We start from the raw sequence: 72,089 nt of genomic DNA on the forward strand, positions 1-72,089 counted from the left end.
GTGCATGCTGAGATGTATAGGTGGACGGGTTGTTCCAACTGATGCTTTTCTTCAAGGATTGTGTAGATGGACTTGTTTGTCTCCCCTTTTAGAAGTTTCTCCCTTTTTCCGTCTTCGGTGGCCAGCCTAAAAAAAGAGAAAAAGGAGAACAGTAACCCAGAAATAAAGATAAAATAAAATATGGTTGGGTTAATGCGAAATATTGAGGGTCTCAATTACATTGTAGCTACAACATGCAAGTGAGAAAACAGTAGAAGTACATGGCAAATCAAAAATGCAAAAATTTGCAAAAATAGGGAAGAGAGTGTGGGTAAGGAGAGATAATATAAATTTATGTCAATGTAAAAGTAATACAGGTATAAAAGATTGGCATTGATATAAATAATATTACCTATCCAAAATAAAACAAGTCACTAAGCACCCAAAATAATTCAAGAGAAGATGCAACAGTTAAATAAGAAAATTAACACCAAAGGTAAAATAATGAATTTAGAAAGAAAAGAAAAATATGCACAAAATTAAGATGCAATGAATGAAATATGCAAATAAATTAAGTAAAATAGAATGAAAGTGAAAAGGAATGAGAAGTGAAAGAAATAAAGTAAGAAAGAAAGAAGTAAAGATAGAAGAAGTTAGGATAAGAAAAGAAAAGAGAATATAATTGGTGCTGATTTGGATGAGTTGTGCGGCAACGCAGACGCGTGGATGACGCGGTCGCGTGGTGCGCGATAAGGTCAGGTGACGCAGACGCGTGGGTCACGCGATCGCGTGGCCTGATTTGTGCGATTGGCGCGAGTGCGGCTGATAAACCACTATTTTATGGTTTATCTTGTGCTCAATTGAGTGGTTTTTATCTACTCTTTACCCACTTATTCATACTATTTGCATGGTTTTACATTTGCCTTCCTAATTATGTGCTTTAATTGAAAACATGCTTCTTTGATCTTATATTTGCTTATTATTAATCATCTCTTATTACCATTAGATGCCTTGATATGTGTGTTAAGTGATTTCAGATATTATAGGGCGGGAATGGCTCAGAGGATAGAAAGGAAGCATGCAAAAGTGGAAGGAATACAAGAAGTTGGAGAAATTGCTAAGCTGTCCAGCCTGACCTCTCTGCACTCAAACAGCTATAACTTTAGCTACAGAGGTCCAAACGACGCGGTTTCAGTTGCGTTGGAAAGCTAACGTCCGGGCTTCGATTTGATATATAATATGCTATAGTTTCCCTGATGCTAGGCGACGCGACCGCGTGCTCCATGCGGCCGCGTCGCAGTGACGGAATTCCAGCGTGGTTGAATTCGAGACCAGCGAATTCTAGGCTGTTTCTGACCCAGTTCTCGGCCCAGAAAACACAGATTAGAGGCTATAAAGTGGAGGAATGCATCCATTCATGAGGAGGCTCTCATATTCTCAATTTTAGGAGTAGATGTAGTTTTTAGAGAGAGATGTTCTCTCCTCTCTCTTAGGATTAGGATTTAGGACTTCTCTTAGTTTTAGGAGTAACTCTCAATCCCAGGTTCTTTATTTTTATTTATTCTTCCAATTTAGTTTATGAACTCTTCATGTTAGATTATAATTTCCCTTATTAATGTTATTTGAGGTATTTCAATTCATGATTGCTTTCTTTGATTTATGTTACTGTTGCTTCCCATCTGAAGGCATTTTTATTCCGGTAGATTTACTTTTCTCCTTTTGGTCTTGGTTAAGAAATCAGTAACTTAGGAGATATCTTAGCTCAACATAATTGATAATTGTTATCTTTGCTAATTGAATTGACTTTCAATAATCCCAATCTTTTCTTAGGAAATAAATAGGATTCGAAGGTCAGACTAATTAGTCCCTTGACTTTCCTTTGCTTTAGTAAAGGTTAACTAAGTGGAATTAAGATTCAACTTTCATTGTTGTTGATAAGAATAACTAAGTCTGGACTTCCAATTTCTCATACCTTGCCAAAAGTTTGCTTTATAGTTATTTATTTATTTTTATTGTTTTGAAAATATACCTGTGCCCATTGCTCAAACTCCAAATTTCCCCAATTTACAAACTCATAACCAATAATAAGTACATACCTCCCTGCAATTCCTTGAGAAGACGACCTGAGGTTTAAATACTCAGTTATCAATTTTAAAGGGGTTTGTTACTCGTGACAACCAAAACGTTTGTACGAAGGGATTTCTATCGGTTTAGAGACTATATCTACAACGCGACTGTTTTTATGAAATTCTTTACTGGCAAAAATCCCAACGTCAAAATGGCGCCGTTGCCGGGGAATTGCAAACGTGTGCCTTATTATTGGTTATTATAATTATTTACTTTTTGATTTGTTTTTATTTTTTTTGCTTTTTCGTAAATTAAGAGGTTATTGATTTTTATTTTAAAATTTTTATCTTATCTTATCTTATTTCAAAAATCAAATTTCAAAATTCAAATTTAAAAATTTTTTCAAAATTCAAATTTAAAAATGTTCAAATTTCAAATTTCAAAAATTCAAATTTCAAAAAATTTAAAATTCAAAATTTCAATTTTCAGATTTCAAAATTTTAATTTTCAAATTTTCAAAATTTAATTTTCAAATTTAAAAAAATTTTAAATAACCTTTTATTTTAAATTTGTTTTTATTTTTGTTTTTAATTTTTATTCACTATCATGAGTTCTCACCCCCATCGCTACGAGTCTGGTTACAATTATGTTGCAGGAAGAAGAAATTACAATGAGAACAGACATCAAGGTTGGAACAATCAAAGATGGGAGGAGCCACAAGGATTTGATCAACCCTCATGGCAACAACCACCTCCAATGGGCTATCAACAACCACCACCATATGCCTATGAACCCTCTCCTCAACATAACTTTGGACCACCAAACTCACAAGCCCCTTTCCGCCATTCACCTCCATATGACCCTAACCTTCAACCACCATACCAACCACCTTATGAACCATATGAACCATATATAGAACCACCCCAATTTCAACCCAATTACTCACAAGAACCACCACTTTAATATTCACCATCTCCATATCCATCAATCCAAGAGCACTATGATCCTATTTATGAAAGCCGAGTGCATTAAGAGACAAAGGATCATTTCAAGGAAACAGTGGATCGATTTCATGCAACCATTCGTCAATTGGAGCAAGTAATAATGAGTCAATTAGCTTCCCGACGTTCGGACACTCAAGGAACCCCCATGGCTTCATGTGGACAATCTAATGAAGAACGTAGTATGAAGGAGATACTAGAAACTCCAGTGAACAGTACGGAGCATGACTTTGTACTGGAACAAGTAGAGGAAGCCGGAATTATTGAAGAAGAAGAATTGGTTGAAGACTTAGGAGATGCAGAACCTCCATGGGAAAGTCCAGTCATAGAACCCCCTTCCAAGACGTTTGAAATTGATGCTGAGGAGGGTGTACAACCTCCAAGGCATATCACAGTTGAAGACTTGGAAGAGGTTGATCAAGAGATGGAGATTCAAGAAGAAGAAGCACAACCTCCCATGCCCTTGGAAAGCAATGAAGAGAAGATTGAATTAAAAGAAAGCTACCAAGAGGAAGAGGTTGAAATTGAAGAAGCTTGCAAAGAGGTGGTAATTATCAGAGAAGAGCACAAGGGAGTGGAGCTTGCAATTTCATTAAAAACACCTCCCCCTAAGTTGCCATCATCCTTCACAACATTCAAGTGGGTAAAATTCATATCCCTTAGCTTTCTAATTCCACTTGAATATAGGCTACTGGAGACGGATGGTCAACTTAGAGCTCTTTGTAACATTAAGAGTAAGAGGAAGATGATCAGTGGTAGGAATTGTCCTACAAGGTTCATCATGGTTGGAAGCTTTAAGTTTAAACGCAAAGGTTGGTGTAAAGCTCAACTGAATGGGTCTAGGAAGCTGTTTGGTAGCTGCAGTGAGAATTCAATTCACTTATCACCCAGTTGGAAAAATACAGATCCCGACAAAGATGGGTGTAAAAGAAAGATTTGGGATCCTGGAATCTGCTCTGACACTTGTTGCCCCGAGAGCCTAAGAATCTGTTTGAAGCTTCTTAAGGGCTTTACATGCTTAGTTTGGGATCCCGGAGGCTACTGGAATCACAAACATTGGTGGAGATTCCTGGATGAGTTCAAGCACAAGCCACCATAATAGGGAGCTCACCAAATGTCCAACTTAAGGACTTTAACTAAAAGTGCTAGGTGGGAGACAACCCACTATGGTATGATCGTTCCCTTTTCAGTTTTAATTTTATTTCATTTTGTTTGTTTTTGAGTTTTATTTTATTTTATTTCATTGAACCTGGAATTACTCATAACATTCATATTAACACTGCACTCTGCATTTTTTTCAGATTATGAAAAAAAAAGCACGCACGTGACGCGGCAGCGTCGCTGACGCGTCCGCGTCACCAGTGCGTTAGGAGGAAAAGAAATTGAACAGAGAGTTACGCAGGAGCAGGGCTGGAGGCGTGCCAAGGGCACAAATCGTCCCACGCGACCGCGTCGCTGATGCGGCCGCGTCATTTGCAACATGACTTCCCCACGCGTCCGTGTCACCCACGCGACCGCGTGGCCCTGGATTTCGACGTAACAAGGTGTATGGCCGAAAGTTGAGCTGGAATTGGGCTGGACTCGTGCTGGAAGCCCAAGACCTACCACGCGACCGCGTGCCCCACGTGGCCGCGTCATTTTAAGAAAAAGGCCACCCGCGCAATCGCGTTGATCACGCGACCGCGTCACCCTGGATTTTGGCAATACTAAGTTTTGAACAGAAAGTTGTGCGACCGCGAGGCTGCACTCGCGCCACTAGCACAAATCAAGTCACGCGATCGCGTGCCCCACGCGACCGCGTCACCCACGCGACCGCGTCGCCAGCGTCGCACAACCTATCCAGATTAGTGCCAATTATCTTATTTTTCTTTTCTAATCCTAATTTCTTCTATCTTTTCTTCTTTCTTCTTTCTCTCATACTTTATTTCTTTTCACTTCTCATTCTTCTTATCTTTTATTTTATTTTTAATTTATTTGCATATTTCATTCATTACATTTTAATTTTGTGCATATTTTTCTTTTCTTTTCTAAATTTATTATTTTTCCATTAGTGTTACTTGTTCATATTCAACTGTTATATCTTTTCTGGTATTATTTTGGTGCTTAGTGACTTGTATTACACTGTTGGATGATACTAATTATCTGTCAATACCCATCTTTTATGATAACTATATTTCTTTTGCATTGACATGAATTTATATTATCTTTCATTATCTACTGTCTCTTCCCCTTTGTTGCAAAATTTTTGCACTCTTGGTATGTCATATGCTTCTATTGTTTTCTCACTTGCATGTTGTAGCTACCATGTAATTGAAACCCCCATTATCTGGCATTAACCCACCCATACTCTACTTATTTTCTTATCTTTATTTCTGGGTTACTGTTCTTCTTTTTCTCTTCTTTCAGGCTGGCCACCGAAGACGGAAAAAGGGAGAAACTTCTTAATGGGAAGACAAACAAGTCCACCTGCACAATCTTTGGAGAAAAGTGTTAGTTGAAGCAACCCGTCCACCTGCACATCTCAGCATGCACCGAGGACGGTGCAATCTTTAAGTGTGGGGAGGTCGATACTGATCTCCATGGGTTAGTTATTTCTTGACTCAACACCAAAAAAAAAATTTTTATTTTATTTGTCTGTTCATTGTTGCATTTGCATGTTTGATTGCATAATTGTTTGATTTTTTTGCATATTTTACCACTTGGTTGAAGTAATATTTTCTTTTTCAAGAGAATTTTTTGAAAATTTGACTAATTTGAATAAAATTTAATGTTACACTTGTTTGAAGAGATATTATACTGGAACATGGTTTAGAACTCGAACACACAAAACCAGTGAGATTTTGAGTCTATTTGAATTAGTTGTATTTTATCAACCAAAAATTTTGTTTTAGTGTGTATTTTTCTCTCTAAAATTGTGATCTTTGTCTTGCTTAATTCTATATTTCCATGGTTTGATGTATACATGCACTTATATGATTGAGGCCTTCGTTTCACTTAGCTTACATACCCATATGGCCTTAACCTCTTTATTATCCCTTGCAAACCAACTTTGAGCCTATTTTACCCCTTTGCTCTTTTTATTTAGCACATCATTAACTCTAAGCGAAAAACAATAATGTCCTTAATTTGAATCCTTGGTTAGCTTAGACTAGTGAGAGTGCTTATGATTTAAGTGTGGGAAAATTGGGTTTGGAAATATTTAGTTTGAGAATTGAGTATGTTAGAATTTTCTAAAAATGTGAAAGAAATGTTTAGGACATGTTCATGCATTCAATAAATTAATCATATGCATTGAGAAAAACAAAAGAATATATATATATATATATATATATATATATATATATATATATATATATATAAAGAGAGAGAGAAAAAGAAAAAGAGTAAGATCAAATAAGTAAAAGGGGACAAAATGCCCCAAAATATGTGGTGAAAGCAATGCATATGAGTTGTACTTGAAATTAGAATGCATGAATATGTGGAAAACATGGTTAATGGATGGTCAGATGTTGTATTATGATTACATGGATTGTTTAAGTTAGGTGGGAAAAGTTTAAGTTAATTAAGGATTCAGATTTTAGTCCACTTGACTAAATACAATCCTACCTTGACCCTAATCCCATTACAACCCTTAAAAGACCTCTTGATTTGTGTATTCGTGCATTAAATTTATGTTGATTGTTAGATGAAGAGCAAGCCTTAGAAAGCAAGGTTAGTAGAGAATTGAGAGAATCGAACCTAAAACACATGAGTGATTAGAGTATATACACTACCAGTGAGGGTTCGATGCTCAATTCCTTGTTCCCTGCTTTCATGAGCTATTTTCTTCTTGCAAGTCTATTTGTACTTCATTTTTATGATTTGAATTGGTGAAATCCAGTTCATATTTCCTCTTGAAAGATTTGTTTACTTTTAACTAAATAGGTAGAAACATTTTGCATGTAGTTACTTTCATAGGTTGCACTTCATACATTCTACCATCCCTCTTCATCTTTATAGCTTCTCTTGAGCTTAGCATGAGGACATGCTAATGTTTAAGTGTGGGGAGGTTGATAAACCACTATTTTATGGTTTATCTTGTGCTTAATTGAGTGGTTTTTATCTACTCTTTACCCACTTATTCATACTATTTGCATGGTTTTACATTTGCCTTCCTAATTATGTGCTTTAATTGAAAACATGTTTCTTTGATCTTATTTTTGCTTATTATTAATCCTCTCTTATTACCATTAGATGCCTTGATATGTGTGTTAAGTGATTTCAGATATTATAGGGCAAGAATGGCTCAGAGGATAGAAAGGAAGCATGCAAAAGTGGAAGGAATACAAGAAGTTGGAGAAATTGCTAAGCTGTCCAGCCTGACCTCTCTGCACTCAAACAGCTATAACTTTAGCTAAAAAGGTCCAAACGACGCGGTTCCAGTTGCGTTGGAAAGCTAACGTCCGGAGCTTCGATTTGATATATAATATGCTATAGTTTCCCTGATGCTAGGCGACGCGACTGCGTGCTCCATGCGGCTGCGTCGCAGTGACGGAATTCCAGCGTGGTTGAATTCGAGACCAGCGAATTCTAGGCTGTTTCTGACCCAGTTCTTGGCCCAAAAAACACAGATTAGAGGCTATAAAGTGGAGGAATGCATCCATTCATGAGGAGACTCTCATATTGACAATTTTAGGAGTAGATGTAGTTTTTAGAGAGAGAGGTTCTCTCCTCTCTCTTAGGATTAGGATTTATGACTTCTCTTAGTTTTAGGAGTAACTCTCAATCCCAGGTTCTTTATTTTTATTTATTCTTCCAATTTAGTTTATGAACTCTTCATGTTAGATTATAATTTCCCTTATTAATGTTATTTGAGGTATTTCAATTCATGATTGCTTTCTTTGATTTATGTTACTGTTGCTTCCCATCTGAAGGCATTTTTATTCCGGTAGATTTACTTTTCTCCTTTTGGTCTTGGTTAAGAAATCAGTAACTCAGGAGATATCTTAGCTCAACATAATTGATAACTGTTATCTTTGCTAATTGAATTGACTTTCAATAATCCCAATCTTTTCTTAGGAAATAAATAGGATTCGAAGGTCAGACTAATTAGTCCCTTGACTTTCCTTTGCTTTAGTAAAGGTTAACTAAGTGGAATTAAGATTCAACTTTCATTGTTGTTGATAAGAATAACTAAGTCTGGACTTCCAATTTCTCATACCTTGCCAAAATTTTGCTTTATAGTTATTTATTTATTTTTATTGCTTTGAAAATATACCTGTGCCCATTGCTCAAACTCCAAGTTTTCCCAATTTACGAACTCATAACCAATAATAAGAACATACCTCCCTGCAATTCCTTGAGAAGACGACCCGAGGTTTAAATACTCGGTTATCAATTTTAAAGGGGTTTGTTACTCGTGACAACCAAAACGTTTGTACGAAGGGATTTCTATCGGTTTAGAGACTATATCTACAACGCGACTGTTTTTATGAAATTCTTTACTGGCAAAAATCCCAACGTCAGCAGCCTCGCGTTCGCACAACTCTCTATTCAAAACTCTTTTCACCAAATTTTTGGGTGACGCGGTCGCATGGTGGACGCGATCGCGTGGTAAGAATTGTGCGTTCAGCACCATTCCAACACCACTCTAGCACAACTTTCGGTCGTGCACCCTTTCTTACGTCGATTTCCAGGTCACGCGGCCGCGTGAGTGACGCGGACGCGTGGGAGGCATTTTTCCCATGTGACGCGGACGTGTCAGCGACGCGGTCGCATGGATCAAGTTGTGTCAAAGGCACGCCTCCAGCCACGCTCTCGCATGACTCTCTGTTCACTTTTCTTTTCTCCTAATGCACTTGTGACGCGGACGCGTCAGCAACGCTGCCGCGTCGCGTGCGTGCTCTTTTTTTTATATATATGCAATTATGCAGTATACAATATGCAGTGCTAATGTAGATGCTATGAATACTTCCAGGTTCAATGAAAATAAAATAAAATAAAAACAAACAACACGAAATTAAATTAAAAAAAAAGAAACGATCATACCATGGTGGGTTGTCTCCCACCTAGCACTTTTAGTTAAAGTCCTTAAGTTGGACATTTGGGAAGTCCTTTGTTATGGCGGCTTGTGCTTGAACTCATCCAGGAATCTCCACCAATGTTTGTAATTCCAATGACCTCCGGGATCCCAAACTAGGCGCAGAAAGCCTTCAAGCAGGTTAAAGCAAGTGAAAAGGCCCCAAGAGTGTTGATTGTTGGAATGAATTCTGGGGTCCCAAATCTTGCTTTTGCACCCGTATTCTTGTTGATCATCATGATTCCATCTGGGTAGCAAGCGATTTGAATTCTCACTAAAACGGCCAAACAACTTCCTATACACATTCAGTTGAGCTTTACACCAACCTTTAAACTTTGAGCACACAACCATATTGAACCTTGCTTGACAACTCCAACCACTAACCATCTTTCTCTTACTCTTAATGCCACAAAGAGCTCTAAGTTGACCATCCGTCTCTAGTAGCCCATATTCAAGTGGAATTAGAAAGCTAAGGGATATGAATTTTACCCACTTGAATGTTGTGAAGGATAATGGCAACTTAGGGGGAGGTATTTCTAATGAAATTGCAAGCTCCACTCCCTTGTGCTCTTCTCTGACAACTTCCACCTCTTTGCAAGTTTCTTCAATATCAACCTCTTCCTCTTGGTAGCTTTCTTCCAATTCAATCTCTTCTTTATTCCTCACCAAGGGCATGGGAGGTTGCGCTTCTTCTTCTTTAATCTCCATTTCTTGACCAACCTCTTCCAAGTCTTCAACTATGATATGCCTTGGAGGTTGTACACCCTCCTCAACATCAAATGCAACCGTCTTGGAAGGAAGTTCTATGTCTTGACTTTCCCATGGAGGTTCAGCATCTCCCAAGTCTTCAACTACTTCTTCTTCTTCAATAATTCTGGCTTCCTCCACTTGTTCCAGTACAAATTCATGCTCCTTACTGTCCACCGGAGTTTCTAATGTCTCCTTCATGCTATGTTCTTCATTAGATTGTCCACATGAAGCCATGGGGGTTCCTTGAGTGTCCGAACGTCGGGAAGCTAATTGATTTATCGCTTAGTTCAATTGGTGAAGGGTTGTATGAAATCGATCCACTGATTCCTTGAGATGATCTCTTGATTCTTGTTCCGCTTAGATTGCATGATTAGGATCATATGGCTCTTGGGTAGATGGATATGGACATGATGTATATGGAGATGGTGGCTCCTTCACCTTTAGGGCCTCCTCTAGCTCCTTATGAAGTATGGATTCACGAAGATGATCCCTTCTCTCTTGTTCCATGTCAATAGCATTATTAGGATCATATTGCTCTTGGATTGATGGATGTGGGTGCCCTTCCATGGATGGTGGTGATGGGATGGAGAGATCATTCTGTGGTTGAAAAGAAAGTGTACTAGAGCTTGAGGGTTGATTGTTGAAGGTATTTGGTGGTTCGATTTGGGCGACGAGAGCTTGTATAGTAGAGTTTAGATCAGTAAGTGCTTTCTCCATGGAGGTTTGGGGTGGATAGGAGGGTTCATTTGGCTCATAAGGTGGGTGGTATGGTGGATACGGGTTAGGGTCATATGGAGGTGAATGGTGAAAAGGGGCTTGTGAGTATAGTGGTCCAAAGTCATGTTGAGGAGAGGGTTTATAGGCATATGGTGGTGGTTGTTGATAGTCCATTGGAGGTGGTTGTTGCCATGAGGGTTGATCAAATCCTTGTGGCTCCTCCCATCTTTGATTGTTCTAACCTTGATGCCTGTTCTCATTGTAATTTCCTCTTCCTGCAATATAATTGTAACCAGACTCATAGCCAAAGGGGTGAGAGTTCATAGTAATAAATAAAAATTTAAAACAAAAATAAAAACAATTTTTAAATTAAAATGTTATTGAAATTTAAATTTTGAAAATTTTTTTTATTTGAATTTTTAAATTTTGAAATTTGAATTTTGAAAAAGTCAACAATATAAGATAAGAATTTGAAAAAGATTTGATTTTTGAAAAAAAATATTTGAATTTTGAAATTTAAAACTAAGATAAGATAAGATAAAAATTTTAAATCAAAAACTGAATTTTTTTTTTTGAATTTAATGAGGAAAGAGAAAAACAATAAAATGACACCAAACTTAAAATTGTTAGATCAAAACGAAGAAAACAACTAAGAACAACTTGAAGGTCAAGATGAACACGAAGAACAACTTAAAGATCAAGATGAACACGAAGAACAAATTTTTGAAAATTTTTTTTAATAACTAAATAAAAATCAATAACCTCTTAATTTATGAAAAAGCAAAAATAAAAACAAAAATAAAAACAAATATACAAGCAAAAATCAAATATTTACAATAACCAATAATAAGGCACACGTTTGCAATTCCCCGGCAACGGCGCCATTTTGAAAGAACTAAAGATTGATGGTTTAGAAGTTATAGTAAACTCTCGTTGCAAGTATAGTTACTAAACCAAGCAATCAACCTTTCTTACAAACGTTTTGGTTGTCACAAGTAACAAACCTCTTTAAAATTGATAACTGAGTATTTAAACCTCGGGTCGTCTTCTCAAGGAATTGCAGGGAAGTATGTTCTTATTATTGGTTATGAGTCTTGTAAATTGGGGGTTTTGAAAGTAAGGAAGCAGTATGTTAAAGGATAAGAAAAATAAAATAGTAATAATAAAATAAACTCTTGGCAAGGTAATAGAATTGGAAGTCCTATCCTTATCAGTTGTGATGAGAATTGGATTTTAATCCCACTTTGTTAACCTCTAACTATGAAGGTAAATCAAGTGGATTAATTAGCTTAATCCTCAGGTCCTAGTCAATTCCTATGGAAAGAGTAGAGTTATTGGAGCAACTCCCAATTTCAACCACTGCTTTATTTGACAGCTCAAGCGTTACCAATTACTTAACCCAAGCCAAAAAGGAGAAAATATCTAAATTAAATTAAAAGCATCAATATAAATAAAGCAAAGCAATCTTAAATCTGAAATACCTCAAATAATATTAATTAAGAAAATCATAATATGAATGTAGCATAAGCCAAATTGAAAAGATAAATAATAATTAAAAGTATATAATAAAGTAGAAAATAAATAAGAGGAACATTGAACTTGTACTTGAAGAGAAGTAATCCTAAAATTAAAAGAAATCCTAATCCTAAATCCTAAGACAGAGGAGAGAACCTCTCTCTCTAAAAACTACATCTAATCCTAAAAATTATGAATTGTGAGCTTGTTGATGAATGGATGCATTCTCCCACTTTATAGCCTCTAATATGTATTTTCCGGGCCGAAAACTAGGTCAAAAACAGCCCAGAAGTCGCCTCCAGCGATTTCTGTTACGTTCAGGTCACGGCAAAGTGACGCGGAGGCGTCGTCCACGCGTCCGCGCGGATTGAAGTTCGCAGATGCGACGCGAGCGCGTCATTCACGCGTTCGCGTCGCCTAACTTTGGAACAGCTATGACAAATTATATATCAAATTGAAGCCCCGGACGTTAGATTTCCAACGCAACTAAAACCGCATCATTTGGACCTCTGTAGCTTAAGTTATGACCGTTTGAGTGCAGAGAGGTCAGGCTGGACAGCTTTAGCAGTTCCTTCAGTTTCTTGTATTCCTTCCACTTTTGCATGCTTTCTTTCCATCCTCTATGCCATTCCTGCCCTATAAACTCTGAAATCATTTAACACACATATCAAGGCATCTAATGGTAATAGGAGAGGATTAAAGTTAGTAATTTAAAGGCCAATAGAAACATATTTTTAATCATAGCACAAAATCAGGAAGGAGAATGTAAAACCATGCAAATAGTATGAATAAGTGTATGAAAGATTGATAAAATCCACTCAATTAAGCACAAGATAAATTATAAAATAGTGGTTTATCAAAGGGCAACTGAGAGTTTAAGGGTGAGTGAGGCCAACACTTTGAGAAAAGTCTTACTCGACTCTAGCTTGTCTGACTAGTTTCTTTATTTATTTTTTTAAATTTTGTATCGTAATTATTTAAAAATTATGATTTATGTTTAGACCGAAGAAATCACTCTAACTCAAGAGACATTAAAAGATAAGACCAACACATCCGGAATAGAAGTGACCGAAGTTCCAAATGCAGCCACAACCAAGATACCAAGATTGCTACAATATCCTATGCATCATTATCCATTGGTACTTCCTTATCAACCTTATGGTGGAGTCCTCCCTATTCCTTTTCATCCTGTTCCAAATGGCATGGCGTACTTCAACTAATATCCTTCTACTGCCGGAATTACATCATATCCTCAGTTTTCTCATGTCTCGTCGTATTCTAGTGGACCCAGTGATAGCAATGCATGGGCTGGACTTTTGAATGATGTCATCAACAACAAAAAGCCATAGAGTTATAATTTATATATTATATTTTTAATTTATGCATGTTAAAATTGCTGATTATATCTCCCTTTCAAGTGCTTGTGCTATCAATTTATAAAAATTAGGGCTGGTTCATAAGGCTGTATCATTATAAATGTTGTCGACGTTGTTTTTATTGTGTTATTGACACTGATTTATATATATATATATATATATATATATATATATATATATATTGGAAGTTCGATGTTTGAGTTCTTTTTTTAAGTCAAACCATTACAAAAAATATGATAACTTTTATAGGAGGGAAGAACTGGCCGAATTGTGATGGTCACGTTTATATGATCGGTCACTAGTTCATTTTTCAACAAACTTGAGGATCATGAGAGTCCGTCTATTCTAAAGTTATCCTTGAGGCTTCAAGCTCTTTCACTGTGCTGTGCTGGATCTAAGGCTATCAATGATCCAAAAGGTTAGTTAATATGATCTTGATATCTTGAGCAGAAACTGTTGTAATTATCATTATTGTTATTATTGTTGTTGTTGTTATTATTATCATCATCAATGCTTTTTATAGGAAAACTCCAGTTACTAATGCTTTTTATAGGAAAACTCTATCCCTAACTTCTGTGCATTTGAATTTTGGCAGCATCTTTTTAGGGTAAAGTCATATTCCTCCTTCACTTTATGAGCTTCCAAATACCTTAGCATTGTTTAGTTTTTGTATGAGGATTTATTGACGAAAGGTGGAAGGAACAAATTTTCAAGATGATAATTTTTTTTAATTAAAAACTATAATATTGCTCACTAAACATCATGTTTATATTCTCACTCACTTCAAGCTAAGAGACCACAATGCAAATTCTTCTTTTCATTGCAGGTAATTGATTTGTCTGATAATTCATTTACGATGCTACCTAGTTCTATGATGATGAATATTGTTCTACCATTATAACAGGGATGCCGAAGAGAAGAGCAGAGAATGTAAACATCTTTTAAAGTAACGATATAGATAGATACATGGATTTCACAAAGAATGGGATCCCAAACTTTTTGCTACACTGTAATTATGGGAATATTTGTGACGATATAATTCAAGCTGTGTTTGGTTATTCCAAATTAGAAATTTTTTCCTTTTTCTCCTTTCTATCCTTGATTGACACAAGTTGAGTCGTATTATATGTCGTACAAGACAAGAGTGTCCAAATTCCAAATAAAATAATAATAACCAAAATATTATCATATTTGAAGTCTGGTGTTAATTATTGCATAGCAATATAGCATGATTGTTATTGTTCAAAACTTGAACGAGGTAGCTATGGACTATGGTATGTAATTAGTCAACTATTAATTTAATTAAATTTAAATGTAAATAGATGGACACTTTGATATAATTTTCCTAAACAGATAAGGTTATTACACAAGCATTCTTTTTTCTTTTTTTCCTTCTTTTCTCTACAAAAATTCATACTTAAATACAACACCATCTCAAATCCTAGGGATAGGAAACTAGAGACTTCAACTCCAAAACACAGTTTCCATTGATTGCACCATGCACTTTGAAGCTGTTGGGTCTTTTTATATTTTCTTCTCGAGGTATCCATCACAGTGCTCAACTTAACGGCTGTAGCTTGCTAACTAATATAATTGAATTTAGTTGAATTAAATGTTAGCTTATTGATCCAGTTTGGTCTGCTAGTGTTCCAACTTGTTCTCCACAGAAAGCCTTTGATATGTTCCCAGGCTACAATATATTAAAAACCACAACTGTGCAGGAAAATGGGGGGAAAATATTACTAAATATATTTAATGAAATGAAAGGTCCACTTTATGTTTGTTCAGTAACTATTACTCCCTCCATTCCATAAATCATTGTTATATGGAGAGAGTAACAATTAACTGAATTAAGGCACAGACAAGTATATTGCAATAGCACTGTACTGACTCTTCACAATAATGAAATTCAGGCACCAAATAATATAATAGCTATGTTAATACAGATTTATTCATCACAAAATTGTAATATCCCACCAAGGGGCAGCTCAAGGAAGGTGAAGAATGGATTTAAACTGAAGCTTCAATAAACAAACCATGTCATAACAGCTATGCAAATAAAAAGAGAAACTAATTTTGGAAAAGAAAAAGAACATGAATATATGATTAAATGAAATGAAGTGAGGAAATAATTTAACTGAAACATGTCTAGTAAACTCCTGGGTACCAAGGAAGATCAGTAGTTACATTCAAAGAATTAAAAGAAGGAAGAACACATGAATAATTCAAAATAAGATTACATAGAAATATGCTTGGTTTAGTAACTTGTTCTTGCCATTCAGGTCTCAACTACCTCAAATGCAGTCCCAAATCATACACTCCTCAAAAGCAATCCCAAATCATTTGCAATAACAGTGAACCATGCTTCATAAACTACTCAAATTATCAAAATTAGAAACATGAATCGCACTATTTAGAATCTACAGAGGCATACCAATTTCAAGAAATTCATAATTGGCACAATTTATCAAGCATAACAAAGCTAAGTTCTCAAAGAAAAAGAAGACACAAAACAGGCATACCCCACATGCAACACTTAGTTTCAAAAGATTCAAGCCTTAAGACCCCATCACCTTCTGCGGATGAATTATCAGAATCATTAACAATGGAGTAATTCACGGTAAAAACAGTAAGATTCACAGATTAATTAACACGTATTTAACAATTATTCAACCCATAACAAGTTCACAAATTAACTAACAACAATTATTCAATAATTGTTATAAAAAAATACCTAGAAGCTAGAAGCCATAGAACAGAGCATAGCAGATCCTGAGCAAAAGGGGGACAAGGGCACAACCGAAGGGATGACAGGTAGAACAGAGATAGCGCCGACGACGATGGAACAGAGCTACACGACGGAAAAAGGAGGCGAGCCCAGCGACGATGGAACCGAGCTGCGCGATGGTGCTTTCAAAGCTGAAACAGTAGCTGCACGATGGTGGAACAGAGCTGCACGATAACGACGGTGGCTTCGAAGCTTGTTTCGGCAACGGCGGCAGGAGATGGACGGAGGTGAGGGAGTGAGATCGATGACGGAGAGAGGAAGGAGGAGCTCGAGGGTGATGGCAGGCATGGGTTCACGTTTAGTCATTGTGTGGAGCTAAGGTTGCTGGGTTGGGTAATTGGCTAGGGCATCCCAGCAAAACGATGGCGTTTTGCAAAATTTAAAAAATCGGCCGGGTCACGGTTCGGTTCAACCGACTGGTTACCGGCCGTTCACCAGTTCAATTCCAGTTTTCAAATTTTCCAATTTTTCTGTTTGCCCGACTCACTTTGCTGTGCGGTTCACGGTTCAAATGGTTCGACCAGCCGATCCGAACCGGTTTTCAGAACCTTGCTGAAGAGTGAAGACTGAAGGCTAGGGTTCTTTTGCTGACAAACGCAGCGTTTTGAGCAAAAATTAAAAAGCTGGTAGGGTCACAGTTTGGTTCGACCGGTTCACTGGTTTGATCATGGTTTTCAAAATCTACGGTTTTGTCCATTGTCCGAACCGCTTTTCCCCTCGGTTTAGGATTTGACCGGTTCGACTAGTCGGTTCGAACCGTTTTAAAAAATTTGCATTTTTCCTTATTCCAAAAAACTGGCCAGGTCACGGTTCGGTTCGACCGACCAGTTCCTGGCCGGTTCGAAGGTTCAATTGTGGTTTTTGAAATTGGGAGTTTTAACATTTGTCCGAGTTATTTTTTGTAGCGGTTCATGGTTCAACCAGTTCAACCGGCCGGTCCGAACCAATTTTCAGAAGATAGATTATAACCACTCTCTCATGTTGTTTTTATTTTAAAATGCTTAATATATTTTAGTATCAAATTTTCAATTAAGCTTACAACACAGAAGTGGTTCAAGGAATCAAAATGCTAGAGTGAAAATTAAACTTCACCTAAATTCAACTATAATTGAACGAAAGACAAAAACATTAATTTTCAAAAAGAGTCCATAAAAAATATAGTGCATAATAATTTTTTAAGTAAAAGAGATGAAACTAACAAGTCTTAGTAGTTAATATAAACTAAACATGACTACGTGACAATTACGATTATTTAATTTTTGTTTGACTCCTTCTATTTATACTTATTGTAATTCCTGGTAGCAGAGTCAATGACATTACGCAGCATCAAGTTGTGGGGCCTTAGAATCAAATCCAACGCAAGTCGCATCCTTGTACCATCATTAACCTGAAAAATATAAATATTTTAGGTTACCAACAAAACCATACACATTAGCAATTGAAGTACTATTTTTTTTAGCAACCGAAAATTACATTTATTGTATAACTATACGTCTTCTTATAGTTTGTCATCCAGGTTGCCACCCATACCCCACAATCATTACTGTGTTAAATAAGACACGGTTAGCTTATACAGATAAAAATTTGAAAGAGGAAAACACAACTACAGATATTCCTTACGAGCTAGGAGCTTGTTCTCCTGTTTCTAGCATATCCACAAGTGCAAAATCAAGTATCCTTGGTCTGAACGGAGTGTTGTATTTATAGAACGAGTCATACTTGAGCATATCTTCCAGATATTTTGCCTATTTATATAGAAAAAATTAAATAAAGGACGATATTTGAAACCTAAAAAATGTCATAAAAATGAAAATGGGGAAAGTTAATTTACCAGCTTTACTATACTCGATCTCTTTTGCTCTTTATCTGAAGCAATCGATAGGGAGTCTAGCAGAATTGTTTGATGATTGCACAAATCAAAAACAACCAGATACCAATGTGTGTTGTTCTCGTTGACAGGTAAAAAAATTTAGTACCAACTTTCACGTATTAGAATATTACTAGATACAATTTTTTTTAAAAAAATAAAAGGTATAGATCAGTTCATAAAGATAAATGCCATTAAATAATTAAAAAATTAAAAATACAATAAATCATATACCTTTTTTAGACCTTCATCAACTTTTCCCATAAATTCTTTTTTATAATATTTCAACAGAACTTCAATTCTGGTATCACATTGCAGTATGAATTGCTGAATTTAATAGTTAGGGGCTAAGTCAGTGACACCAATTAAGTAATAAGATAAAATAAATAAAAATGGTAACAAGCCTGAAAAACACATTGTGTACCAAAAACACAGCTGGCAAATACCAGTGTGTTTGACATCCTATTTCTTTCTCTTGCATGGTTAGCATAGTAGCCACCAAATCCAACACCTATGTGGTAAATAATAAATTTATTAGGAATTAAAAGTATGCTAGAGATAGCAGTATAATTATGCACTTACATCCCCATGCACCCACTCCTTGGGAATTAATGACTTGAAATTGCCACGAGTTCTGCTAAATTTGTTTGTTGTCGCCAATACCTCATCACTACAAATACGAATCACATTAATATTGTACTATTTTTAAAATTTTTTGGTAGATAGATAATGAGATATTTAACCTTCTTTTATTTGGTGCAAACACATAGGTTGCCATTTTAATATCTAAGTCATCCAAATCCATGTATGTAGAGGCTTAAATAAAATCGGGATCCACTGCAAAAAATTGGTGAGATCACTAAGTTATGTAACCGTAGATGAATGATGCGAATGCTTGTGAAATGAGAACTTACAGATGGCCATTCAATTCTCTGTTTATTGTGCTCGATTTTTTTCTGGTTTAGGGTAGGCATGCTAATAGAATATCTACTTGGTGTACTCTTTTTTAAGAGTGCCTTTTGCTCCTCAGTTAGAGATTTGTGTGAGGTCCCTGGTGGAATTTTTTTATTTTTTGAAAATTTTCCTTTAATGGAGGTAGCATTCATACCAACCTTATTTTCAGACAATTCTTCTTCTGACTGTAGATATCTTCTTATCGCGTACACTTGTCTGTTTTGATGCTTTTTTATTTGTACCAGAGTCAGACTGATGATGCTGTGGAGACTTTAGCAGTTTAAGAATTTCATCTGTATCTCTTGGATTAGTAGATTGAAAAGGATATAAGAGAGTAGGAGGCTGAAAATTTGTGACAGTTGGACCTACAATAAATGATGGTGGGAATATGTTGTATAGTGATGGATGCATGGTTGTCGGAGATTGGTTAGAATATGCTGCAGCAGTATAAAAACCGTGGTACATAGAATAGAAAAATTGGGGTATGTGAGGTATATGGTTGAAGTACGGATAATGTAAGAGTTGGTTAAGAATAGCACTAATGCTAACCTCTCTTGTGTCTCTTTTGTTCTAGCTACCTGGAGGTGATTCGGATGATTCTCGCTTACCCATGTCAAGCACTCAAGCATATATGTAACACAATTAGAATTATATAATGTGAATATAATTTGCTAATGACATGTTAAAATATGTTTTTATATATAGTTCAAATTTTTATTTGTTCCTATTTTATTTTTGAGAAACTATCTTTTAAAAAAAATTTCTTATTTTATATTCATATCATATCATATAATTATAAGGTATGTGCATTGTTACTGCCTGTAATTCAAAAAAATTTACTATTTAAAGTAGATATTATTTTTATTTAAAAATTATTGAAAGTAGATATTATTTTTATAAGTTAATATTAATCTTCGTAATAATAAATTTATAATTTTTAATAATATATATATATATATATATATTACTTTTTAAAGTTGCATATTATGTAAAAATTATTTTTTTTTATTTAGATATTTATCATCGTAAATATTGTTATTCAAATTTACGTGTAGTAAAAACATAATTTTTATAATAAATAAATATTTTATATAACATATATAATTGGAAATTTATTTTAAATATCTAAAAATTATTTATGGTCAAGTTTAGATGAAATATATAATTTATTTAAAAATAAAATTTGTGTGATTCATTTTGATTATAACACTAATAAGATTGTTACTAATTGATTGAATTTATATTCACTACTAGAAAACTAGCTATTACAGACGGATATTTCCGACGGATTTTATCCCACTGAAATACAGACGGAATTTCAGAGGGATTTTTTTGTCGGAAAACAAAAAAAAATAGATTAACATAAATTACAGACGGAAAAGAAAATCCGTCTATAATTCCGTCAGAAAAATTAATTTTTTTTTCCGTGGAATGGTTACAGACGGATTTTCCGTCTGTAATTATGCAGACGAAACGCGCGTTTTATTAAATTATTACAGACGGAAAATCCGTCTGTAATTTAAGTTAAATCCGTCGGAAATATTGAAAACCCAGTTGAAGACTAACCCATTCACTCGCCATTCACACCATTCACTCCATTCACTCGCCAACTTCGCCCTGCACCCCGCCGCCCACAGCCACCGCAGTCTCTGCCGTCACTGCAGCCACGCAGCCCCCGCATGAGCCCTCGCAGCTCCCCGCAACCCCTACAGCCTCGCAGCCCCTCAGCGGCGCAGCCACCGCAGCCGCTACACAGACACAGCCTCCACCGCCACCGTAGAAGATCCGTCGCCGTCGGATTCCGAGCTTCTTTTCGTTCCAGATCAGCGCTTTCTTTGTCAGATTCCCTTCGCGCAACTGGTAGATCGCAAACCCTAACTTTTCTATTCGTTTGTATTTTGTATTTTTCTTCAGATGACGCTTCTTTTGCTCGTTACTCTCTCTCTCGAGGTTGTTGATTCTGATGTTGTAAGATCAACCATCCGGTTCTCGAGGTTGTCTTCTGCACTTGTTGAAGCTGTTAGCTCTCCCTCACTTGGAAGATTCCTCGGTTGTAAGTGTCCATTTCCCTCAATCGGATGAATCTCAGCAATCTCTATGTTCTGTGTTTTTCCTCAGCATGCTCTTAATAAGTTGTTTCCTGTTGCATGCAAGTTGGCTTTCAAATGTTATCATTATAATGAAAAGACTTGCTTGGCTTGAATGATTTCATATTCTCTTTAATGAAAAATATTTAAATAATTGATCAAAAGTTCATGATATTAATTATCATTACAAGTTACAACAGTGTGACTGATACTGGTTTGAAGTACTTACAGTGTGAAAGAATATATAATTGGCAATGTTAATTTTATTAATAAGTCCACCCATGTCCTGTTTCATTCATTTAATCTCAAGTGTCACACATTTTCTTCAATTAGCTCTGCCCATTTCACCATAATATTGTGAACAGCTCCTTTTTCTCCAGTGTTGGATTTGGAGTATATGTATACTTATTACTGAGTGAATCACAAAATGCCTAGCTGGGTTTTGCTGTTCATTTTGATCATGCTTAGGTGTGTTTATGTGTGCTTATATGGTTTCATGGTTTTTTTGTCTTTTAAATATCAATTTGAGGATCCATCAAATATCAATTTCTGCAGTTTTCAGTGTGACAACAGGGGATTATACATGTATATCTACGTTTGTTAAGAATGAATATTATCATATAAAAAAAAGAGTAATCATATATTTTTCAATATTTTATTCTTTTATGTTATCTTTTGAGTGGCTTTCTCAAATATGAACCATACAAATATCTAATTTGCTCCCAAACAGATTGTTCTGCCCTTCAATTACTCCTTTTGTTCTTAGAAGAAAATAAAGATAACTCTGGATAAACTAATCATGGCTTTACCTTATTCATTTGCTACTACTACTAAATCTTCAGTTTTTTCAAAGCTTCACAACACTTCTTTCTTCCAACACAATCAACTACAAAGAGCAAATGTTGGAAGGTACTTCAAACTCTTTCATTCATCTCTGCTTCTTTTAACTATTAATTTTCTCTTTTTATTTTTTATTTCTATGAATTGTCCAGACAAACTTTAGTTAATGATATTAGTTGGATAAAACTCTTTCTAGTGATACTGAGTAATTTGAAACATATATTGAAAATAAAGCTTGTCAGAGTTTGTAGTTTAAGTTGGAGAAACAAGTAGTTAGAGTTGATGAACTGGCAGTGTAACAATTGTGAAATAATAGCAAATGTGGACATGTGATGGCTTGAGAAACACTTTTTGCACCTGCTGTCTAATTTTTAAGTTTATGCTAGATTAGAACTTATTCTGTGATTTGGGGCCTCTATAGGTTGAGCTGTCTAATTCTGTTGAAGCTGTTAGCTCTCCCTCACTTGGAAGATTCCTCGGCTGTAAGTGTCCATTTCTCTCAATCAAATGAATCCTTTTCAAATAATTTGGTGATGTTGTGTCTTTGTCCCTCTGGTCCTTGGCTGTAAGTGTCCATTCATTCTTCACAAAGATAGTATGTTATGTACTACCCATCACTCCTTCTTATCTTGGTAAGATTTTAAAGGTACATGCATGGAAAATTCTGTTTTCCTTGTGTTTTTGAATTGACACCATTTATTCTTATCTTCTTTTAAAGATGTGTCAACTACTATGGTTGTAAAGCCTGGCCCTGTACTGGACTTCCTTTGTGAGAATTAGAATGTGAAACATCCAGATTTTATTGATTGGACCAAGGTGATATTGCTATCTTTATTTTAATTGTAACAAGGTTCTGATTTTTATGTTTATTGAACTGTGATGCTTTCTTTTTGTTTACTTTCAGGCAAAAAGTGTGCTGAAAAACCTCAGAATCAAGGTTAATAATTTTGAGTTCAAAATCAGTGGACTCAGTGATAATACTTGCAGGACTCAGAAGTAAGTAGTTATAAACAATATGGTTGCTTGCTTGTTGAAGGAAGTCTTAAAATTCTCTATTTGCTTAATCCATTTTCTTTGTATAGTTTGTTATAGAGATAAGAAGTTAGGATAGTTATAACAGAACTGATAACTTTTCTGCATACATTTAAAATATTGTAAGGGATTTGTTTTAGCGTGTGAGAACTCATGAACTGCTAACAGTTCACTACTACTACATAAAAACAGTAGCTCAGTATAATGTGATGCATAATATTATTAGTAAAAAGAATATGCATTAATGGTGTCTTAAAAAAGGTTAAAATTTATCGTTTTATTCGTTTATACTGTATACAGTTGGAATTTAACATTATTCCATAAGAATAGCCGAATATATGTTTCTTAATACAGTTGTCAGTGTACAAAAATGTTAATAATGTTCACTTGTGAGTTGTGATTATAATTTTGATTTGATAATGTGGCTAAACTGGATACAATATATACGGTCTAATATAATGAAAGCTAGATATATATACATTATCAAAATAATAATCATTATAAGGGGATACTATATTTAGCTACCATTTGTAATAATAAGATATATATATCTAATAAGTTACCCTAGTTCTAATATGTACTTACTCCATTATTAGAGAACAAAAAATACTAAAATTTATTTACCATTCTGTAAAAGTTTGTAATAATCCTCCTGAATCATGTTTCTAGAGAATCTTTCTAAAAACAAAAAAGTTTCTGGATTCTTATATTTTTTCTTGTATATTTAATTTTTTCGAATTGGCATAGTTTTTGTTTTGATTTGTTGGGGTAAGAAAAATGTTTAATTCATTTTTATTGAAATTGACGTGTTGCGTAAGGGTGGTCAATATATAGACCATATCATTTAAATTTTAAAATAACATCCATAATCTATACTTTTTTTTTTTTAGAATAAAACTCTACATGCAAGCAAAATAAAAGCTTTTAACACATGAAAAAGCTTTTAACACATTTTCACTCTCTACTTTCATGTTTCATCATATCATCATTATTATTTTAATTTATTAATTTTATATAAAATTACGTTGGTGTCATAGTTGCCTTCTTTTTAAATAAATAAAAAAATTATATATTTACTACTTTACATAAAAATACAAATATTTATTATTTTATGTATTATTCTTTAATTTTGCAGCCACCTAATTTTGTAGCCACTATCTGTAAAATAAAAAAGAAAAACTTTTATTTGCAATCTTGTTAGAACAGTCAACAAAATTGAAATAGTAGAAAATATATTAACTTATTGATATTTATGTTAAAAATTTTGGTTCATTAATATTAAGAAATTATATCCTCAAATTTACTCAGCTGATAGGCAGAACTTAGTTTATATAATTGAAACACAAAGCCAAACACCCAAAGTGAGATGGGTTTTCTGCATAGATATAATTAAATCTCTTCTCCCTTCACTACATATATATCTCTTTCCTACATATATATCTCTTCTTCCTTCACTACATAAATTAATATATATTCGCTACCCTGTTTCAGGTGCTACCCTGTTATCAAGTTCATCTAACATTTTGTTAGATATCCTTTTATCTTATCATCACTACTCATATTTATGTTTGCTCAGAGATTTTTGGTCTAATCCCTTCAACTTTTTGCTTGGAGTTAAGGTTAGTGCAATTATTGTGTTATAAATTTCATTGATTTCTAGGGTATTGTATGATAAATGAAATAGTACTTGTGTTGTGTTGTTGCTTGTATTGCATTGAAAATATTGATATGATTAAATATTGATAGGATGTTATATGATAGATGAAATGTTGCTTGTGTTGGATGATTTATAGGTACTAAAAATATCGAATTCGTAAGAAATGTCTTGGCACCATCGAGTGTGGATGTATGATAGGTTGAATCCAACAAGAGGGGGTATTAAACCTGAGTTTTATGACAAGGTTGAGGAGTTTATAGAAACAATTAGTAAGTTAGATGTTGTGAAGTCGGAAGGAAAGTGTAGATGCCCATGCGTTAAGTGTAGATGCACAAATTATAAAGAGCTGAACATTATTAAGATGCATTTGTGGGAAAAGGGGTTTATGCCAAATTATTGGATTTGGACAGAACATGGAGAGATTGACGACATAGGGATTAATCAGACGGGATTCAATAATTGTGGGGAAGGTGGTTCAGGAAGTGGTGCAAATGTAGAAGAATGTGATATGTATGACATTAGCTGGGAAGACAACTCCAGAAGGTATCATGAAATGGTTTTCGATTCTGTTGGTCCAGAGGATCCTCATGTAGAGGCTAAAAATTTTTTTGATCTTCTTGAGGCAGCTCAAAAGCCTTTGTGGGAAGGTTGTGTGCACTCTCAACTATCGATAGCTGTTAGAATGCTATGCATTAAGGCCGAGGGAAACCAATCACAGGAGTCATTTAAGCAGTGGGCCACCTTAATTAGGAAAATTGCTCCTGAGGGTAGTGCCATACCTAGGGATTACTATGAGGCTAAGAAGTTAGTGCAAAAGCTTGGATTGAAGGCAATCAAAATAGATTGTTGCTCAAACAATTGCATGTTGTATCGAAAAGACGATGCTGCTCTAACTAGTTGCAAGTTTTGTGAAGCACCTAGATTCAAGCCTATTTCCGATGGTGGTTGTAAGTCCAAGAGAGTTCCTGTCAGACGGATGCACTACCTACCCTTAATCCCTAGACTTCGAAGGCTTTATGCATCAATGAGTTCAGCTCCGCACATGACGTGGCATATAAAAAACCAACGTGATGATGGCGTGATGACCCATCCGTCACATGGGGAGGCATGGAAAAGCTTTGACCGTATCCACTCTGATTTTGCTTTGGAGCCTAGAAACATTAGGTTAGGTCTTTGCTCTGATGGGTTTACCCCAAATATCCAATTTAGCAAGCCTTATTCTTGTTGGCCCGTAATTGTAATTCCATACAATCTACCTCCTGGAATGTGTATGAAAGATCCTTATTTGTTCTTGACTTGCTTAATACCTGGTCCTAATAACCCTAAAGCCAACATTGATGTATTCTTGGGACCCTTGATTGACGAATTAAATGAGTTGTGGAATCCTGGTGTTTTGACGTATGATATTGTAGAAAAAAAGAATTTCGTCTTAAAGGCAGCATTGATGTGGACTATCAATGATTTCCCGGCTTATGGGATGTTGTCTGGGTGGATGACACAAGGAAGATTATCATGTCCTATTTGCATGGAGGATACCAAGTCTTTTACACTATCACATGGAGGCAAGGCATCATGGTTTGATTGTCATCGGAGGTTTTTGCCGACAAACCACCCTTATAGGCGCAATAAGAATGACTTCAGGAAGAATAAAATAGAAAGTGAAGAGGCTCCTACCAGATTAAGTGGTTTGGAGATTTGGCAAAGGGTTAAAGGACTTGGGAAGATATCAGATAATGGAAAGTGGATCAAATCGCGAGAGTATGGTATTACTCACAATTGGACTAAGCAAAGTGTGTTTTGGGAGTTACCTTATTGGAAGGATAACCTGGTTCGTCACTGTCTTGATGTAATGCACATAGAGAAGAATGTGCTTGATAACATAATGAATACTGTTATGGACACTGATAGAACTAAAGACAATGAAAAGGCTAGGTTAGACCTGGCTGAACTGTGCAAGCGTCCAGATTTACATTTGCGGCATGTCGGTGATAATTGTTGGTCCAAACCTAAGGCAGCTTATACTTTAACTTTTGAACAACAACAAGACGTGTATAGGTGGGTGCAACAACTTAGATTTCCAGATGGTTATGCATCTAACCTTGCTAGATGTGTAAGTCTTTCCCAAGGGAGGTTTATTGGTATGAAGAGCCATGATTGTCACATTTTTATGCAGTGCTTGCTTCCAACTGCATTCAGAGAACTACCTACAAATATATGGAAACCTCTTACCGAGTTAAGCCAATTTTTCAAAGACTTGTGTTCAACCACTCTCAAGGTTCATGATTTAGAGGTTATGGAGCAGAATATTCCCATTATCCTTTGCAAGTTAGAAAGGATATTTCCCCCAGGATTCTTTAATGTGATGGAGCATTTGCCAATTCATCTAGCATATGAGGCACGTGTGTGTGGACCTGTCCAATATAGGTGGATGTATCCGTTTGAACGGGTGATAGGAGCATTCAAGCGAACAGTAAAAAATAGAGCAAGGGTTGAAGGTTCGATTTGTGAGGCTTTCTTGGCAAAGGAGACTTCAAGTTTTGTTTCTTTCTACTTTGAACCACATATCTTATCGAGGCGAACCCGTGTGGGAAGAAATGATGACGGCGAAGACACAATTAAAGCCTCTTTATCAATATTTAATAGACCTGGTCGCAAGGTTGGTAAAGCTAAAGATCATTGGTTAGATGAACGAGACAAGGCCGCAGCTCATTTGCATATTCTACTCAATGAAAGCAAAGTTAGCCCTTTCTACATGTAAGTGCCCAAATCTTTTATTAAACAGTTAATTACACTTTTTCTACTAACGAATCCCATAGCTTATAAACTCTAGTCCTACTTTCATCAAGGTTTTGGAAAGAAACTTGTCCTGGAGAAAGCGATGACCGATTTCCCCCTTGGTTTGCATCATATGTAAGTGCATAAATTCGTATCATTTATTGTAAAGGTTTCTAACTAAAGATTTGAATCACATATCTTATAATTTGTTGCATGTTTCTAACTAGGTTCAAAATCAATGTAATGAAATTGTTGATCCTGGTTTGCAATCACTTTCTTGGGGTCCTTCAAACAAAGCAACAAGTTATCCAATTTATAAAGTAAATGGATATACATTTCATACCCTTGCAAGGTCAAAAGGAAAAAAAACCGATAACACCGGTGTGTTTGTTAAAGGTGATATAGGCAGCGGGGAAAGTGATTGGTTTGGAGTATTAGAAGATATACTCGAGCTTGAATACACTGGTAGTGACTATAATCGAGTTGTTTTATTCAAATGTCAATGGTATGATCCAAGTCGTCCAAATGGAACACGTATTCATAATGACTACAAAATAACTGAAGTCAACCATAGTAAAAGATATCGCCACTATGATCCTTTCATTGTCGCCCAAAAAGCTAAACAAGTTTACTTCTTACCTTATCCTGGAAATTGCAAGTCTATGTGGCGTGTTGTTGTAAACACTAAACCAAGAGGTCGAATTGAAATCAATCATGTACATGTAGAGGAGGATGGGGAAGAGAATGATGTAGCTTATCAAGCGGATGAGAGCAATCCTTCTAGGATTTCTGACACCGAGCCTCCTATCAGTCTTAAGTCTCCATTTGGAGAGGACCGCATTGTTGAATTGTCCATCGGCTCTAGTTCTGGGGCTAATAAAAATGAAGATGATGATGTTGCAGACTTTGATGATGATATTGATTTTTAATAGGGTAATCATTTTTAGCTTGTATTGTTTTAGCTTATATATATTGTTCTTTACATACATTGTTCTTAATATTTAGCTTATATATATTGTTCTTTACATATGTTGTCATGTAACTTAATCTAGTTGTCTTAAAAATTCAATATATTTAAAGCATAACTCTGTCCCACACTCATTAAGCTGACATGTCTAAAGCACCACTGGAATTTTTTTCTTGTCCTTTTTCTGATATTTAGGAAGCTTCATATTCTTTCTTATTGTTTTTAATCTCTTTCTTACAGTTTGGTTTGAAGATTGAATCTCTCTCTTTGTTGCAGTGGCAGTAGTGAAGGAAATTCATTGAATCTCTCTCTCTGTTTTTAATCTCTGCTGCCTTACTTGGTAATCCATTGACGAAAAATCCCAATATTGTAAGTTCCCATTTCTCAAAGTTCCTTGCTTTTTTCCTCTTTAGAGTTTAGATGTTACAGGTATCAAGTGTTTGTGAAATTAAGACATCAATTTTTTTCTCTTTCCTCTTCGACTCAGCATTTTTTTTGTGCAGTTTGGAGGCCTTCTAACTACTGGCATTTTGGCTTTCTCTGGAACGTATGTCATTTCTCTAGCTCTCAATGGATACATATGCCGTGTGAATGTGATCCTTTTTATGCTTATTTTGTAGTGTGATTGAAAGATATTCAGATGTTAATGACTTAAATGTTATGTATCATTTCCTATGGAAAAAAAAATAAATAAAAGAAAGACTGTCAAAAATAATAATAAATAAAATAAAATAAAGGGCTAGCCTAGTGAAAAAAAGGTGCCATCTTAACAGTTCTTTCCTTCTTTGGAATGTATCTGCTGATGACATTGTGGTTGCTTACTACTAAGCCACAAAGATTCCAAGGTTTAAAGAAAGTATAAGCAACATAACCAGTTAATTTCAGGGCATTGTTTAAGGTTCTTGCTTTTTCGATTGATGATAACTGTCAATCAGATTTGATCCATTTTAACTGGCTTTCTTGTTAAGCCTCATAATGGGTTAAGTTATTTAAACTAACAAAAATTTCTTGTAGTAAAGTTAAGTTATTACTCTACGGATTGAATTTCAAAATTTTGTTAAGGCATTCACAATTTCTGACTTATGATATCTTATCGAAATGATTATGTTTACATCTTTAATGGGAAAATAGAATATTTTACACAATATAGGCCTGCAAAAAAAATCTATCTAATTTGATAAGCAGCAGATTGGTAGATTGCTGATCAATTATGAAGTGGGTTTGCTTGATTCTCTTTTTTGTTTGCTTGATTTCTGTACCCATCCATCTGCTCTGCACCCTCTCTAAACAAGTGTATCTATGCTCTGCACCCTCTCTATGCTTAATATTTTTACTTAATAGTCCTTGAATATATATGTAGGTCATGGCTCCTCGGGTCAAGGGTAAAGGTGTCAAGGGTCATAGAAGTTCTCACACCACTACCGCAGCCGCTATTTCAACCACCTCCACCTCTTCTGGGACTTCGGTTGTGCCAGATTTTCAGTCAGGATCACTTAGCCAGCAACCGTATTTGATGGTACCTAATCCAGGCTACACGGGTCTTCCTCCACCAAGTTGGCCTACTCCAGGATGTATGGGTCCCCCTCCTCCACCCCCTCCTCCAATTTCGATTCCTCCTCCGCTTCGCAATTCCAATCTATTAGTTGATTCAGAGACACCTGGAAGCTCTAGTACATCTCCTCCATCAGAGACTGCATCGGTTCCTAATAGTGTCACAAAAGAAAGATTGGTTCCCGATGGAAAAACAAGGTAAAATTTGGATCTCTCTATAATTAAAATAGCAGCTTCTAGTGGATTTCCCATATTGCATTACCTATTTCTCTTATTACTCTTCTACACAATTTTTACATACTGCATTACCTATTCCTCTTATTACTTTTTCAGCAAGCAATACTAATCACTCTTCTTCTTTTACTACTCCTAATCTAAATGTGTTTACTACTATATTTTAATTTCAAATTAAAGTGCTAATGACTTAAAACTATTTTTTTTAGTTTCCTAACTTGTCAATTCTTTATGAAATTATCAGTTGGTTACCTTTCCCTCCTGGTTCTCAGAAGATTACAGAGATCATCAAGAAACGATATGATAAACCGTACAAAAAGTTTGGAGATGTCCCTCTTCCGACAAAGAAGCTTTGGTTTAAGGAGTGGAAGGTAAAAGTGTTGGATTGAATAAAATTATTTTGGATTGAATATTGTTCATGTGATTTGAATCTTATAAGTAGCAACTTGATGAGTATGTGCAGAGCCACTTTCTTATTGATGATGATGATGATGAGTTTTTCTGGAGGACTTTCAAGTATAGGACAAGTAAGCGATTTAGCCAAATGATGTCAGATATCCGTGAGGGTGTGGATACAACCCACGAATGGCTAATTCCTGCTTACAAAAAGGTGTTGGAAAGGTATTGGGAAACAGATGAGAAATGGAAAAATATAAGAAAAAAAGCAAGAGAGAATCGAGCGTCACTCTTAGGTGGTTCTGTCCATTGCGGTGGTTCTATTCCATTGAGCTCAACTATAGAGAGGATGGTAACATAATTTAAGTGGCTTTAGATCTTATTTAATAGACATCTATTTATGTAAAATTTTTCTTATTTTGTATTTTATGTGGAACAGAAGAAGCAGTTGGGCCGTACACCAACCCACGAGGAGGTCTTCAAAGAAACCCACACACTTAAAAGTGACAAGTCTAAATGGGTGGACAAGCGCTCTCAAGACACTCATGTGAGATATAGCACAAATACTCCTCCTATGTCAAAATTATTAACTAATTTCTAGCTGTCTGGCATTAACATTACTGTATTTAGTGGTCCTAACTATGTTCAACATTATTATTATTATTATTCAGCTTTGTGCTTTGTGATTTTATAGTTGGTTTCTTTTCTTCCAAGTTTCTGTAGTCTAAGCCCTTTGACACATCTCCTTATATAGGGTCTATTCAATTATTCACAATTTGATTCCATAGACCAACTTAAGAGATAATACAGTTCACCAATCTTAATCTTGTGTAGAAAGCATGTGAAGCATGCATTATTCTCTTGGAATATGGTAAGCTTGTCCCCATTACTCATCACCTAATGTGTATATAATATAATCCATGCTTCTTCAGAGATTGTCTCAAAATCATGAGGTTGGAACTGTGCAACATGGATTAAATTACTCATCTTTGCAAAGTTAAGATCCACATTTTGTGATATGAAGAATGGTTTAATGTGACAGATAAGTTTGTTGAGAATAAGAAAACATACTGATGAGCAGATTAGTAGCAGTAGAGTAATTTTTAAGTGTGTCCACGAATAACATGTAGTGTTCATGTCTCCCCTTCCTATTATCAGAATCTCCTTCATCATGTAGTATTAATCTTGTTTTTGCTTTTAGCATATCATAAAGAATGTTGATACTAATATTTAGCTCAATATTCTTGGGACTATTAAACTGTTCTTGCTGTTTGTTATATAAGATCATGGATGTTTGTGAAGATTTCTTGTGAAAATTCAGCCTCATTTTTGCTTGTGACTATTATTGGAGTTTTCTATTAAGTAATATGCATGGCTATTTGTCTTAATAATAATAATATAATTGATATAATCATTGTGCAACAGGAGAAGTTTATAAAAAAGTTGGCAGAAGTTCAGGCTCAACGTGCCGAGGCTCAAGCACAGGGAATGGAGCTACAACCAATTGATGAAGATTTGATTTGGGAGGAAGTGTGTGGTGGGCAAAAGAAGAATCGAGTTTATGGAAAAGGGTCATTCTTTTCTAGCTCTATCAAGTCTGGAACCACTTCTGCCAATTCTGTATCTGGAAGAGCACCAAGAAATCAAAATTTTGTTCCTGATTTGCAAGAACAGATTCATAATCTCAATGAAGAGCTTTTTCAGCGTGTTACTCAACAAACAGATGAGCGTATTAGTAAGTTGTTAGATACACGCTTGGCTCCTTTGGAAAAGACTCAAAAGAAATTAGAAAAGTTGGAACGGGCAATTGGAAAGGCCAAGAAGGAAAAGCTGAAACAGAAGAGATGGAATGAGGCTTATGTTAGCTATTATGAGAAGGTTAGAGCGTCAAGTAGTTCTAGTGCAGTTCCACTACCACCACCACCGCCGCCACCCTCAATGTCTTCGGATGAGGGCTATGATGATGATGAGGATGAAGATGACACTGAAGACTATAGCTGATAGTTTTAGTATGGTTGAACAATATACTAGGAATTATAGTTGATGATCAATACATTTTGTTTATGTTTTGAATTATATTGACTTGCTTGTTTATAATATTTTCTTTTAGTTTGATAATACGATGAATTTGTTTATGTTTTGAAATATTATAAATATTCAAATATAAATTAGATAAAAATTTGTATTAAATTTATATTTATTTTGTATGAAAATAAGTTTATTTTGTAATTAGAAAAAGTAAAAAAAAATCTATTTTACCTTACAGACGGATTTACAGACGGATTTTCTGTCTGTAATCATGATTTTCCAAAGCTTAAATTACAGACGGAAAATCCGTCTGAAAAAATCCGTCTGTAATCATGATTTTCCAAAGCTTAAATTACAGACGGAAAATCCGTCTGAAAATCCGTCTGTAATTACAGACGAAAAATCCGTCTGAAAATCCGCCTGTAATTACAGACGGAAAATCCGTCTGTAAGTTTGTCGCCGTCAAGAAATGGAGGGAGAATTTACAGAGGGAAAATCCGTCGGTAAATCGTAAAAATCCGTCAGTAATTTTCCGACGGAAAAAAATCCGTCGGTAAATAATTTCCGACGGGGCTTTTACAGAGGGACAAAATCCGTCGGTAATTTTGTCGGTAACCAAAAATCCGTCTGTAATAAAGACTAAATCCGTCTGTAAATCTGTCTGTATTAATCACTTTTCTAGTTGTGATTTAATATAGATTCACTTTAAATTTATATATAATGGCAGGTCTCTTTTATCATTTTTATATATTCTTTCTAAAACACTTAAAATTTTAAGTTGATTACAATGGTCAAAACATGTAAAAATAATCGGGTTGCTTCTGTAGAGGCAAGTTCTATGCCTAACATGAAGAATTATCAAGAACCAACAAAAAATTTGAACAGGCATATAATAATTATTATTTTTACTTATCTTATTTTATGAATTTGTTCTTAATATTTTTCTGTGATTCTTTGATGTAAACATATGTGTATATAGTATTATTCTATCATATAAAAAATATATAAAGTTATTGTTCTATAATTCTCAGCATACATGATATGAGTATTCTTTTTGGCAAAAATAAATAAATAAATAAATAAATAAAAGCAAAAAGGATTTAGGGTTTGCTCAAGCACTCCCTTCTCACTCCCCACGGTCATGAAGCTGGGCAAAAATAATATGAATGTTAAACTAAATCCAAACTCCACAATCGAGTTTCACACACAAAATCCTGTTAATGGTCTGTTCCTCTTCGGCTCTTCCCTCTTGGTGCTTCCTTACACATTCTTCATCGTATTCCTTTGGTTTCATTGTTGCTGACTCGTCATCACAGGTGTGGGCAACCGGCTTTCCTTCTTGATTCTGGGTCAGTGGATTAAGGATCTGAAAGCCGAGCTTGGTTTGCTTTGTGTCGCCAAGGTCACTGGTCTTTTCTAGGTTTACTTTGCTGGATTGCTTTCTTTCTGAGTTGATTTTGGTGGTTTATGGATTCTGACCTATTTCTTGTTCTGTGAAAAGGGGTTTTTGCTTTTGGGTTGGTTGAGTGTGTGTGTGGGGGGGGGGGGTTGCTCTGTTTTATCTTTATCTGGAGGTGAATCTTGGGTGCTGCCATTCTTTGATTGCTTTCTATGTATTCTTTTTCTCTTCATGTTATTCGGTTTAATACTTTGGATGTCTCTTTGGGGTGCTTTGTTGTTTATAAAGTTTTAGTTTTTATTAGAATTTACATGTCAATTAGAGTAATCTATAAGTTTTAGTTTTTATTTTCTATATTTTTACATCCGTACTTATTTTTTTCTTTATCGTTACAGTGAACAGCTGGAACAAGTGACTTTGGATTTATTAGCCAATTCAATTGGTCAATTGACTCAACTAGTTCAATCTATTGTTCAACATTTGAAAAATAATGTCAGCTCCCCCTCTAAAGTGTTTAAGGTCTTTGGTTCCGAATCTAATACTTTACTCAACAAGGTAGTGCATCGAGTAATCCTTTATTGCTATGCTCTATTGAAAAGGCAAAAACGGATTTGTCTATTGCTAAAAAAAAAGGAGAAAAACTCACTTGCTCCAAATACTATTCTTGGATTAGAGCTGCTTATTGTGAGTACTATGTAATAAGTAATTTAGTTTTATTATTATTATTATTATTATTATTATTATTATTATTATTATTATTATTATTATTATTATTATTATTATTATTATTATTATTATTATTATTATTATTATTATTATTATTATTATAGTAATAATTATTTTTTTATATTTAGTGGGTGCACGTATCTTTTAGACCAACAGTTTCGATGAGTTTGGACGATATTGAGCTTGCAATTACAGCATACTTGTATGGTGATATATTGGTAGATAAGTAAGTAGATTTAATAGGCATATCATTTTTTAACGGCGTTGTGAATTTTTTTAGCTATTTTTATTTACGTTAATTTATCTTTGGCAACGATGAGGAGGATATAGTGTTTTCAGATCATACAGCTCATAGAGATGTATTCAGGAGTTTGATTCCAGGCAAGCCAATTGTTTCTCTTGTGCTAGACTTAGTAGCAGATATGATGAAGATAGAGTTGACCAGAGAAAGTAGTTATTGGTTTTTACCTACAGTTTTTGCGGTAAGCATATCAGAGAAATAACACTAAAATAATGCTGGTATTTGTTATTTTTATTGTGCATATAAACAAGTGACAAAAATAATGCAGTTGTCAGAGAAGACAAAAATGGATCCCAACTGTCTGCCGTCTTGCATCACAGATATTTATTTGGGCAAAGTGGACTGCTTAAAAAGAGTAAGAATTGTTGCATACACCATATAACATAACTTAATGCTTGTTATTCAAGAAGTTTATATCATTTTTAAATTCAAAATAGCAAATATGGGTATGAAATAAATTTAATAACTAAAATGACTTTCTCTTGATTAGGTGTTTATCCCTGTATCTGAGACTATTGATGAAGGTCATCAACACTGGTACCTGGTAGTGATCGATCGTGTTAAAGGACACATCATTTTGCTAGACCCGTTGCCCACTGAGAAATAGTTCAAGCGAAAGAGGACAGCCTTGAAATTAGTAACTATATTTTATGTTTTCTTGTTAATTATCTAGATATATGACTAAAAAACCAAATTCTGACATAGACTTAAACAGGCCATTTTTTTAGACGAAGTAGTAGAAGACCGTCCATTCTATGACTTTGAGACTACTCCGAATCTGAATTCTTCACAATTTGAATTAGAAGAACCGGAGGGCCTTCCCACCCTCGAACATGGATCGTAAGATAATATTAATAGTAGTTATTGGTATGAAAGTTATGCATTATATAGCACTCTAATATATCTTGCTCGATATTTAGTAATGACGCGGGTGTGTGGGTTGCAAGTTGGATGATAGCTTGTTTTGAAGATGATCATTTTAATATAAAGGTAATATTATACATTATTTTTTATTCTCATTCTTTCTTTGATGTTTAGGTAGTTAAGCATTATGTGTAAATGTTAATGTTTTATTAGGTTGATGATGTGAGTCGAATGAAGATTGCAGTCTCACTCGTGTCGAAGAATCATAACATGATCGCGTATAGGGTCAAAAGAAAGGCCTCTGAAAATCTTAGAAAGCTGTATAATAATCACCATCTTGATTAATATGAATTCTCGGAAGATTAGACTTATAACATTCCCTTTTTCTATTTTTTGTGGGCATATAAACCTTCTTGTGACATACGCATTATAATTTGTTTACGTTTGTGTTCGTATTTGTTTGCCGGATTATTTAATGTCTCCATTTGACTAGAGATATAAGAAGCATTATTTTTAAAAGTGGGTTTTCTTGACCATCATTATTACTTTTACGTTTTATGATTTTTCTGCTAGTGGTGCTTATTATTATGCCATTTTGATATTATGATTGATTTGATCATAATTAGATGGATTCAGAATCAATACATGTTACCTAATATTAATATCTTTGATATATGCATTGAGCTCTATTGGGATTTGCAGTGAAGATTTTTTCTTTTACTTTTATTTTATCTTATTTATTTATTAGCTCTTTGGGATATTTCTTTGCATTTTGATCATCCCCTCTTGATGCGGGAGTTCTAGTGCAACTCTGGTTTTTCCTTTTTTCTGGGGTTTGAAGTGGAAGTGGGAGTTCGGGTGATTTGGATTATACCCAAGAGAAGGGACTGATTGATGTAGCTTTTGCTTAAATAATTAAAAGTTCATTTATGCTCAACTTTGAAGATGCTGCCTGATCAGAGAAAAAAGGTACTTACTCAGCTCATATGTGTATTTAGATTCACATGTATGTATCTTAATATGTTTTGGATTGGTTTTGACTTTAGAAAAGTCACATAATGCGATTGATGTGAATGTGATGCTATTGATATGTTTCTTTTCATGGAGTTTTGCGATTGATGTGAATGTGAATGAGATTGGATATTTTTCTTATAGATCTATGTACTTATATAGTGATATTATTGCTTTTTGTTAATGAATTGAACTTAACTTTTTTTCTTATTATACATCACAAATATTGTAATGAAGTCAAACTAATTTCCATTCTAAGATTCGAACTAGCCCTGCTTAAGCATTTCCTTTGGATGGTAAATGACTAGTTTTGTTTATCAGTTTATAAGAGTTTGATGAAGCTAATCTGGTTTAAATTCTACTGATGTAATTCAACTTGTGAAATGCCTTTTATCTGTAGCCTAAACCTCTGAAGAATTTGAATGGATTAATCTATCAAATTTGTGGTGAAACTGTTGGATTAACAGACATCGGCGATGTCTTTGTTGCTTGCAATGAGTGTGCATTTCTAGTTTGTCGTCCTTGTTATGAATACGAGTGAAAGGATATACCAGTGTTGCCTCCAGTACAAGACTAGATACAAAAGGCACAAAGGTAGTTCACTTTGTGCATATGTGTTTTTTTTTTCTGTTTTAGACTCTGATAATCCATTGTCTTAACTTTTAATTGAACTGAAAGAATCATCTTTGGATTTCAGGGAGTCCTCGAGTGGATGGAGATGAAGATGTGGATGATGTTGATGATTTGGCGAATGAGTTAAGTTATAGCCAAGGAAAGAGTCCTAATAATGCAATCTCTTAGAGTAGAGTATCATAAATTCATAACTCTTAATTCCATTGATAAATTCTTGGTTTCTGATTGATTATGTCACTCATGGAAGGTCTAGGCACAGCATGAAATGTTGCTAATGTGACAAAAGGATCAACTGGGGTGATATTTGGTCTCGGAACTGTTGGCCTTTCTGTAAGTGCAGGGAACAACTCTGTCTGTCTTAACTTTTCAGTTCTCAATTGGTTACTAATTATCATTTCCAAACTACAAGATAATTTATGAATTCTCCTTTAATTAGGTTGCATAAGGTGCAAAACTAAGGGGAGCATCTCGAATAATTGGCGTGGATAAGAATCCACAGAAGTGTGAAAAAGGTGCCAAAATTAGTCCTGAAATCGATCTGAATATTGTTTTTTCACCTAGCACAATCCTTGGTTCATTATTTGTTATTGTGTTTGTTGTTGCCGCAGCAAAAGCTTTTGGATTTACAGAAGTTGTTGACCCGAGTTCCTACCAAGAACCTATTGCTCAGGTTGTTGTTTATCTCATCTGAAAATATCCAATTTAACCTTTCAGATAATATATATATGGTCATATATCATATCAAATAGCTGCTACTAGGTTAAGACTTACATGTCTGTGAAACAAGTTTATTTGTAACAATCGTTTATATGTTGAAAATTTTCAGGTTATTAAGCGCATTACTGATGGCAGAGCAGATTTTTCTTTCGAATGTGTAGGTGACACTGACATGATAACCACTACATTGTAGTCCTGTTGTGATGTAATACTCATTGTAGCCCAAACTCTCCTTCAATGTTTTGTGCTATGATTTTACTTTAAAGCCAACCAAAATTCATTTATAAACTCTCATAGTTGAAATATTTTATGTTTATGGCACTGTAATCTTTGTTCTAATTTGAATAAAATAAAATAGGTGTTGAGGTTAAGCCAGGGGATTGTGTCAAAATAGATGAGTTGGAAGTAGCTAATGCCTACATCCACATCTCTCAGGTTCACTTCTTTTCATGCTTATTATTTTCTCGTGTTTTTTTGGAATAAATCTTCTAAAGCGTTTTCCCTCTCAAGTTGCACTAGGAGAGGCCTCAAAGAATGAGAAATCTAAGGAACCTATGGTTGTCTACCTCAAAGTTGGAGTGCAGAAGCTTGTTTTGGGAACTTTGAACAGGGAGAAAATCCCCCAAATACCCTTGGATTTGGTTCTTGACCAAGAGGCTGAGCTTTCCCACACTTGCCAGAGTGCCAGTGTCTATTTCTGAGGATATAGGGCTGATCGATATCCTTTACACCACTAGTATATGTTAATTTATTCGTTGTTTTTGAATTGGTCTTGGTCCCCTGTCATTAGAAAATTTTGAATATGAAAAGTGCAAGTTTCAATGATGTGTGTTGTTATTTGTGAATATTTTTTCCTTGACTTTTGATGTGTTCCCTGTGGCACTGATGAGGACGTACCTGGTGATTTTGGTTCTAATGACTATTCAGGTATAGCACAGACCTATCTCGTAAATTTGATGAATTGTTATTGATTTATGATTCACTTGCTCAAACATTGTTGCGTTGTTTGATTTGTACAGAGAGTGATGAGGAAGAGGCTGCATTGAATCTCAAAGATAAAGGTTGATAGTTCTGCTCAATCCAAAATGTACTATTTACTTGTGCATTCTATGATGTGAGTAACTAATTATTAATCTACATTCAGGAAAAGTTGAAACCAAGTCTGAAAAGGTAAAGATTGATGAACCAAAAATGGATGTGAGTGGTTCCCCAGCAAAGAAAGTCAATGTTGCTGTTCCAAAGAAAGATGAAGAGGACGAGGACTCTGATGATGACGATGATGACGACAATGATGATGAGTCTAATGATTAGGATGAATCTGGAAGTGAGGTAACACAATGAGTTTGTTATCTACTCTCTGTTGCAATTACTTTTTAATTTTATTTAAAACTTAATGGAAAAATAAAAGCATTGCGCTTCTTTCAAGTATTAATTTTGTGGAAACCTTTATTGATAATTGTAGATGGATGCTGATACTGATGAGGACGAGAGTGATGAAGATGAAGAGACACCTGTGAAAAAGGTAACATTACTGTGTGGTCCTGTTTCCTCATATATTGTCTTGTGTATTATTATTATTTGACATTAAAAATTAAATGCATTGCTTTATGTCTTGAAGGTCGACCAGGGCAAGAAGAGACCAAATGTGTCTACAACAAAAACTATAGTTCCTGTTGCTAAGAAAGCTAAGAATGTAACTCCTGAAAAGTCTGGTGAGACTATTAGCTATCTTTACAATTCGATATTGCATAACTTCGTAGTGTTGTTGAGGAAAATAGTCGATATTGGGACATGTCATGCATGCTCACTTGATAGCATTCCAAGTGCACCATCATATTTAATGTACTTTGTGTTGTAGGTGGCAAGAAAATTGCACATGCACTAACCCCTCACCTCGTGAAAAAATGTGGAAATCCGAACAGCGCAGGGAAGTTCCAGTCACCTAAAACTGGTTCACAGCAGCAAAAAAAGGGTGGAAACAAGGGTGGTCGTTGATCATGAAGTTTCTAATATGTACTAATTTTTGCTTTATTGCATTGGAATATCGTAATCGGTGTAATGGTTAGGAGGTTTACTAAATTTTGTTTGCTAGAGGTGGCTACTAGTTCGATGAGTTGAGTTCTCAGAAATTTTGTTGGACAACTATTGTGTATTAGTTGAGTTAAAATATATTAATTATCTTTATTATTCAAATCTGAGCTACTCTCTAATGCTGAGAACGTCCATGGCACCACTTGTTTTGACTATTTTCTGTATGTCAGGTTACTTTTTACCCTTGATTTTCATAACTCAAACTACATGATTTCTATTTGTTTTCTTGGTATTTCTAAAGACATTGTTAAGGCTATTTTATGTATTGAACAATCAAAGATGCTTGCTGTGTCAGGATCAAAACTTCGTTTTAAATTTGAGCCTTAATGCTCTAATTGGGATTTGGGAACTCATCCTTCGTTGTTTAAAACGATATGAACTTGAGTCTCCGCTCATTTGCAAACGATATTTTGGGGATCGCATGGTCGTGAACCGAATTATACACCATTCAACTCCAATATTCTGAATACTCAAACTAAACTACGCAACAATGGCTAAATTCATATTTACGTAATTACGTTCATTGTCTTCCTTTGGTTCCCTCCTTCAATATCCTAGTTTTTTTTCCTTAAAATCTTTTCGTTTTGTAAACCACTCACATGGACTAATCTTCATGCATGGATGGGACTTGACCTTGCATTGAATCATCATCACCATCATTAACGAATGGCACATAAACTCGCAAACTCTTCCTAAAATTGCGAGTTTAACCTAGTTTGACCGAGTCTACTCAATCTAGTTTATATCCAAGTTAACTCAATTTCACCACCTAATACGAGTACAAGTTTACAAATTAACTCACTGAGTTTGACAACAATGCCCCTCTACCAATGCAAAAACAAATAAAAGGGAAGCTAATCATACATTTTAACCATCCACGGTAATTTACAATCACAACATAACAAAATAATTAAAGTTTGAAATCCAGCCTTCAATTGAACTCTGAACCATATATATATCCTAATAAGCTAAGAAAATAAAAAGCCATTTCAAATAGCCTGCCATTACAAGAAACCAACATGCCAGTAACGGCTTCACCCGATATTTCTTGTTGAAAATATCACCAAACCAGGAACCTGCAGCGCACTCCAAGAACCTGTACACAATTCCATGGTAAAATTGCATTAAATCAATGGTTCAGTTCATAGAAGGAAGGATACCCTGAACCTGCAAAACTTGTAAATAATGTAAGAAAGTGACTTTTTAGAGAAAAATAAAGCTTTATAGAATACAAAACCCATACAGAACCATTGAATTGGTCGTTCACTAGCCCTTCATGTATGATGGAGATCAGTCCCTGACTGTAAAATAAAAGAATTCATGCACACATGCAAATCAACCATAATAACAAGCATACATGATCAACTGAATGGTAAAACTAATAACCGATCCCTTGTAAAAAAGATATTCAGGTTGAAAGAAAGAAAGGAATCTGGTTTTGTAATGAAAGGTTTTTAAAAAATAAAGAGGATATATCTTTAACATGACAAAGTATGTTTCCATTTTACACTAACAAGATCCAAGGCTTAACAAGAACTTGTGTTTGTTGGGAGATGGGACTGAGGGGTGGCTGCTTAATTCTTGTGAATATGGATTAGGAAAGTAACTCTAAGCAAATTGGACAAAATGAACCAAAACGAAATAATTGAGATTTGAGACAAAGAAAAAAACAAAAAGGGGCCAATAATTTGCGACAATCTTGGACAGAGTGTATGAAAATTTGTAGGAACACAAGGGAAACAGGAAATATTTACACATCATTACCTATAGAGCTATCGAGTACATACAAGTAGTGTAAACAAGAAATAAGGGCTCCCTATACAACAAAAAGAAATTGTCACTTTAGGTAGCCTAATAGAAAATTTTATGTTAGTTGGAACCTTCTGAATATGGTATTGAACCTCAAGAATTTATCCTAATGCAGAAAATCTTGTATTGTTTTGTCAAAGTTGTGTGCAATGCAATGAAAACTACTGCTAGAAGAAAATCAGCAATATGTGCTTTTAAGATCTCAACTCATCATGTGAATGCTACATTATTGTTGGAAATTAAGATATAATCAATTCATTCTTGGAACATACATATTCTTTTTGTTCTATTATTTTATTACCATTCATGCTTGGTCCATGTTAGATTATTTTTCTCTTATGCATGTTGGAAGCAGAACTAATTGAAGAAATTGTCACAACTATTTGGACAAGGCTACAACCTAAATTGCCAACATTTAGGGATGGATTGGTTGGAATTGATAAGAAGATAGAAGACATGAACTCACTTTTAAGACCAGATGTAAAGGATGTTCGCTTTATAGGCATATGGGGTATGGGAGGCATAGGAAAGACAACTCTTGCTAAAGTCTTGTATATAAAAATTCGAAGAAAATTCAAATTTAGTTGCACCTTTGAAACGAGATCCAATTGAAGAGAACTTTGAAGATTTTGAAGATTCCGATGGGTAAGGGGGAATATATATTTTCTCAAAAAATAGAAAAAATAAGAATTCAACAATTTGCTAAAATTAACAACAAGAATTCAACAATTTGTCAAAATTAACAACTAATATCAAATAATATAAATCAAACCAAATTACCCTAATTACAAAAATCACACCAGTGCTATAATAATTCAAATCACAAAAATCATAGGGAGGAAATTACCGGAAGGGAGAGGCTGACAACAGTGATGAAGAATGAGGAAGACGGCAAAGAAGACGGTGACGAAGACGGAACCAAGAGGAAGGCAACCTCTCTGGAACCAGAAGGAAGGCGACGCTCTTTGGAACGCACAAGATGGCGATGCTCTGTGACGCGACGATGACCTCGATTGCGAGACAAGAGAGGAGAGAGGGAGAGATCTTGCGTGCGACGCACAGTGAGACAGATGAGAGAGATCGAGCAGAGAGAGACAGAAAGAGAGGATAGGAAGAGGAGAGAAGAAGACAAGGTAGTGAACTCGTAGTTTTTATCTTGACTCGTTAAGCTAACTCAAAATCGTAATTCGTTGAATCGTGAGACGAAACGTAAATATGACTCGTAAATTATAAAAATTTAGAAAAATTTAATAGCAACAACTAATTTTATAGAGAATAAAATAAATCTCAAATAAACTAAATTATCCATAGAATTATAACTAATATATATACTATAACAAGTTAAAAGTCACAATTCAACACAAATTCACAAATCAAAACATAAATTCACAACTCACAAGTTCATATGACACTAAAATAAATTCAAGTAGCAAATAAACCAACCAAACTACTAGAATGAACAACTAATTAACTAAAATCTAAACAAGTTTTTTAATAATCATTCTATTCTTCATCAGTTATAAAATCTTCACGAGTTTCACAAACTTTTGCATTACCATCTTCATCATTATCAGGAGCAGGAGGAAGAGGTCTTTGGAGAAGTTCTTCAAACTCATCATCATCAAGATAAGGAATTGCCAAAAGATCCTTAGAGGCACCAACAACTCTATTACCACTTGCTCCATCATTTAAATCAGGATCTGAGATTAGAGCATCTAAATCTTCTTCTTCTCCATCTTCGTCAGCAACAATCCACTCTTCATCAGAGTCCAACTCATCAAGACTATAGTCATAATCAAGACTTCTTCTAGTTTGTTTTTTCTTTGCTAATCTTGAATTTGTCATCACAAACACAACATCATTCATGGTTTTAGCTTTCAAACGGTTTCTCCTTTTTGTGTGAACCTTTCAAAAGTAGATAAAAAATATTAGACATTAATCAAACAATAAGATAGAATTGAAGAATTAACAACCAAATTTATAAAAGTAAAATGCAATTTATATTTAATTACTAACCATCTCAAAAGCGCTCCAATTACGTTCACATCCAGATGAACTACATGTCAAATTCAAGACACGAATTGCAAATTGTTGGAGCTCTGGATGCTGATCTCCATAAGAATCCCACCATTGAGCTGGAGTTTTAGTATAAATTGCATTTTGAGCTACTTTACTACCAAAAAACTCTTTTCAAGTTTTAAAATCTTCAAGTTGAACATCCATCTTAGTGATTAAATCTGGATTTCCTGTCATCCTTTCCATACAAGCATAAAACTGCTTCTTAAGCTCATAAGCAATTTTAAAACCAGAGCTATAATGAATCTGAGGATTCAAATAATAGCCTGCAGCATGCAATGGCCTATGAAGTTGGTTGCCCCATCTTGCATCAATAATATCCCAAATAGGTATATAACTAAAACATAAAAAAAATTAATAAATTAATTACAAAATAAACAATATTTTCAGAATTTAAATTTTTTAACTCTCTCTGGCTTTTGCTTTTCTACCTCTGCCGTTATTACATTTTACAATTACACTTTACACGTATCATTCAACATTATGTACAACTCTTATGCATTAATTAAAAAATAAAATAATTAGACATTTTACCTTGTCTCAACTCCTTGAAATGCATCTCGTATTTTCTTCTTTGCACTTGTCATTTCTTCATAAATAAATCCCATTGCCGGCTTTTCTTCTGAATCCACCATACGAAGCACATGAAGAAGAGGGTAGGCAGCCCTCAAGCAAATTACGACTTCCTTCCAAAACACCTTATCTAACACCACACTTGCAATTATCTTTCCATCTTTTGTCTTTGCAAAATTACTAGAAGTCCATTGATCAGAAAGAAACATTTTTATTAAGGAACCTTTGTTGTCATTGAGACATCCCAAAGTAAGGTAAGAAGTTGCAAAACGGGTCATACCCGGCCTCACCAAATCTTTCCCCTTAGTGTGGATGTGTAGTAGTGCAATAAGAGCAGTTCTAGCATATATGTAAGTAGTAATCTTTCTACCTTTATAAATTGTGTCCTTGTGAAGTGTTACTTTTTTTTCCAAGTCTTCTAACATTAAATCAATGCAATGTGCTGCACAAGGCGTCCAAAACAACTTTTTTCTCTTTTTCATTAGCATTTCTCCTACAGCTTTGTAGTTAGCCGCATTATCGGTGACAACTTGGATGACATTTTCTTCACCAACCTCTTCAACTACATCATCTATCATTTTAAAGATTTTATCAGCTGTCTTAGTAATGTGAGAGGCATCAATGGATTTCAAAAAAACAGTCCCTTTAGGACTATTAACCAAAAAATTTAGGATGGTCCGTCTTCTCTTATCTGTCCAACCATCAGTCATTATTGTGCAACCAACCTGCTTCCAATATTCTCTATGTTCCTCTAGTGATTGTTGAACAAGCTCCACGTGTTTCTTCAAAAGAGGCACCCTTAATTCATGGTAGGATGGTGGCTTGAATCCTTGTCCGTATCTTATAGCTTTCTCAAACATTCTACTGTATTCCTCACTCCTTGAAACATTAAAGGGGATGCCATTGTTGTAGAAAAAAGCACTAATCTCTAAACATACTTCCTCTCTCAAATTCTTCTTAAATATATTGTTGATTGTTGTTTGAGTACTAATGCGTGTTTTCTTGAATATGTTGCCATCTAATTCTTTTCCCTTTCTTTTTTCACCGGTAGTGTCAACTTCTTTAGTAGCTTCTCCTGGGCTTGCCCCACCCATGTTTGTTTTCTTCATCAAATTTACTTGTAACCCACTCACAACATCCCACATTTGCTTCTTAACTTCATCACTAACAGTTGTACAAGCCCCAACATCTTTTTGAGTTCCTGCTAAGTGGTGTTTCAATCTATAAACTCCTCCTGAAAAAATTTTATGACAGTATTTACATTGTATCTTCTTTCCATCTTCTCCAACAGATATCCCGTGCTCCCATCCTACATCAGTTCTACTTCCAAGAGCATTCTTAGCAACTTTTTTTTACAAGCGATTCCAGCTGTACTTCCTGACTGAGAAGCTGGAATGTTAATCGGATTTTCACTTGCATTAGCTTGATTTGATGCCATTCCTGTTTAGAAAAAAATAAAAACAGTAAATATTCAATGAATCAATTCAATATCATAGTAAAAATTCAACAATTTAACAAAAATTATTGGGATATAGGTGACAAAGAGAAGTTTCAATCAGGGAGCTCAGATGAAGGATCAAGCAGTAAAAATGATAGCAATGAACAAACTGTTAAAACAAACGGTGATTCATTGTCTTCACTAACTGAATATTTCACTGTTTCATACAATGTCCTCATTTGGATACACTGGAACAGACAAAAGCAGACACTTATTATTAGTATCTGACTGTATAATGCAGGAAGCTTTGAATGCCATGATGATGAAATCGAAATAGTTGAATCTCCCAAAGTAATATATATTAAATTGATGATACTAATTTACACATTTTGACTTGATCATTTTTCTAGTTGACAAAATAACTTGGCCAAGAAAATAAATGGTAGAATCTATTCAACTAGAATGATGTGTATAATCCAATTGCAATAACTAAAAATGAGGATATGTTAATAGAAATGAGTTGTTGCAAGTTGCAACATGCATTGATCAAAATATTGGTAAAGTCCTGTTTTCATTATTAGTCCTGTTTTCATTAACATGAATTAACATGAGAACAATATAGAAGTGTTGGAATTGGAAGGACACCAGGAGGGGTCTGAATTAAATGGTATAGAGACCCCAAAGACTACTAGTTTAGTGGATGAAAAAATTGAGGATGGTGTTAAAAATCATTTATTAAACAACACTGCTCAAGATGAAGTGAAAAGTTTAGGAGGGACATTAGTGGAAAGCACAGAGCAGTCAACCCACCAAGAAACATTTAGTCGTGAATCAGATGTCAATCAGAGTTAACATTATATATAAACAATTTCATTAATTTTTATCTTAGAAATTAGGAGGATTAAACTGTGTCAAATATTTATAATTTTTAAATAAAACATTAATTAATAAGAAAGAGCTAAAAGCAAAACCATGATATAAGAATGGATAAAAGCAAATCACTTTTTGTTTCACATTTCGATCGCCATTATTAATCCATGTTTTCCATTATATTATTGTTTTAATATATCAAAAGATGGTGATAGTAAAATAGCCTATTGATTTGCACTGAACCTCAAGTTCAAGTATCGCACCATAATACTACCTCTGAAGCCATTAACCAAAACCAGCTGGTGGATGGAGCTAAGGTAAGTTTATTCATTGATATTTTGTACATTAAGTTTGACAGGACATATTTGTGGAAAAGAGTCGAGGTGCAATATCCTCTCTCAAAATTTGACATATACTCGTAAGTCGTAACATACTAGTTATTTTCAGGTCTGAGATCACGGTTTTTCAGGTCTCAAAACTTACTATAATTCGTATAAAATCATAATCTAAATTGAACAATATAATTAATCTGCAATATAATCAGTAAACCAATAAATATACACAATAGCAATTCAACCTACAATATAATCCATAATAAACAAGTACAACAACAGATTGAACTGACTTTGAAGAGGATCAAAATTAAAAAAGTTTTAACATACCTGAACTACCAGTGAAGGGGAGGAGAAGAGCAGCAGCAATCCAGATTCCAGAAATAGAGAGCGAGAGCCAGAGAACCAGACACAGAGGCAGAGTCAGAAAGTTTCGCAAAACAATTGCAAATTGATGCTCACAGCCTCACACAGTTCAACCACCACCAGTCTAATTCCACAACAACGGCAGCAGGCTGTGACACACCAAATTGGGGATTTTGGTCGCGCGAAATTTAAACTTCAGAGGAATAGAGAGATAGAGTCAGAGAGAGTCAGAGATTGAAAGACTTGAGAAAGGTGAAATTTTGAAATTTTGGCCATGGAGATAAACTGTAAAGTGAGGAAGGTAAAGAGATTAAGGAATTTACTGCTAATCTGCTAGGGCTCCTCCATCTTCCATGGTCTTCTATTCAGATTGGGCCACTGGGTTGGACTGGGCTGCACTCAGGATCAAGAAAAGAGCATCTTCAATCTTGAACGCAACATCGGGGCAGAAACGCGATTCCAGCGGCTCTGCGTTTTTGCGCGGCGATTCCACATGAAGAAGCTTGGTCCTGGACGAGAAGCAAAACCGAGACTGAAGGAGGATGCAGAAACGTGAAATCGTGCGTTTCCACGAGTTGAAACGCGTTTTTGACTACCTTGGAAGAAAATGAAGAATACTGAAACCTTCAGAGGCGTGAACGAGAGGGTTTTTGAACCCAGATGAAGAATAATTTTGTTTTTTTGTTTTTTTAATATGTTTAACACAGATGAAGAACAATTTTGATTTTTTGTTTTTTTAATATATTTTTGTTTTGTTATTTCAATTATTTGAAACTATAAAATTAGGATTAATTGAATTCTAAAATTTGATTAATTTAAAAGGATATTTTTGTCTAATCAAATAAAGGAAGGATGTTTAAGTCTTTTTATAAAATTAAATAAATAAATATTTTTTATTTTTATTTAATTAAAAAGGGTGTTTTAGTAAAAGTGGTGATATACTATGTATTTAAAAAAGAAAAAATTAAATGCTGACGTGGAAAATAAATTCCACATGTCTTATTGTTATTTGTCTATATTTTAAACGTATCGGTACGTATGAATTTATCATCGTATCGTAGCAAACACCTATTTGTAACTACCCATTAGTGGACAGCACATCTGTTTTCTTCCATATTCACCAACTCCTTTTGTTATTTTGTATGGGAGTACATATAAATTTTATTTGTTGCATCAGAGTACATAAAAATTTGAAATATAATGTAAGTAAAAAAATATTTCATATTATATATCAATAGAGTAGTGACATGCATTAACTGAGTCATCAAATAAATCATGTGTATTTAAATTATATTTTAAATTTTTAAATAGTGGGTAGTTATAAAAGAGGTAACCGTGTTAATAGTGGGTAGTTTAATGGTTTTCCTATCATTTAAAATGGACTAAAATTGATCAAGTATATCTATTTTAATCTCTTCTACCAATCTTTTTATGTACTAATTGCATGCCAAAAATTTGGATTATTGATATTATTAATATTTTTTATTATTTTTAATTTATTTTTTTAAAAAAAATACATATATCTCGTTTACACTGTAAACAAGATAAATATAAAATTATCTCATTTACAGTGTAAACGAGATAAAAGATAAATATTTATTTCGGTAAATATTTTTTAAATTATTTATTTTGATGATTATTAAATTTATTTTATTTATTTAAATAAAAAATTCCAATTAATTCTTAATAAATTAATATCTGGTCCCCATTATTGAATTATTAAGTGATGGCGGGACACCACCATAGGTTTTATTAGTAGAACCCAAACTACCATGGCGATGAGGTATTTTCAGCCGACAAATCAATTGCTAACTTGGTTTGATGCTTTCTTAAAACAAGATACTAAACATAGAAAATGAAATTAAATATTAGATATTATTAGCCCACATTAATATAAATAGAGGGTATTTTTAATAATCATTAGGCAATATGTAAATCGTCAAATAATCATTATGCTCTTCCTTCTATTTCATTAGCCAATGTAATATGTGAATTCAACAAAAATAATTATTTTTGTTGAATTATTATAATTAGCCATTAGTATATATAAAGATGAGCATCATTCCTTTTATATTAGTTGTTTATTGTACGAAACTTTCATGTTCAAACCGATCTAAATTTAATGTTATCTATTTTAAAGAATTATGATGTTTAATAACAAAAATAATTAAAAAAAATAGCTAAAATTTATATTAAATTCTTCTCGTCACTACAAAAAATAATTCAAAATCGTTAAAATTATTGTCAGTTTTTTTCAATGATATTATTTTCGAAAATTTCGTGAATTTTTTATACGATAACACATCAATAAAAAAGGTTATGATTCTCACTATCAAATAAAATAATCCTTCACAAAGTGTAACACTATTTCACGCAAAAAATATTTAAAATGACACGAGTCATTCTGTCAAATTTACTATAAAATAATTTGACGAAAATATTTGATCAAAAAATTATGTTGGACATTATCTGTATTCGAGTGGTAATCAAAACACAGGATTTTATCATTTGAAATTTGGATTTCCGTCAGAATTTTTCCAAGCGAGATCCGACAACTAAGTTATTACACCCTAATATAGTAATATTAGTCACGGCCTCCTCCTTCCGCCCACCCCCTCGTTTCACTTTTTACATTCTAAAACACCAAACTCGCCCTCCCAAACCCCAAAAATCACCTTCCTGCTTCAACCACTCTTTCCCAAAAGCCCCCAAATCTGCCACTGTTGACATTACTCCACCCTCTGGAGCCACCGCACCACCTCTCCACCCTTAAATTCTTATCATTATGTTTGCGGTCCTTATAATTAATTAGAGTATGATAAAATATACCATATGTATTTTTCCTTAAACTGAACTAATTATTATATTTTCAAGCACTGCTACAGATATCAAAGATCGAGAAGAACTGATTGAATATAATTTTCTATTTAATTCCATCCATACAGGATTTGAAATTCCAAAATGCGCCATTGTAGTTGTGGTCGCCATATTACTATAGTATGTGACTAGCTATTACATATATCAGTTCAACATAGTAGCTATCTAAAACCGGAGCTTAATTAAAATCATGACTACATGCAATGAAGAACAACATTATTGAAGCAGTAATATTCCGCTTATTATTGTGAAAACTCACGTTAATTTATTTTCATATAAAGTTAATAGTTGAAGATGATTAAATGATAATTTAATTAAATATGAAAAAATGCAGGAAAATAATAAATTTAGTGAACAATACCGTTATGCATATAGTAATCTCCTTTTTTTATATGTGATTTCTGTTGGAGTGTAGTAATCTCCTTTTTTTATATGCCGTTATACATATAGTAATTTCTTTTTTTTATTTTATTAGATTAATTTTAAAACTTATTGTTTATATTGTTTACGAAAATCATTATCTATCTAATAAAATTGATTAAATATGTATATCAATTATTTAATAATTTTTAACTATCAATTTTACACGTAGACAACCGGTATAAATTTTTATCTCAACCTATTATAAAGACAAGGAATAAAAATACACATACAATTTTTATCAATTATACTATGTGTAAACTAAAATTAGCCACTAAAATTAATCACTAATATAAAATATATATTAAAATATAAATATATATTAAAATTAAGTTAAATTATACGTATATTTATATATAAATCCATTCGTAATTAATTTTAATAACTGATTTTAATATACAAATAGCGTTTTTGAATCTTTATATATCCCCAAAAGAAAAATGAAAGAAAACACAAGTATATGTATTCATACAGAAATTGAATTAATCAATCAAATAAGTTCATACGTGTATCCATCTATTGGTCAAGTTAGTTTCTTTCATTTCTTTCCGGAAACAATACAGTTTATTTAGATGGGTAATGGGTTCAACAACAAAAGTCAACCCGCTAAATTAAAGAAGTCAACAGATATGTCTAAGTTCAATTAATGAACATACATTTATAAAATTACTTACAAATCATAATATACTACACAAAAGTTCTCAGCAGAAAGAACTCAAACTCGAATTAATAAATAATAATATTTGTAAAATAGTGGTTATTTACTCGGACAAAATGTCGTTTATGGGTGGCATCTGACTAAAAAACCTATCAAACTCCTTAAACGACATATCTCTAATCAAAAACTGGTTTACAAAACCATTATTATTATTGTTACCTGCTGATGAAGAAGAATCAGGCACATGAACATGATTATTATTATTATTATTATTATTGTAATAATTCTTCCTTTGATGATGATGATGGTGATCTCTCAGCTTATCATGACGAGGTTTCCCATAATCATCAGAAGAGTCTTTACCAGTTAGCTTCTGAACCACAGATTTGAAGCTTGTAGCATCAGTTTCCACATATTGCGTGTTTATAATCACAACCTTCACCGGACCCTTGTTGCTTCCACCGCCATAACCAGACATTGTTCAACAAAATATAATAATTTAAAATAATAAAAAGAAAAACTAAAAGAAGAAAAACCCAGAAGCTTTCTCTAGCTAGATGATTTTTTTTCCTTCTTCTTTTGGGAGTGAAAAGGGCTTAATTTAATTGGGTTATTGACGTGGGATATTTATATTATTCGATGCATCAAGGTTTGGCTTTTTCCGCGTTTATTAAATTAATTTTTGTGGTTCATGGGTGGTGGGGTTTGGTTTGACGGCTTGAAGTTATATAGATGAAATAAGTTGACCGGTGCTGTTTTTATGTTTTTATGTGAAATTTAATTAATGAGAAAGAAAGTTTCCAATTTTAATAATAAAGCTATGATATTTAAGGTTGATATAGTCAAGCCTCACAATTCGCAATTGCAAGCCAATAATTATAAGCCAGAAGAGCCACTATGCTAATATATATTTACTTCTTGTGATATATGGATCTCCATTTAATAATGTATGACTTTTTTTTATAATATAAACTGCTCAATTTTTTAATGATGGAAGACTCAGATTATTAAGAGAGATTGAATTTAATAAAAGCTAAAAAAAAAAGAAACTTTTATATATGTATAAATAAAGAGAACAAGATCTCTGGAACAACACATATACAACAATAACAAAACACTTTTCTCCATATATATGTACGTTTTAACATATAAAAGAATAAATTATTAAAAAATATATAAATTATTATTATTATATTGAGATAATAATATTAAAAAATATTAATGTTAAAGTTCTCTATTTAAATTTTTTTATTTTATATTTATTTCATCTTTTTTATTTATTTATTTTACAATATGTTATTAGCACGAAATTTTGATCAAAATTTAAGAAGACATAGGTAATAAATTTTTATTATGTCAAAATTTTCTCATCTTAAATTTAGTGTTCTTGATTTATCTAGAAATAACTATTTATTATGAATATTAGATGTCGAAATTCATCTTGATTCAATAGATCTTGAAGATACCATTAAGACTAAAAATAAAGCATCTTAGAAGGATAAAGTCAAAGTCATAATCTTCCTTCGTCGTCATCTTGACGAAGGATTGAAAAATGATATCTCACTAAAAGATTTTGTAAATCTGTGAAAAATTCTTCTTCAAGAAAGGTATAATCATTAAAAGACAGTGGTACTTCCTCAAGTCTGATATGAGTGGACACACTTCGGTCTATAGAATTTTAAATCTATAAATGAATACCATTCAGCAATGTTTCGAATTATCTCACGAATAAAATTATGTGGGAAAAAACAACTGATAATGACATGTTACTTTTTCAAACTTCCATGTCTCGAATATGCTCCTGCAGCAGCAGTGTCGAAAAAAAAATTTTAAAAATATTTGAGCTAATTTCTTCATTTCTTGTTGCTGGAGGTAACAATGAATTACTTTAAAAAAATAATGAAGCGCACCTAGCTGGCGCCGCTCCATTTTCTGAAGTAAATGCAGTAAATTAAAACTTCAAAAGAGGTAAATGGTAAGGTTTTGGTAATAAAAAAAATTATGAAAGAAAGAAAAATTATTTTCATAAGAAGGGATCTTACCAGAAGTGGAATAAAGAAAGAAATAATGGACAAAATAAATCAACAGAAGATAAATATTTCTGTTGTGGTAGAAAGAGCCATTGGTCACGTACTTCTCGTACCCCAAGGCACTTAGTTGATCTTTGTCAAGCATTTTTTAAAAATGATAACAAACGAAAGGAGAAAATTTTTGTTTTAAAGGATGTTGCTGAAAATTACACCATTCATTATGAAGTATATAATTTTTTTAAGGATCGTAAAGGAAATATTAGTCATTTAGTCATGGATAAAAAAAATTAATATTTGAATTTATTAAGTACTTATGTTAATATATAATGTAAGAAACTTCTTGTTAAATTTTATCTCTTATGTATTTAAATTTTAAGTATAATGTATATAAATAATGTTTAATAAAATATTGATGTTTATGTTTAAGAATTTCAAAATTTTTAAATTGTCAAGTTTTAAAATAATAATAATAATAATAATAATAATAATAATAATAATAATAATAATAATAATAATAATAATAATAATAAAAAACTTTTTAATATATATATTATTCTTATGTACAATGCTACTTAGACAAATAGTTACAATTAAGAATATAATTATTGCACATACACATTTACTTATTTTATATTATAATCTTATTATTATTTGTTTTTGAAGAAAATGACGACGACATATAACAAAGATATTTTGTCTTGTAGATAGTGTAACTTTGTATACTATTTTCAAAAGTAATATATATATTTTACTCATCTTGTACTAAAAGAAGAATGTGTTAATATTATTATTATTGGTTCAGACAATGTAATAGAAGGCTCCAGAAGAATTATAATTTTATTTTCTGGAGAAAAAAATTCATAATAAATAATGCACTATTATCTACTAAGTCTCTAAGAAACTTGTTGGGTTTAAAGATATTCGCCGAAATGGATATCATATTGAAACCATGAATGAGAAAAATCATGAGTACTTATATATCACAACTCATGATTTAAATAAAAAGGTTATATTAGAAAAGTTATCCTCACTTTTATCTGTTATATTATACTAAAATCGGTGCTATTGAATCACATGCCATTGTAAACCAGAAATTTCACAACTAGAAAATGGATTAATACAGACAGATTTAGTCTTTATTACAGACGAATTTTTGGTTACCGACAAAATTACCGACGGATTTTATCCCTCTGTAAAAGCCTCGTAGGAAATTATTTACCGACGGATTTTTTTTGTCGGAAAATTACCGACGGATTTTTACCAATTACCGACGGATTTTCCCTCTGTAAATTCTCCATCCATTTCCTGGAGACAACGAACTTTCCGGCAGATTTTTCGTCGGTAATTACAGACGGATTTTTCGATGGATTTTCCATCTGTAATTACAGACAGATTTTTCGGCAAATTTTTTGTCGGTAATTACAGACGGATTTTTCGGCATATTTTCTGTCTGTAATTACAGACAGATTTTTCAACAAATTTTCCGTCTATAATTTGAACCTTGGAAAATCATCCCACACTCTGATTACAGACAGAAAATCCGTCTGTAAATCCGTCAGTAAGGTAAAATAGAATTTTTTATAGATTTTTCCATTGCAAAATAAACTTGTTTTCATACAAAATAAATATAAATTTAATAATACAAATTTTTATTGATGGTACAAATAGAAAAACACTGAAGTGAGTACAAAGCGCTTTCTTTATGATAAGAAGCAATTATTTCCATGCAATAATACAAACTAAATACATTAGATGACAAGTAACTACTAGTGGACTCATCAGGATTCAATATCCCTAATTTATGAATAGCTTCATTCTTTCTTGAGCTTCTTAGTGATGGTGGCAATATACTTGCCTTGGTGGAATGCTTGCTCCAACTCAAGTTTAGTTGGTTGTCTTGATCCATCACCACCAGCATAAGTTCGGGTACCGTATGGACAGCCACCCTTCACTTCATTCATCTCGAACATGCCGCCGCCAAATGTATATCTGATTGAGGCAGTCTATCTCTGCTTCCAATTCAGTAGAGAATTAATTAAGACTAATGAGGCAACAAAATATTTCATATGGGTAGAAATATAACTAGGAACATGTAAATTATAAAGATTCTTGGTCCAACAAAAAAAAGCACTTATCAAGAATCATGCGATTCTTGGTCCATCAAAGTTATTCGCTGCTTCCCACTTTCTGAGCAGAGGATGTCTACCTTAATATATCCGATCTACACTCAGACAACAAATAAGGCAATTATTAGAAAAAATAACTAAAAAGATTAGATCACAGACTTTCACCTAAAGAAAATCCATCAGTTCCCGGAATGATTACCTCCAATGAACTGTCAGGAGAGAACCACCTCAATAGCACACCGAGATGCACTACTGTAGGAAGTAGCTTGAAAAGTAAAAGAGTTGTTACCTGCAGAAATTAACTGAGAAATTATTGATGGGATTATGCATTCATAATAAATTAATAGTAGTATCATTGAATTCAAAGCATTGAAATTGATGGCAGCTTATGATATACTTCACGCTTTTCAGACTTAAATACTTGATCTTGGTAAACTTCAATATTGCAGAATAGATAATTTTTTCCCACATCAAAGCTTGTCTAACATTGACATTCGATTCAAACTTTCTTTTTAATGAAAGAACAATCTCTTTGAAAGACAAAGAAGTTTTTATTGTCCTATCCATTTCTTTGCACCAAGTTTATCAGCTATATGTGTATATTGCCATGTTCACAACATTTCAAAATCTGCAAGACTATAACCCCCAATTATAGATCAGTTACGGATCCCTGTAGCTGTTAATTCAAATATATAAAAATGTTTCGTACCAGACTAAGAGCTGTGGTCCCACGAAGCAGCAAATATAGTTTACCCTGAAATTAATAAAATATCAGAATCTCTATTGGCTGGCAATAATTAAGTATCAATCTATATCATCATTTCTGCCTTTCTGGGTTCAATAGATAAAGCAAAATCACTGTATAATAAGAACATCAGGGATGATTTTTTATTAGAAACCGTTAAACTATCAAAGACTGGATTCATCAGTATAGTCACTATTATTTTAGCACAAACCTCAACTAGATGAAGATTAGAAGCACGACTGAGAAGAGAAAATGACATGAATCAACATGGTTCCAGAGAAAATGAACATGAATCAACATTCCAATGCTGGCTAGGAAAAGAGCAACAAAAAGATTGCGAATAAGTTCAATCTGCAGAGAAAGTGAACATGTCAAATTCCTGCTATAAAATACTTTTTACCACCAAGCATTCCAGTTAAGAAACTAGGTTCATGAAATAATCAACAAATTTATAAATGATAGAAAAATGAGAACCAGATTGTAAACAATGGCTTTCCAGAAGGAATTTCTATAAATATCCCAGTCTTGTGAAGAACATATATATGGAGTACACCTTTTATATATATGCTTTAAGAGAATGGAGTACTGGAAAATTCCTTTAAATACTTATGAATATGAGTCAATAAACAAAGACTGATCAGCATGAGAAGAGTTCACCTCATCAATACCAAAAATACCACCATTGATTGTAAATGTTAAGTTAGGAAAATCATGTAAAAGGCCGTAAAAATATTCATATCTGCATTAGAGAGCATGAAACATCATTGGTGACCCAATATATAATATGATTGCAAAAGTCAATTTCTACTAGAACTTACTTTAGTGGAGGAATATTCCGATTTTCAACTGGGCTAATGCCATTGAGCAATCCCTTCCTTGAGTGAATTATGAAATGCTTAGTGGGAGAGAAAGACGAAACATTGTAAATGAAGTCACCTGAAAAAAAAAAGTATGTTAAATATTTTATTGAATGAATTATAACTAAAATCTAAATACCATCAATAGCAGTGTACAATAGAGATCCATTTAACTTTAGGACAACGGTATTTGAGCATATTTAAGAATACTAGAAATTTGCAAAATAACAGAAATTAAAAGAAGCAATTGCTGAATTGGCAGTTCCAAACTGCTATATGCTATATTATAACTATCACATTATTTGATCCATATACATAATCCCACTTATTGAGAAAAGGTTTTGTTGTTGTCACTGTTGGTCTTGTTCAATTGCGTTATAATGATTAAGAAAATGAGTAGAAAAAATAAAAAATAATATTGATTTCAGATTGGCATAAGTTATCATCATTAACAAATGGGTGAAGAAACAAAAAATAATACTGATTTCAAATTGGCACAAGTGACAAATAAAAGTTTTATAAGTTTGTTCTCTAATCTATTCTCAATTGAAGATGCACAAATCTACTAACGGGTTAGCAACCCAACTTAAAACCCCATTGTTACTATAGCAATCGAATAACAGAGTACACTTTTCATTATAATAACCGCATAAACAGCACAGCCATAAGCCCATAACTATCGATTCACTTTTCAGTTACCATTTTTATACACGAAATCTTATCAATACAGGAATGTACCATACCTTGCTGTATACTATAGGATTCTATCTGGAGTGGAAAGGAAAATGTAGAGTTCTCTGTGCATTGCTTTTGTAGATAATAAACAGGAAGGCCTGAAAAGAAAGCGGATTCAAGAAAATTGGTGTTTTCTGTCTTTGATGCTGATCCCTATTTTGATATTTGCACCAGTATCCAATTTTCACATAGAAAGAACACAAAAATTGAAATCAAAATTAGATTTACACTTAGAAACTGAAACTTTGCCATCAACAAGAGAACATTGTAAATTAAAATAAAAAAATAACTCACCAGCAGATCTGTGGACAAACTAGCCATCACATTAGATGTATTCATAGTAAAGTTACTAGGGATCATATTCCTGTACAAAACTGTCAAAAAGAAGAAACGAACAGGGTTAAGAAATTTAAAATTTTGAACCTCATCTTCCTATTCAAGTAGTACGCAAGAAAAATTGGAACAAGTAACACAATGCAACTGTTTAGAGATTAATTTATAACTAGTAAATCAAATTAATATCACAAAGGCACACGAAAATCAAATCAATATCAATCAACAGCAAAAGCAACCAGCAGCTATATGAACAAACAAACAAGCAAACATCTAATTACCAAGCAATGAAGAAAATCCTGCTCTTGGGGATATTGCCTTCGGTCAAGAACTCGAAATCATATATAGCATAGCGGCACTCATTAGGAGGGAGGCAAGCAGCGAAATCTTTGTAGCCTTGAGCTGGCTCACCAAGCTTCTCCACAATGACTTGCTTTTGATTCTCCTCAATCTTGAAAACTATGAACCTGTGAGTCCTTTTTGTCTTGAGCTCCAAAAACCACAACTTACAGTCATCATGGACCGCCATTCCGGAAGCTGCATTTTCCTGAGAGATTGAAAGGCACACCAAAGCAAAGCAATTATGATCAAGCAGATACCCACACGAATCATTACTCACGCATACTTTAATCTTTTTGCCACTTGAGTAGCTAATAGTTCCTCAACGAAAAACAAAATCAAGTGATTTCGATCTTCACCCCTAATTTGATATACAGTCAACAAATTAGAGGGGAAGATTCCGTGGATGAGATCCCAAAGCATGTTATAAATTTTAGGGTTAGCAAGACTAAAATTAGGAATAGAAATCAATAATCAAATCTAGAAGGGAATGATACAATGATCAGATCGAGGATGTGGAAGAAGCCATAACATTAGCAACACAAACGCAAAGTGCCCAAACCGATGATCAAAATATTTACAAATTTCGAAACTAAAAAATAAATAATAAGGAGCTAGCAAGAAAATTGAAGCACTATGAAAAGAGACAAGAAGTGGAAATAGAGGAGAAACAAAGAGGCCAAACCATACCATGGTTGCGTTCGCGTTGCCTTTGAAACTTGAAGAGAGGGAAGTAAAGGAAGGAGAAGATATAGGAATGGATTTGAAAAGCTAGGGCTTGTGCGAAGATAGCCGCCGCATTGACTGGAGGAGATGATGGTTGTAGCGTTGAGAAGATATGCGAGCTTGAGGGGGCGGTGGTGGTGGAGCTTGAGCTTGCTTTGTTCTGCGAACGAGAAAGAACGAGAGAGATAGGGGTTGTGTTTTTACTGGTTCAGTGTTTAAAAAAGAGGAGAAGAAGGAGAAGGTAGCTGCGGCGGTGAAGGTGGCCGGCGGTGGCGCTGTGGGTTAGGAAAGAAGAAGAAGAAGTTGCCCGTTGAGTCGTTGACGGAGAAGAAGGGTGAGGAATGCTAGGTTTGATTTGTGTACTGTGAATGGAGCTTTGATAAACCCATATTTTATGATATATTTTGTGCTCAATTTAAGTGATTTATTGAATCCTTCACCCACTTATTCATGTGAAATTGCATGGTTTTACTTTCCCTTCCTTATTATGTGATATATGTGAAAAACATATTTCCTATGCTTTAAAAATATTTATTTTAATTACCTTTTATTACCATTCAATGCCGTGATTTGTGTGTTAAGTATTTTCAGATCTCCTAAGGCAGGAATGATTTAAAGGATGGAAAGGAAACATACAAAAATAGAAGGAAAGCACAAAATGGAGTTTTTGAAGAAACTGGCAGCGACGCGAACGCATGGACGACGTGGCCGCATGCCTAGCGCGAAAATGCAGTGACGCAAACGCGTGACTGACGCGGACGCGTGCCTTGAGCAGAACACAAATAACGCGTACGCGTGACCGAAGCGAACGCGTGATAAGGAAAACTTCAGATGACGCGGACGCGTGACAGACGCCATGCACCAGAAAATGCTCCCAGTGATTTCTGAAACCCTTTTTGGCCCAGATCCAAGTCCAGAAAATACAGATTAGAGGTTACAAAGTGGGGGAATGCATCCATTCATAGAGAAGCTTTCGGATCATTCGCTTTTCATAGTTTAGATGTAGTTTTTAGAGAGAGAGGTTCTCTCCTCTCTCTTAGATTTTAAGATTAGGATTCCTCTTAAAGAATTTAGGATTTCAACTCTTCATCGGGTTCAATATTTCTTTTACTTTATATTTCTCTCTTACTTTCAGATACTTTAATGCTTTTCTTTAATTACTTATGTTGCCAAATTGGCTTATGAACTCTCTATGTTTAGATTAATTTTCTCTTATTAATGCAATTGAGGTATTTCAGATTTATGATTCTTATTTAGCTTTTTATATTCTTGGCTTTAATTGATTAACTGGAGGCTCTTGAGTTATCAATCTTATCGTGATTGATTGTTATGTCTGCTAATTGACTGGAATCCCACTAACTCTAGTCTTTCCTTAGGAGTTGGCTAGGACTTGGGGATCTAACTAATTAGTTCACTTGACTTTCCCTTGCTTTCGTAAAGGTTAACTAAGTGGGATTAAACTCAATTCTCATAAGAGTAACTAGGATAGGACTTCCGAATTTTCATACCTTGCCAAGAGTTTATTTTATAGTTATTTATTTACTTTACTTGTCATTTAAATTACTTGTTCCTTACTTTCAAAACCCCAATCTACAAGACTCATAACCATTAATAAGAACACCTCCCTACAGTTCCTTGAGAAGACGACCCGAGGTTTAAATACTTTGGTTATCAATTTTTAAGGGGTTTGTTACTTGTGACAACCAAACGTTTGTAAGAAAGGTTGATTGCTTGGTCTAGAAACTATACTTGCAACGAGAACTTATTATAACTTCTAAAGCATTAATCTTCAGTCTCTTCAAAATGGCGCTGTTGCCGGGAATTGCAAACGTGTGCCTTATTATTGGTTATTGTAAATATTTTTTTCCTTTTACTTGTTTATTTGTTTTTTTCCCCTTTTTTCTCTATTAGCTACTATGAATTCTCACACCCTCTCGCTTTGAGTTTGGTTCTAAATCTGTTGAAAGGGGTGGAAGCTATAACAGGAATGTGCATCAAGGTATAAGCAATCGAAGATAGATGGAGCCAAGAGGCCCTGATCAACCCTTTAGGCAACAACACCCTTCAAGATATCATGGGCAAGGACCACTCTACAATGCATACCAAGCTGATAAATATGGTGGACCCCCTTGTAATTACCAACAAGCCCCACCCTGTGCTTATAGACCATCCTCTCAACATAGCTTTGAACCACCACACTCACAAGTTCCTTTTCACCATTCACCACCGTATGACCCTTATCCACCACAATTCCAATCCAATTACTCCCAAGAACCACCACATTCTTATTATGAACCCTCTCTCCCAAATAATGAACCCTCATACCCCCCAACCTCCAGTGAATGACAAACTTCGTGTTCTTCTTCAAGGGCAAGCGAAGATGCAAAGGGGCGTACTGGAACTCACTACTGCCTTAACTGAGGTAGTAAATATAATAGTTTCCCAACATCTGAGCACTCAAAGTACTCCCATGGCTACATGTGAAGAATCTAAAGAAGAGCGTAGCATGAAGGAGACACTAGAAACTTCGGTGGACAATGAGGAGCATGGCTTTATATTGGAACAAGTGGAGGAAGCCATGATAGTTGAAGAGAAAGAAGTGGTTGAAGATTTAGGAGATGCTGAACCTCCATGGGAATCAAGAACTGTAAAGAATTTCGCCGAGACATTCGAATTTGATGCCAAGGAGGATAGTGTACAACCTCCAATGCATATACCTTGTAAAAAATTGGACGGAACAGACTAAGAAATTGATTCCAAAGGCAGTGATGACCATGAATCAAGCTCTCCTAGTCACGAACTTACATCCGCAACTGAACTCCTTGAACCTGAAGAGCCTTATCCAAGAGAGTACGAAGATGATGTCGAGGTAGATTTCTCTCAACCTCCAACTTATGACTTGAGTGACGAGGAAGACATAGAAGACTTTGATCAAGACACAGTTGCAGTTGAAGAATTTTGCAAAGAAGTGGAGGAATTCACAGAAGAATACAAGGGAGTAGAGCTTACAGAACCACTGGAAACACCTATCCCAAGGCCATTACCACCTAATACAAGCTTCAAGTGGGTACAATCCTTAACCTTTATCTTTACTTTTCCACTTGAATATGGTTTGCTTGAAACAGATGGCCAGCTTAGAGCTCTCTGCGGATTTAAGAGCAAGAGGGAAATGGCTCGTGCTCAGAGCTGGTGTGCAAGATTCAATAAGGTTCCACGCTTCAATTCGAAGTGCACGGATTGGTACCAAGTTCAATTGAACGGGTCTCGGAAGACGTTTGGTCATCTTGGTGAGAATACAATTTCTAAACCGCCCGGATAGAAGAATATAGATCAAGACAAAGGCGGATTTAAAAGCAAAGTTTGGGATCCTGGAATCTATTCTGACATTAGTCACTCCGGGAGCCTGAGAATCTGTTTGAAGCTGCTCAGAAGCTTTACATGCCTAGTTTGGGACCCTGGAGGCTGTTGGCATTCCAAACATTGGTGGAGATTTCTGGATGAATTTAAGCATAAGCCACCATAACAGGAAGCTCATCAAATGTCCAACTTAAGGACTTTAACTAAAAGTGCTAGGTGGGAGACAACCCACCATGGTATGATCGTTCCTGTTTTAGTTTTATTTTGTTTTGTCTGTTTTTATATTATATTATTTTCATTGAACCTGAATACTATTCATAGTATTTGCATCAGCATTGCATATTGCATAATTACAAAAAAAATGCACGCGACGCGTAAGCGTCGCTGACGCGTCCGCGTCACAAGTGCATTAGGAAGAAAAGGAAAGTGAATAGAAAGTCATGCAAAAGTGTGGCTGGAGGCGTGCCTTTGGCACAAATTATTCCCGCGACCGCGTCGCTAACACGTTCACGTCAGTTGCGAAAAATACCTCCCACGCGTCCGCGTCACTCACGCGAACGCGTGATCTGGAAATCGGCGTAAAAATCCAACGCCCAGAAATCTGGGCTGGAATTGTGCGGCTGGTGTGCGTTTAGCACAAAACGGCCCACGCGTTCGCGTCCCGGACGCGAACGCATCATTTGCAAAACACTTATCCCACACGAAAGCGTGAGCGACGCGTTCGCGTCGCGTGGGTAGTATAGCCCCCTAAATGGAGACAGAGAATTGCGTTGAAACAACGCTGGAAGTGTGCGTCTAGCACAAATTTCAGCGACGCGGTCGCGTGCCTCACGCATCCGCGTCATTCATCTTTTACCCATTCCATGCGATCGCGTCAATTATGCGACTGCGTCAATCCCATTTCACCCTAGCCACGTAATCGCGTGCCCCACGCGTTCGCGTGGATTTGAATCCACTAACCCCAAGTCACGCGAACCCTAACCCCATCGCGCCCCCATACCCGCCCCCCCTTCTCCTCCCCTTCTCTGCAACTCCCTCCTCTGCATCCATTACCACCGCCGACCACCTCCGACCGCCGCACCACCACCAACCACCCAGACCCCGCTGCGACACCCACCCCCCTCTCTTCTTTCTTTTCTTCCTCCACCATTCCCAACCCTCCCTCTCACCCACCGCCGCCCTTATCCACCACTGCCTCCCACCATCACAACCACCCCTCCAACCTACAACCCTTGCCCCCTTCTCCCTTCCTCTCCTCCTCCACCATTAAAACCCTACCCGCGCCCCCCGCCACCGCCCCTGCTCTGCCACCGCGCCACTGTGCCCCCCAGCGCCGCCGCATCACCACCACCATCTCTCTACCCTCACCTCTGTTCTTACACATACCAGGTTCCGCCGAACGTCAATTTCTCTATCACTCGTAGTTAGTTGCTTTTTTTTCATATTATGTTCAAATTAGGATAGTTAGAGATGCATGTTGTAGTGGATTATAGGTGGTTAGGTAGCTAGGATGTGGTTAGTGGATTTAGGCCTGATAATTGCCCCGTTCTTGCTATTTGTTTTATCAATTTCGCAATTCTGATTTGGCTGTGATGATCATATTGTTCATATATTGTTCTTCCATGTTTCTTGCTGCTGTTACACTGCTCTTTCATGTTCATGTTATTTGTGTCTCTTTGCAACTTTATTTGAATTTATATGAACTGCTTTTTCATACTGTTTATTTCTGGGAACGTCCAATTTTAGCCGGAATGCTGCCCAATTTTCTGCAAATTGTTTCATTTTCATTCATGTAGTGATTTTGGCAATTTTGAATTTTGCATTACTTAGCTATAACCATACCAATTCATGAATGCACGGGCTCGCATTCTTATTTCTTTTTGATTCCCTGGTTAATACATTACATTATTGATGACTTTGTTTTAATTTTGCAAACTTCTGTATCTATCTGAATTATCATCAATACACTAAAATTTTTGCTTGAACATGAGTTGATTAATCTTTAAATTATGAATTCTTTGTTACCTAGGAAACATTTATCAATGCCACTCAATTTAATTTTCTTTCTCCTAACTCACTGATTTCCACCTTCTAACCTCTTTTTCAATCCTAACCGATCTAACTTTCAAACTTCTCTTTTTGGTTTTTAACTATTTACTTTAATTTTCTAACTCAAGGCTTGATTATTCTTTTTCCTAATTAACATGAATTCTACTTATATTATATTTTGGATTGTAATTTTTCATCTCAGATTTCTAACTCATATACAATCTATAATGCACATATACATAACTCATTTCATAATTCTCCTGCTATTTTGCCACTCTGTGCTTATATTGTTATTATTCTATTTGCCTACTTATTTTCCTGCTTTGTTCTTCAATTATACCCTGGAATTTCTGCTTTTCAGGATGTCTGACCCTCAGTGCAAAGGAAAAGACAAAGCAACCACTGGCAAACGGAAAAGAGGCGAATCCTCTATGTCTATCCTGGACATTATACATGATGACTCCTGGCGGGAGAAGCACTTTACCCCGCAGGAGAAGGATGACCAGCTCCTCACTGCCAATGATCCAGTTAAATTTACAAACAGATACTGTGAGCTGAAGTATCCAGTGTTTGCCACCTCCAGGAACCTGTACCTGGAGAGAACTCTGAAAATTCCAGAAGAACTACAAAATACACCTCCGAATAGATAAAATAGAGAGGCTGGTTCTTCTTGGAGAGAAACTTGACAGAGGTCAATGCTTCCTGGGTCAGAAATTTTTACTGCAACTATTTCAAGACTTTCCTAGATGCAGTGCACCTTAGAGGGAAACAGATTTTGGTCACTGAGGAAGCCATTGAGGATATCCTCCACCTTCAGCCTAAATAAGATCAGCCTGACGGTTACCAAAAGGCTGAAGAGGACATGCGCTTTATGAGATTTGACTGGGATGCTGTCAAGCAGAGGATAGCCCTTGATCCTACTGTCCCATGGGTCATGGGAAAGAACACAGTGATGCCTAAGGGAATCAAGCTGCTCTACCTGAATGATGAGGCTCGGCTCTGGCACCAGATTCTGAGCAACTATGTGATGCCAAGCACTCATGAGATAGAGCTGCCCGCTGCTATTATCACCCTCATCTGGTATGTGATGGAGGGTAAGGACCTGTATCTGCCACGTTTCATCCGATATTATATGGCCAGGGTCCATGTCAAAGGCACTCTTCCTTTCCCTTATCTGATCACCCAGCTAGGCCGTCGAGCTGATGTGCCTTGAGAGCTTGCTGATGAGAAGCCACCTGTTACAGACTGCAAGAAGATTATCCCTCGCAGTAGGAAGTTTCAGGCTTTAGGCCACAGACCCCCATTCCTCACCGCTTCTGATGAGACCGCCACGCCTTCAGCTGCCCCTTCTTCTTCCACTGCTGTACCAGCTACCACCACTGCACCTCCACCTGCCTCAAAGCCCGTTTACCACCTCGTGCACCGCTTATTTCAGCAGCTGGACCAGATGGAGCGCCACAACCGGTGACGATATGAGAGATCTGAGCATCGCAACAAGCGACGCTATGAGCACCTCAAGTTGATGATCCGATCCGGCGGCGACATCCCCTTCGAGCTTGACACACCATCAGAGCCATCTGAGGAGGAGGCGGACGAGCATGAGGAGGAGACACATGCACAGAGAGAGGCTAAGCAGGCAGGACCAGAGCAGGCTGCACCCCAGCATGCGGAGCCACACCAGATTCAGGCTACAGACCCAGAGATCCCTCTGCAGTTAGCGCCTCTACTGCAGCAGACAGATCCTCCTACACTTATCCAGTCTGCAGACCCTCAGACCACCACAGAGACTCCAGCAGCCCATCCTTTCGGTGATGACACTTTTTCACACCCAACTTGAGTGAGCATCGAGGACGATGCTATATTTTAAGTGTGGGGAGGTCGCCATCCCTGGCGTATCTTTTTGGTGAACCACTACAGACTCTTTTTATCTTATTTTGTTTATTTTTCTGTATTTTTATCTTTATTTTTATTTTTATTTTTCAGTACTTGCGCATTATTCTTTTGCTGTATTTTTCACTTTATTTCCGTATTTTGCACTTTAGTTTATATCTTAGCCATTTAGTTTAGTTTGCAATTCTAAACTTATTAGTTATAGAATATGTGGATTCATTAGTACAATTTACCCTTTTAGCATATGATAGTTTGGTTCAATTAAAAATAAAAAAAAGAAATAAACTAGAGACTTTAGTAAATTAAAACAATCCACACACCTTGTATATATAGCATTACATGTTAGTTAGTTAACAACATTTCATCAAGGAGGAACACTAAGATTTTAAGGGCCACCCTAAAATTTACATTGAGAATAATGGGAACTCTTAATTTCTACTTGCATGACATGTATAACTGATATATGATTTTTGAGTTGGAGAATACACAGCCTGTGAGTTTTGAGCTTAATTGTATGGTTACATTCAAACCATAAATTTCATTCCTGTGTGTTCTGCCCTTCTTTTTCATTTTGATGTTCTTTACTTTGTTCTAATCTATATGTCCAATATAGAATATAGATACATACCAAGAGATTATTGAGGCCATCATTTGAATTTTTCCTCACTTATTCCAAATTAGCCTACCTTGTGCATCACCCTTGTTAGCCCCCCTTGAGCTTTTTAATCCCCTCCTGTTCTATAAACCACATTACTAGCCTTAAGTAGAAAAACAAAATAAAAATCCCAAGTTGAATCCTTGGTTAGCTTAAGATAGATATTGTGTATAATTTAAGAGTAGGGAATTTTATGGGAATATGGGATGATAGAAACAAAGTAGGAATTTAAAAAAAAAAGATTAAGTTGTTTCAAAAACAAAATTTGGGAAGCATGCTCATGTGAAATCAAAACAATTGAATTACCATGTGCATTGATAAAAAAAAATTTATATTTTCAGTATTTAAATAAGGGGATACAAAAATTCCCCAAATACAAAATAAAAAGAGTCAATGCACATGGGACAAAATTTCAAAAATTAAAATTAATGCATGAGCTTGCAATACAAAGTGGGAGAATTTGGGTCAATAGGTAGAGAAACTTTAAAATTATATAAAGTATGTATGTTAGGTGAGATCTTAGACTAATCAAGGATTCACTTATTAGCTCACTTAGCCTTATACATATACCCTTACCTTTACCCTGGCCCCATTACAACCTTGAAAAAGACCTCATGATTTTTATATGTCTGTATTCTATAATTGTTGATTGGTTAGATGAAGAACAAAGTTTTAGAAAGTAAGGATGGAAAAAGAATAGAGTGATTAACCCAATAAACACTGAGTGACTAGAGAGTAAACACAAAATCCAGTGAGGGTTCAATAGCTCATCACCATATATCTCTGCTTAATTGTTAATTATCTTGCAAGTTTGTGAAATATTTTTACCCATCTCAATTGTAAAAGTGCTTTAACATTATCTAAGGTTTGGCTATGCATATATGATTCTTTGAGGATATGAATTAATTTAACTACATGTAAGTTTTATATACAAGTGAAAAATAACTAGAATTGCATTATTCATTTAGGTAGTTTGCATTTAGAATAGATTGCATTGCATGAAATTCCACCACTTTACCTTACTCTTTATCTTGGATTTAGCATGAGAACATGCTATTGTTTAAGTGTGGGGAGGTTGATAAACCCATATTTAATGATATATTTTGTGCTCAATTTAAGTGATTTATTCAATCATTCACCCACTTATTCATGTGAAATTGCATGGTTTTACTTTTCCTTCCTTATTATGTGATATATGTGAAAAATATGTTTCCTATGCTTTAAAAATATTAATTTTAATTACCTTTTATTACCATTCGATGCCGTGATTTGTGTGTTAAGTATTTTCAGATCTCCTAAGGCAGGAATAATTTAAAGGATGGAAAGGAAACATACAAAAATGGAAGGAAAGCACAAAATGGAGTTTTTGAAGAAACTGGCAGCGACGCGAATGCATGGACGACGCGACCGCATGCCTAGCGCGAAAAGGCAGTGACGTGAACGCGTGACTGACGCGGACGCGTGCCTTGAGCAGAACACAAATGACACATACGCGTGATCGAAGCAAATGCGTGATAAGGAAAACTCCAGATGACACGACCGCGTGACCCACGCGGATGCGTGACAGACGCCACGCACCAGAAACTGCAGAAAATGCTCCCAGCGATTTTTGAAACCCTTTTTGGCCCAGATCCAAGTCCAGAAAGCACATATTAGAGGTTATAAAGTGGGGGAATGCATCCATTCATAGAGAAGCCTTCGGATCATTCACTTTTCATAGTTTAGATGTAGTTTTTAGAGAGAGAGGTTCTCTCTTCTCTCTTAGGCTTTAGGATTAGGATTCCTCTTAAAGAATTTAGGATTTTAACTTTTCATCAGGTTCAATATTTCTTTTACTTTATATTTCTCTCTTATTTTCAGATACTTTAATGTTTTTCGTTATTTACTTATGTTGCCAAATTGGCTTATGAACTTTCTATGTTTAGATTGATTTTCTCTTATTAATGCAATTGAGGTATTTTTGATTTATGATTCTTATTTAGCTTTTTATATTCTTGGCTTTAATTGATTAACTGGAGGCTCTTGAGTTATCAACCTTATCGTGATTGATTGTTATGTCTGCTAATTGACTGGAATCCCACTAACTCTAGTCTTTTCTGAGGAGTTGGCTAGGACTTAGGGATCTAACTAATTAGTTCACTTGACTTTCCCTTGCTTTCGTAAAGGTTAACTAAGTGGGATTAAACTCAATTCTCATAAGAGTAACTAGGATAGGACTTCCGAATTTTCATACCTTACTAAGAGTTTATTTTATAGTTATTTATTTACTTTACTTGTCATTTAAATTACTTGTTCCTTACTTTCAAAACCCCAATCTACAAGACTCATAACCATTAATAAGAACACCTCCCTGCAGTTCCTTGAGAAGACGACCCGAGGTTTAAATACTTTGGTTATCAATTTTTAAGGGGTTTGTTACTTGTGACAACCAAATGTTTGTAAGAAAGGTTGATTACTTGGTCTAGAAACTATACTTGCAACGAGAACTTATTATAACTTCTAAACCATCAATCTTCAATCTCTTCAAGCTCGGGCAATGATAGGTTTAACTTATTATTTTCGACGGAAAATTTTAAGTTACAGACGGATTTTCCGTCTGTAATAATTTAATCAAATCAGTGTTTTTGTCCATTTGATTACAGACGGATTTTCCACGAAAAAATTAATTTTTTCGACAGAATTATTGACGGATTCTCTTTTCCGTCTGTAATTTATGCTAATTCATTTTTTTTTGTTTTCCGACAAAAAATTTCTCTGAAATTCCGTCTGTATTTCCGTGGGATAAAATCCGTCGAAAATATTCGTCTGTAATAACTAGTTTTCTAGTAGTGTTTACTTGCTCAAATGAACTCATAATTTGGCACGATCGATTGGGGCATCCTGAAACAACCATGATATAGAGAATTGTTGAAAATTCTCATGAACATTCACTAAAGAGTCAAAGAGTTCTTTAATCTAGTATTTTTTATTATGCTGCATGTTTTTAGGGAAAGTTGATTGTAAGGCCATCACCAGTGAAAATTAGATTTAGGTCCCCTAAATTTCTAGAAAGAATTCAAGGAGATATACATGGACCAATTCATCCATCATACGGATCCTTTAGATACTTTATGGTCCTAATAGACGTGTTCTCGAGATGGTCACAACATGTGTGCTTATTGTCTTCTCGCAACCTGGCATTTGCGAGATTACATGTTCAAATTATTCGATTAAAAGTACATTTTTCAGAAAATCCAATCAAAAAAATTTTCCTTGACAATGTTGGTGAATTCAGTTCCTAAATCCTTGATGCTTATTGAATGGATAGCAGAATAAGTGTTGAACATCCAATAGCTCATGTTCACATACAAAATGGGTTAGCAGACTTATTAAATGTCTCCAATTAATTGCTAGATCCTTATTTATGAGAAAAAATCTCTCTATTTCTACGTGGGGCATGTAATTTTATATGCCGCAACACTTATTCGTTTGAACCAAAAAGTTACCATCAATTCCCTTTCCTGCAATTAGCTTTTGGCCAGCAGGCAAATAGTTTTCATTTTAGAATATTTGAGTGTGCGATATATGTTTCAATTGCCTCACTTTCTTGCACCAAAATGGGACCCAAAAAAATTGAAAATTTATGTGGGACATGATTCTCCCTTTATATTATCTTGAGATACAAACAGGAGATGTGTTTAAAGTCTGATTTGCAGATTGTCAATTTTATGAATCAATGTTTTCAGCATTCGGGGGAGAGAATAAGCCATTTGAGAAAGAACTTAATTGGAATGTATTATCGTTAATGCATCTATATCCACGATCAGGACAATATAAATTAGAAGTTCAAAACATTATACATTTGTAAAGTATAGCAAATGAATTGTCTGATGTATTTTCTGATACAAAGAGGATAACCGAATCCTACATGCTAGCTGAAAATACCCCAATTTGAATTGATGTTCCAATTGGACAAATAGCTACTAAAACAAGTACACGCCAGAAGCTTGGTAGAACAATTGGTTCTAAAAATTAAAATTCTCGAAAAAGAAGAGAGGTAATTGATATTACCAAGACAAATGATACTTTTGTTGAAAAGGATAAAGACATAGAAAATACACCAACAAGTATCCAAAATTCTGATATAGTTTTGACGCTAGAAGACGTTCAAGTACCTAAAAATTGTGAAAATGATAAGATCTCGATAAATTATATCTTTACAGGAGAAAAATAGAACCGAAATAAAATAATTTTTAATAAAATATTTGTATATAAAATGGCATTACACATCATTCATGAAAGTAAGATCTTGAGCCAAGAATAGTCGAAGAATGTCGAGAAAGGAATGACTGGGCAAAATGGGAAGAAGCTATGAAGGTTGAGTTAGACTTACTTGCAAAACGTGAAGTCTTTGGACCTGTAGTTCGTGCACCACAAGATATAAAACATGTTGGATATAGATGGGTAT

The 72,089-nt window shown here is 34.7% G+C and overlaps 5 protein-coding genes and 1 pseudogene across 6 annotated transcripts; 3 read left to right on the forward strand and 3 right to left on the reverse strand.

The window, feature by feature from the left end:
* The first annotated feature begins 24,851 nt into the window (after positions 1 to 24,851).
* LOC107626882 (uncharacterized) lies at positions 24,852 to 28,392 on the forward strand. The gene is made up of 3 exons (XM_088495574.1): positions 24,852 to 27,442; positions 27,535 to 27,598; positions 27,691 to 28,392. Exons 1-3 carry the CDS (start codon positions 24,852 to 24,854, stop codon positions 28,390 to 28,392), a joined length of 3,357 nt encoding a protein of 1,118 aa, XP_088351700.1.
* Positions 28,393 to 29,793: 1,401 nt separating this feature from the next.
* LOC107614363 (uncharacterized) lies at positions 29,794 to 32,612 on the forward strand. Its single transcript, XM_088497397.1, has 5 exons — positions 29,794 to 30,179; positions 30,460 to 30,586; positions 30,679 to 30,963; positions 31,051 to 31,158; positions 32,037 to 32,612. Exons 1-5 carry the CDS (start codon positions 29,794 to 29,796, stop codon positions 32,610 to 32,612), a joined length of 1,482 nt encoding a protein of 493 aa, XP_088353523.1.
* A 6,567-nt stretch (positions 32,613 to 39,179) lies between these two features.
* On the forward strand, positions 39,180 to 40,285 carry LOC107613129 (uncharacterized; annotated as a pseudogene). Its single transcript, XR_015895687.1, has 6 exons — positions 39,180 to 39,217; positions 39,310 to 39,351; positions 39,435 to 39,619; positions 39,753 to 39,812; positions 39,909 to 40,002; positions 40,149 to 40,285. The product of XR_015895687.1 is annotated as an uncharacterized LOC107613129 (transcript).
* Positions 40,286 to 44,380: 4,095 nt separating this feature from the next.
* Positions 44,381 to 45,999, reverse strand: LOC148548053 (uncharacterized). The gene is made up of 2 exons (XM_088497579.1): positions 44,801 to 45,999; positions 44,381 to 44,603 (listed from the first exon to the last, which is right to left on the reverse strand). The coding sequence occupies exons 1-2, from the start codon at positions 45,982 to 45,984 to the stop codon at positions 44,381 to 44,383; spliced, it is 1,407 nt and encodes a 468-aa protein (XP_088353705.1). The 5' UTR covers positions 45,985 to 45,999.
* Positions 46,000 to 51,903: 5,904 nt separating this feature from the next.
* On the reverse strand, positions 51,904 to 52,278 carry LOC107613126 (VQ motif-containing protein 1-like). The gene is made up of 2 exons (XM_088495575.1): positions 52,131 to 52,278; positions 51,904 to 52,019 (listed from the first exon to the last, which is right to left on the reverse strand). Exons 1-2 carry the CDS (start codon positions 52,276 to 52,278, stop codon positions 51,904 to 51,906), a joined length of 264 nt encoding a protein of 87 aa, XP_088351701.1.
* Positions 52,279 to 55,964: 3,686 nt separating this feature from the next.
* On the reverse strand, positions 55,965 to 56,960 carry LOC107613127 (K(+) efflux antiporter 6-like). The gene is made up of 4 exons (XM_021109450.2): positions 56,913 to 56,960; positions 56,666 to 56,710; positions 56,156 to 56,245; positions 55,965 to 56,051 (listed from the first exon to the last, which is right to left on the reverse strand). Exons 1-4 carry the CDS (start codon positions 56,958 to 56,960, stop codon positions 55,965 to 55,967), a joined length of 270 nt encoding a protein of 89 aa, XP_020965109.2.
* Positions 56,961 to 72,089: the final 15,129 nt, after the last annotated feature.

Source organism: Arachis ipaensis, chromosome B8, assembly GCF_059453495.1.
Source record: "Arachis ipaensis isolate K30076 ecotype BB chromosome B8, ASM5945349v1, whole genome shotgun sequence".
Classification (NCBI taxonomy): domain Eukaryota; kingdom Viridiplantae; phylum Streptophyta; class Magnoliopsida; order Fabales; family Fabaceae; genus Arachis; species Arachis ipaensis.

Coding starts and splice junctions, on each gene's coding strand:
- LOC107613127 (XM_021109450.2), bottom strand. CDS start 56,960: ATGTCATTTTCTCTTCTCAGTCGTGCTTCTAATCTTCATCTAGTTGAG. Junction 56,711..56,912: donor CTAATCTTCATCTAGTTGAG/GTTTGTGCTAAA, acceptor TATTAATTTCAG/GGTAAACTATATTTGCTGCT. Junction 56,052..56,155: donor CTCCTGACAGTTCATTGGAG/GTAATCATTCCG, acceptor GTCTGAGTGTAG/ATCGGATATATTAAGGTAGA.
- LOC107613126 (XM_088495575.1), bottom strand. CDS start 52,278: ATGTCTGGTTATGGCGGTGGAAGCAACAAGGGTCCGGTGAAGGTTGTG. Junction 52,020..52,130: donor TGATGATTATGGGAAACCTC/GTCATGATAAGC, acceptor CTTCATCAGCAG/GTAACAATAATAATAATGGT.
- LOC107626882 (XM_088495574.1), top strand. CDS start 24,852: ATGTCTTGGCACCATCGAGTGTGGATGTATGATAGGTTGAATCCAACA. Junction 27,443..27,534: donor AAAGTTAGCCCTTTCTACAT/GTAAGTGCCCAA, acceptor ACTTTCATCAAG/GTTTTGGAAAGAAACTTGTC. Junction 27,599..27,690: donor CCCCTTGGTTTGCATCATAT/GTAAGTGCATAA, acceptor GTTTCTAACTAG/GTTCAAAATCAATGTAATGA.
- LOC148548053 (XM_088497579.1), bottom strand. CDS start 45,984: ATGTGGGATGTTGTGAGTGGGTTACAAGTAAATTTGATGAAGAAAACA. Junction 44,604..44,800: donor TTTCAAGGAGTTGAGACAAG/GTAAAATGTCTA, acceptor TTTATGTTTTAG/TTATATACCTATTTGGGATA.
- LOC107614363 (XM_088497397.1), top strand. CDS start 29,794: ATGGCTCCTCGGGTCAAGGGTAAAGGTGTCAAGGGTCATAGAAGTTCT. Junction 30,180..30,459: donor GTTCCCGATGGAAAAACAAG/GTAAAATTTGGA, acceptor TGAAATTATCAG/TTGGTTACCTTTCCCTCCTG. Junction 30,964..31,050: donor GCTCAACTATAGAGAGGATG/GTAACATAATTT, acceptor TATGTGGAACAG/AAGAAGCAGTTGGGCCGTAC.